The sequence below is a fragment of the Cherax quadricarinatus genome, chromosome 48 (assembly GCF_038502225.1).
Source record: "Cherax quadricarinatus isolate ZL_2023a chromosome 48, ASM3850222v1, whole genome shotgun sequence".
Classification (NCBI taxonomy): Eukaryota; Metazoa; Arthropoda; class Malacostraca; order Decapoda; family Parastacidae; genus Cherax; species Cherax quadricarinatus.
This window is the reverse complement of record NC_091339.1, coordinates 13,918,571-13,981,070: the sequence shown is the minus strand read 5'-3', so window position 1 is coordinate 13,981,070 and position 62,500 is coordinate 13,918,571. Positions and strand designations below refer to the sequence as shown.

Here is a 62,500-nt window from a genome sequence, read left to right as displayed (position 1 = left end):
CCAAGCAGGGATGACAGCGAAGGCACTACAATGGATCAGGGAATACTTGTCAGGAAGACAGCAGCGAGTCATGGTACTTGGCGAGGTGTCAGAGTGGGCACCTGTGACCAGCGGGGTCCCACAGGGGTCAGTCCTAGGACCAGTGCTGTTTCTGCTATTTGTGAACGACATGACGGAAGGAATAGACTCTGAGGTGTCCCTGTTTGCAGATGACGTGAAGTTGAGAAGAATTCACTCGATCGAAGACCAGGCAGAACTACAAAGGGATCTGGACAGGCTGCAGACCTGGTCCAGCAATTGGCTCCTGGAGTTCAATCCCACCAAGTGCAAAGTCATGAAGATTGGGGAAGGGCAAAGAAGACCGCAGACGGAGTACAGTCTAGGGGGCCAGAGACTACAAACCTCACTCAAGGAAAAAGTTCTTGGGGTGAGTATAACACCAGGCACATCTCCTGAAGCGCACATCAACCAAATAACTGCTGCAGCATATGGGCGCCTAGCAAACCTCAGAACAGCATTCCGACATCTTAATAAGGAATCGTTCAGGACCCTGTACACCGTGTACGTTAGGCCCATATTGGAGTATGCGGCACCAGTTTGGAACCCCACACCTAGCCAAGCACGTAAAGAAACTAGAGAAAGTGCAGAGGTTTGCAACAAGACTAGTCCCAGAGCTAAGAGGTATGTCCTACGAGGAGAGATTAAGGGAAATCAACCTGACGACACTGGAGGACAGGAGAGATAGGGGGGATATGATAACGACATACAAAATACTGAGAGGAATTGACAAGGTGGACAAAGACAGGATGTTCCAGAGACTGGACACAGTAACAAGGGGACACAGTTGGAAGTTGAAGACACAGATGAATTACAGGGATGTTAGGAAGTATTTCTTCAGCCACAGAGTAGTCAGTAAGTGGAATAGTTTGGGAAGCGATGTAGTGGAGGCAGGATCCATACATAGCTTTAAGCAGAGGTATGATAAAGCTCACGGTTCAGGGAGAGTGACCTAGTAGCGATCATTGAAAAGGCGGGGCCAGGAGCTCGGACTAGACCCCCGCAACCTCAACTAGGTGAGTACAACTAGGTGAGTACACACAGCACTTACAAAATAAATCTGCAAGCCTCTGGTAGAGGTGATTAAAGAGAGGCCTAACTCTACAAAACCGCCAAGAACGAATGGAAAGCAAATACTGCTCTCTTCTCCAAATAACTGTAAGAAGGGAGGCCAGAATGAAAGCATTTAATGATAAGGATGTCGAATAGTTAAGGTGCAGTTAAATAATATGTAGTGCTAGCGAGTGCAGCAGGAGTTTAGAGTTTCAGGAAGGAGGAGGAATGATTACTGGAATGGTGAAAGTGGTGGTAAAAGAGAAAAGGATAGTAAATAAAAGATTCTGACATTGTAAAACTGATATAAGAGGGGTATAGAAAATGGAGAAGAAAAAGATTTGAGAAATATTAGTGAAAATGTGCAAATTAAAGAACGAGTGAAATCTGGGAAAACATAATCGATAACGAGAGAGAATACAAACGAGAAACATGGAAGCACATACATTTGTTGCTTATGAGTTAAAGTGGTGAGATGTTGGATAAAAAGGTAGAAATATTATAAATATTAAGAGCATATTGACTAAGTGAAATTGACGAAGAAATTATATGTACGGTTTGATGGGGCAATGAAGAACGTTGTTGGGATGGAAGAACTGGAAATATTGGGAGAAGTGGATGAAGGAGCAACAGAAACATTAGTTAGTAAAACAGTATGGATTAGGGGGATTAAGACTGAAATATTGGAAGTAGACGGGGAAATAGTTTTGAAATGCTTACTGAACTGTTCAGTGGATGTATTTATGTATCGAATGACGGAAAATAATTAAAGACTGGAAGAAACTTGAACTGTTCTTAATGTGAAATAGGAAAAGAGAAAGATAAGAATTTTATTATAATTTATTGCTTGTATATCAGGCAAAGGGCTTGGCGGAACTGCTATATAACATTTATGGTTAAAAAATAGACTGCAGTGTGAGAAGGTCGATGTAGGATAGGAAGAAGAAAAGAGGATAAAGCGTTCGTGTTGATTTATGTAAGTTAGGAGTGTTTGGATTCGGCTTTTGAAAAGCCAGTCCAAGATGGATAAGGACGGCTGGTATTACAAATGTAAATGGTAAGAAGACGAAAGCTGAAAATGCCTGTTTTGAAGAGTGATCGTCAGGATAAGAACTGCAGGAGATAAGTCCTTGAATGTGTAATACCACCACTGTTTAAATATTTTATAGTTGGGGTTGTAAAAGAAAATGTTAGTCTGTTAGGACGAGGTACAGTCTTATAAGATGAAGAATCTTGTGCAAAGTGAGGATCATAATTTCTCTTTTCTGGTAACTGATGTTCAGACATTCAGAATATAAGGAGGAACACTGCAGCAGGCCTACTGGTCTATACTTGGCAAGTTCATCTGAAGCCCAGACCCACTAACAAAATTATTTACTGTCAAATAGAAGAGGAATTTGAAAGGGTTTATAAAAATAAAGAGTTAAAAGTGAACAGAGAAAAAGTGCAAGGAGACGCCAGCAAATAAAAGAATTTTAAAAATCGAAGTCAGACTTTAAAGGAGTTTCTAGGAAGTGAAGTAATTTCAATACTTGGAAGAGAATGTTTTGGAAAATCGAAGAAAGATTATGTGAATACATTAAAGACGAGATAAAAAAACATAAGAGGTGTTAAGGATTCTTTGGAACAAAGAAGTCCCTCAATAGGTAAACAAAATGAAGTTCACGGGGAAAATACATTGGTGCCGACGTTTTTGCATGAACGTGAGGCATGGTATTTGAAAGTTGCAGCGAGGATGCAAGAGGCAGTGGAGATGTGTCCGAGATCACTGTGGTGCGATTATACAGAGAATTAAAAGTATGTAGAAGACGGTGTGCTTATATGAATATATTATTCAAAGAGCAGACTAAACAGTATCGACCTGGTTTAGCCAACAGAAAAAAATGGAACGAACAGAAATGAAGAAAAAAGTATACAAATCAGATGTAGATAAGAAGCAGAGGAGGCCAGAGGATAACTGAAAGGAGGGAGTGCTGTTTTTTGTATGTATTTTTATGTGTATTTAATAAAACCTTATGTAGACGAAACGTCGTTTATAATACGCAGTTTCCCGGGTATGTCGTACTTTATCAGTGTACGATCGAGCGAAAGTTATTTTCCGAATTACTCTTCATTCATTTCTTGACACTTTTTTCAGATATTTTATTCTTCGCAGTTCTCAGTCAGGTTAGGATAAGTTGTGTATCTTTAGGTTAACATATATTAACCTATATTTACGTATAATCCAACAGTAACGAAAACAGGGCGTCTTACGCCAAGCAGGTACTGCAAAATCTCAAGCGTTGGCTCACCAATGGTTTGTTGAATTTTTTCATTGGTTCTGCACCAAACGTACAAAAATAAGGTAAAACACTAAATCTCTGTAGCAGTAATGCTTGTGCTTGGCTGAAGGGTTCTTGATCCAATGAGCGGGAGCTATCCTACACTGAATCATCTTTTCCTTCACCCCCCCCAAGTGCTGTATGACCCATTAGGGGCTTTGCGCTTTCCCATACAATACAAAATCGTCGATGTTGGTAATTATTCCTAATTGTGATGGGCTCTTAAGGGATACCTCACTCGTAGAGGCAAATATCGTCACTCTCATCACTCGTGGAATTAGTCGTTTTCTCAACTGTGCTCTCGAGAGAGGCGATAGTTCAGCTTTGTTGCTAGAAAATGAGCTCCGAGCTCGGGACTAAACACCTCAATATTTCCTCTCTACTTTTGTTATACGATTGAGTTTACAGACCAAGAACTGTTATCCTACCCCATCCACAACAGTTGACTAACACTCAGGTACCTATTTATAATGCCAGGTGAAGAGGAGCAAGTAGGTGTAAGGAAACAAGTCCTATGTTTCCACCCGTGCTGGGGATCAAACCACTGACCGTCAGTATATGGGCTGAGGACGCTACCAACTAAGCCATCACATCCAGTGTTTGTCTCTATTTGAGTGAGACAGCCACTGGCTGGCGAAACGTCTCATCAATAAACATACCCCAGGCGTCTTATCAGCTCTGATCTCCACCGTACAACGAGATCTTTAGCTGTATTATACTTTAAAGCTCTAAGCTCTCCCATACAGCGAACTCCGAGCCAAGACAACATAGCTTCGCTTCAGATGCTCTTCGTAACAAACTAACATTAAACAGCACTAGGTGCCCTTCGTCAGTACCTCTCCCTATTTGGCCAGAAATTATCAGCACCTATTAGCTCTCATCGACACGCTTTATCTCCCATTGACGCTCCCACTTAGCCTATCAGAATCCATCAGAATCCACTAGCACTCAATAATACTCATCAGAGTCCATTAACAGGCACCAGAAACCCATTATCACACTCCAGTTCCCATCACCATCTGAGGACACTTCCCAGTACCACTCAGATCTACATAGCTGACAGTACCAATGGACTCGTGGACACTGGCATCCACCTACACCCATTGGTCATTCACTGGCACCCACGGGCAACCATAAATACAAACAAGCTGCTGCCGACGACGTTCAGATAAGCTTTCCTGGGCTGCCAGATCCCCCCAAAGGAAATATATGTAAACATAACCCCGTTTTCCCTGACTAGCCGAAGGCAAACATCAAGGTGGGTGAGATACTGTGTGAAGGGGAGAGGGGAAGAGAGAGAGGTGGAGAGAGAGGTGGAGAGAGAGAGACAGAGAGAGAGAGAGAATGAGAGAGAGAGAGAGAGAGAGAAAGAGAGAGAGAATGAGAGAGAGAGAGAATGAGAGAGAGAGAGAAAGAGAGAGAGAGAGAATGAGAGAGAGAGAGAATGAGAGAGAATGAGAGAGAGAGAGAAAGAGAGAGAATGAGAGAGAGAGTGAGAGAGAGAGAGAGAGAGAGAGAGAGAGAGAGAGAGAGAGAGAGAGAGAGAGAGAAAGAGAATGAGAGAGAGAGAGAATGAGAGAGAGAATGAGAGAGAGAGAGAGAGAATGAGAGAGAGAATGAGAGAGAGAGAGAGAGAAAGAGAGAGAGAGAGAGAGAGAATGAGAGAATGAGAGAGAATGAGAGAGAGAGAGAGAGAGAGAGAGAGAGAGAGAGAGAGAATGAGAGAGAGAGAGAGAGAATGAGAGAGAGAGAGAGAGAGAGAGAGAGAGAGAATGAGAGAGAGAGAGAGAGAATGAGAGAGAGAGAGAGAGAGAGAGAATGAGAGAGAGAGAGAATGAGAGAGAGAGAGAGAGAATGAGAGAGAGAGAGAGAGAGAGAGAATGAGAGAGAGAATGAGAGAGAGAATGAGAGAGAGAATGAGAGAGAGAGAGAATGAGAGAGAGAGAGAATGAGAGAGAGAGAATTTGGAAGATTGCTCTCTAGGGATGGTGTTTGGAGAAAGGTTGTGTAGTATTGCTTGGGAAGAGTTTTCATATGGAGAGTTTAAGGTTGCAAGAAATGTTTGGAAAAATCTAGTAGAGGATTCGATTAGGCAATTGAGAATGGTTGGTAGGGAATAGTGTAGCTGTTGGGAAACTGTGGAAAGGTTGGATACCTTTCCGTAAGAATTGCTAAAGTGCTAATGAAGGTGGGAGTCGTGTTGGAAAGGGATGGAATGTGTTAGGGTGGATTGGGAAGGGTGAAAATGGAATGGAATGTTTTTGGAGAACGTTGGGGGAAGAGACAACCAAGAGACATCGTACAGAGTTGTCCTATTTTCGAAGTACTCGCTCATCTTATGGAACTGAGGAGTGTATGTCTTAATCAAATGAAAACGTTGCATGCAAGGAGGTCCCAGTCTCCCACCTCGCAGGACAGTGCTTCAGCGTTCGGCTCAAAAAACGAAGGGACCTAAGCTCAATTATCGGGCAGGGTGACTCCTGCTCCCCAAATAGCCACCTAGGAGTTAGTCGACTGCTGTGGGTCTTATCCTACAAGAGGACACAAAGGCCCAAATGGAAATAACCCACACTGCTTGGCTGTCCTTGGTTATCTTGAAATGATTATTCAGAAGTTAATCTTAGTCTACCTTACCATGGCTCCTGAGATGTATGTCCTGGTCTCCCGTTTCTACCACTGCTCTTTTTTTCTACTGCTTCTACCAGTTTTTTTAACTACTTTACCATAGTTCTAATCAGCAAAGTTTCTCGACTACTCTATCTACCAAGAATCTCGCTCAAAGGAAGTGGCAAGATTTTGTTCACTTTCTTAAATGGAAGTTTCTTTCTACAGCTTTCTTAAGTCTGTTGATGCTCCTGCAACAGAAAACCATGCTGGCCCAATACTGCCACAAGTCTTACTTATACGTTTGTCTAGCCGGAATAATATCTTCCTGCATTACGTGTTGGGGTGATAATACTTGGCACTGCAACATGTACTATAGATATCTGGGTGTCACAACACTGTGTAGGGGGAGAAGGAAGTAGACTATCTGGAGGCGTTACATGCGTGGGGATAACCTCTAGCATCTTTGGGGTATTATATCTGGTGTCGGTAAATATATGTGGGACTGAATAATTGGCGTTAGAACGTGGAGGATACGAACGTAGGTACGATCATAAGTGCGCCTGCGTGTGTGAATGTGCGCGTGTGTGTAGGTTAGGTTAGGTAAAATTTCTCAGGAAAGAGGACAAGTGTTTCCTGATGCGGGTCTTAGTCATATGATGACCCGCCGCTGGAGCTTTTGGTCATCTGACCGAGGCCTTCCACTGGCTTAACAGTCCAACCCTTTATGTACGTGTGGGTAGGTGCGTGTTTGTGCGTGTGAGGGATGGGCATATTTATCTGTGTGCGTGCGTGGTTGAGTTCATGAATGAGCTCATTAGCTTAGCGAGTTTCAAGACTACCGACCGGCCGGGCCACCACTTGGAAAAGGCCCGGGCCGGGAGAATACCGGCTAATCTTTAATAATAAATAACTACCGACTACACGAGGGTTAAGGCTACACCAGCCAAAAAATTTTGGCTGGTGTAGCCTTAATCTCTATAAATGGGAATTACGTACATATAGATAATTAAAAGATAGTTGTACAGAAAATCTAACAGATAAGATTATGCATTCACACACACACACACACACACACACACACACACACACACACACACACACACACACACACAATATTCTAACGTTTCATGAATCTTCCGCTCTCTCTCCCCCTCTGTCACAGACACGAATAATAATATAGATTCGTCTGCATTTACATTTCTCAAAAGCTTTTGAGAACTCTGGGGAATAAAAGTGTTTTCCGTCAACAGAGAGAAATGAGCGTCATTACAGGGAATGTCCACCCCAGAATATGCCATCATTCTCTAAGTGCTTCTCCTTCCCCAATTTTTGTTCCTATGATATTTTTCTCTTCAAAGTGGAGGGAGAAGGGGCAAGAAGAGTGTCATGTCACCAGAGACGGCTTCTTGATCCAAGGAATTGCAGCATTTTTTTTTTTTTTTTGAACATGAAGAAAAACAAATTGCCTATGAACTATATATCCAACCCTTACTGATTTAGGGTTTTTTTCTGAATAAAAGCAATACCTATACTACTACAAGTAATAATAACAATACATATTAGTAATGCTTATATATTCATTAAGCCCTAAATATTTTTATGATTGATAATAAACGACATAACTTCAGTTTAAACCTTTAAACCAAAGAAAATGTACAAAATCTGGTTTAAAACTGCTTGCTTAAACAACACGACCTGGCAACCAACAACGCCGGGCTGTGTTGCAAAAATTATATTTCGAAACTTTTGATGAAAGTGAACGAACAATTTAGAAAATCTGGTCATATTCCCGAGCAGCGTTGACTATTTTAAATCATATGGTGCATTGACTATTTGGAAACTTTTGTTTATGTATATCTAAAAGTCTTCGGATTACTTTTATTATACGTAATATATATTGGAACCTTTGAGTGTATGGAAAAGATATTTTTTCATCCTTTGACGTATATATATATATATATATTAGTATGTGTATGTGTGTGTGTGTGTGTGTGTGTGTGTGTGTGTGTGTGTGTGTGTGTGTGTGTGTGTGTGTGTGTGTTTTACCTACATGATTATCTTCTCTGAATATATTTCCGTCGTTACCTCGGATCTTCTTTCCTAGTTGTTTCAAATCTCCTTTAACTCCTGTCCTAACACAATGGGTGATTCATCTCACTTATTATTCATTATTATTCTCATTACTATTCACTATTCTCATTCATTATTCTTATTCATTATTCTCATTATTATTCACTATTCGTATTAAATGATTATTAATGTTATTTCAACATGATCAAGGTCACAGTCGGCTGGGAGGGAAAAAGCACTAGAGCCACATCTGTCATACAACGCTAGCGAAATTGGAGGTATTCATGCTCGATTCAAGAGAATAGTTCCAGTTCCTTGGATTAAGAACCTTTCACCAGCATTAAAAGCACATCTGTCTCCCTTGACTGGGGCACCTTACTTTAATCTTATGAAAACATTTGTAATATCCGTCTTTCCCAATGACCTTCCAAAAATAAACAACAAATTAATACCAATACATCAAGAAGGATATTAACAGTACCTTAATTTAATTAAACTTTTCTTCTGTTTGAACAATACAGATGAATGATTAACTTCAGACGAGCAATGAATATTTGATGTGACATTGAGCACAGCCCGTATCCACGTCCGGTTTTTAAGTTAAATAAATCGCAGTTCTGAAATCTGAAGTGCTGTTTACCGCTGGCAAATCCAGATCGCTATAATAGACTGAGCGATATTTTTTTTAATTACGTTTAGATTAAATTAAAATGACCATTTTTTTTTGCAACGCCATGTTATAGCTGCAATCTCTTACGTCTCCCGGAGATACGAAATATTCGGTGGAAGATCAATTAAGAGAAAATATTAAACAGAGGGTCGTTCTTCTTATCTGTAATTACATCTTTCTCCTTATCTCAGCGAGAAGGAAGCAAAACGAGATGTTGCAAATCTTTCAGCTGTTTTTCCTTTATGTATGATTTTTATCCTTTTCGCATTCATGCTCGTGTGTGTATCTATATATATATATATATATATATATATATATATATATATATATATATATATATATATATATATATATATATATATATATATATATATATATATATACACACACATTAGGTGGTTCGTACATGTAGAGAGGAAGGAACGAAATAGAAAGACTTCGAGAGTGTATAAATATATGTACTCGAGGGAAGGCGGAGGAGAGGTCGGCCTAGGAATGGTTGGAGGGAGGTGTGTGAGGGACTTGGACTTCCAGGAAGCATGCGTGACCGTGTTATGAGTGAATGGAGACAAATGGTTTTTAGGACTTGGCTCTGGTGGCCTGGTGGTTAACGCTCTCGCTTCACACGGTGAGGGCCTGGGTTCGATTCCCAGCCAGAGTAGAAACATTGGACGTGTTTCTTTCCACCTGTTGTCTATGTTCCCCATCAGTAAGATGGGTACCTGGGTGTTAGTCGACTGGTGTGGGTCGCATCCTGGGACACTGACCTAAGGAGGCCTGGTCACAGACCGGGCCGCGGGGGCGTTGACCCCCCCCGGAACTCTCTCCAGATATACACATGCATACATACATTTCTCCTCAGAACACACGAAGGCAAAGACAGATAGAACAAGATAGTGGTAAACAGATCCTGGATTAAGCAACACAGAATAAAGAGAACAAAGGCAAAACTTCAGATCATGGGTGACTATAACAAATAAACGAACTGGAAGAGCTAAGAATTACACAGAGGAGAAACGCATCAAACTGGAGGAGGCAGTAATTTAAAGCCTCACGAGTCAACCTCTTACAGACCTCACAAGTTTACCAGGAAAGTATGAATCAGCAAGACTATGGCTAGTTGTTTACCTTCGTTGAAGTAAATACAGAGGAAATAGTATTTAAAAGTGTCATGGCAGTGACCACTTGGTCCTACGCTACACCTGCAAGCTGGAGATGAGAATGGAGAGAAGTGAGAACAGAGGAAGGCAAGAAAAATCAAACCATAGATTTTGGAATGAGAATGATCTCGAATAAAGTCAAGACAGTATACGAGCTGTGATAAAGGTTACTCAAGATCAAGACACGAAGTCAATGACAGATTTGTACGAGTAAAGAACCCAAAGATCTGAATATAAAGATCAGAAAGAGGCCATGGTTTAAAATTAAGTGTAATGTGGCTAATCTTAGGGGTAAAATAATGGGTAAAAATATAAGATTAGAAGGGCGACAGAAGACAGGGAGCTCAGCAGAAGAACTTTGAATAACTACACAAGAATAAGACAAAAACAGTTCGAAAACAACATTTCAACGAAGAATAAAATAGAGCCTACGCTAATGTAATATGGAAAATAGCAGTAAGGGACCAGGTAATGAATTAAGGAGGGACAGATACTAGGACAAAAAGGTGCTCAAGCGACAAAGATTAGAAGATATTTCCATGATAAAAAGGGAAATGAGAGAGCTTCTAGTGAAACTAGACATCCCAATAGTTGTTTGAAACAATAGTCGAAAAGCTGTACATACCTTCAGCAGGAGTATGCAAGTTGTTGTAAACATGGTAATCAAAACCGTTCTAAAACTGCAAAGGTTATTCTAATAAACAAGAAGTAAAATATTAGAAATACTAGATATCGGTTTTTCTGGCCATCATAATAGGTAAGGTACTAGAAGTATAATTCAGCGCCTTTGCTAACAATGGATACAGACGTCAACTAGAATGGACTTAGAGATGTGCTACCTTGTTTCACGAATCTTCTGAGGTATTATGACAGAACGAAAAAAATTAACAGAAGAAATCAAATTGGGTAGACTTAATCATCTTTAACTGTAAGAAAGCCTCTGAGAAGTACGACACTGAACGTTGTTATTTAAAGTGGAAGCGGAGTCAGGGATAGCAGGGAAGGCACTCACGTAGCTACGCAAATACTTAGTGAATAGAAAAGGAAAAGCAAAAAAGAGGGATCCAAATTGGCTAGGGTAATGAGTGAAATTCCTTAATCAATGCTTGCACCTCTGCTGTTCTTGATATACGTCAATGGCCTGCTGGAGAAAATTAAATCCTATGAATCACCGTTCAAGGACGATGTGTAATGCTTGGAGGAGATTACAGCCGTAAAAGATCTCAGAAGTCTCCAAGAAAAACTGAATAGGCTTCAGACGTAGTCTGGAATGTTGCTACTAAAATTCAGTACTGATAAATACAAATCCCCGGCCGGGATTGAACCCGCGGTCATAGAGTCTCAAAACTCCAGCCCGTCGCGTTAGCCACTAGACCAGCTAGCCACAATAAGATTCATCCAACTAGGTATATTTCTACACCATAGGAAGGTTAGCACAGGCACGACTGTGGCTAGTGGCTAACGCGACGGGCTGGAGTTTTGAGACTATGACCGCGGGTTCAATCCCGGCCGGGGGTATGGTTTGTTTGCAATCGTGTCATTACGATTTCTTGAGTCAAGAAATGAAAACAGGTGAGCGAGCGAGACCTGACACAGTTGTTAACCTGGAAGACAGATGCTGCGGATAATGTATACGAACTATGTAACGGTAAGTATTGCATGAAACATGTCACTAGAAGTGCATATAAATCGTGTAACCTGAGAACTGCTCTCCGTAACCTCAACGAAGAATTTATGAGGACATTACGCCCGAGAAATCGCTACGATATTTGTCCCAGAACAGAGTGAAGTATACTACATATGTAGCTCAACCTAACAGTATTAGAAAGGAAGACATGCATCACCGTCATAGAAGAGTTTCTGCAACACATTTAAAATTCTCGAATTTATCTCCTTCCGAGAGCAAGTTGTAGGGAAAAAAAAAAAACGTTTTCGCTGTTGGCGTAAGATACCACAATACAATGTTTATGGTTGAACAAGGCGTGTTGTTAAAGTTGGTCATCATGGGTATGGCCTCACGTCTCTTCATGAGTGTTGCTTCCGAAGATCACACGTGAACACGAAGCTGCAACAGTTTCGTGTTCTCGTGTTACGAGTTTTGCTCCTAAAAATCACTCGAGAACACCTAAATGACACGTTTTCTTTCCTGAGATCACTCGGGATCACCCAGCTAGCAAGTGTTTCTTCTTCAGAATACTCAAGAACATTTTTAAGAATGCTGCTGTCTTAGATCAGTTGGAGACATCCAAATGGTCACTCAGAAACACGATGGATCAAGAACATTACTTCTTATGCTCGTCCTGGAACTCCAAGAATCGCTCAGCTGGCCCAAAAATCTTCCAAGAACTCAGAACTGCTGTTGTTTACCGCATACTGCGATGGCCCTGTTGTTGCTGCTGCTGCTATTGTTGCTGTTGTTGTTGTTGTTGCTGCTGTTGCTGCTGTTGTTGCTGTTGTTGCTGTTGCTGCTTCTCTAAGAAACAATGAACGACTGAAGTTTCCATACCAACGGCAGCAGACTCGAGGGAATTTGCTCATCTCAGCTGAACCATTTACGTACGCCCGAAAAACGTTGATACTGTAATATTTTCATTCGATATGGGCCTTTAAGAGGAAATATATTTTCTTGAAGAGTTAGTAGAGTCTAATGGGCCATTGTAGAGGGCGTCTGAGTCAAGAAAAACTTCTCTCCGGCTCATTCATAAGCAAAATGGAATCTGCTTCGCATTACGTCTGTCTGTTAAAAATACAAGCATCAGGGTACCATTTGTTCGAATATTTTGTATTCAGATCTTCATCGACATGACACAAAAGGCATTTTAACTAAATATTTGAACATGATCTATCAACAGCAGCAGCACCAAAACAAATATCAGTACTTGGTGAAAGATTAACAGGAACGGTTGTAACGAATGAACGGCTGCATCGGTAAGAGCAACAACAGAAATACCAACAGAATCTGAAAACATTGGTAACATAGCAAGACTGGATAACAACAGCAAACAGCAGTTGCAGCTGCAGCAGCTGCACAAGCAGAAGCAACAGCAGCCCCTCCAAGGAATACTAGACGAGGAAGGCGATGCTGACACGACTGCTGAAGCTGCAACTCCTAGGGATGCTGCAGCTTCAGCAGAATTGGAGTCAGGAACAGCAGCACCAAGATACAGCAACAGCATCTCAAGGAACACTAGCACCATCCTCACGAGCAGAAGCAACTGCAGCACCACAACAGCACGAGGAGGAAAACAGCATCACTACCATCACAACTACCAACAAAAGGACCCCCCCCCAAAAAAAAGCACCAATACCACTACTACCTCTAAAAAGAAAAAAACATCAAGAGTACTAGAAGCAGTACTGCCAGCAGAAAGCACCAGCACCAGCACCACCACCAGCATCGAAAAAGGTCAACTCACTTGCATAATCCCATCTTCCATGTTTACGTTATTTAAGAATTCAAAAGACTAGAAATATATAAAGAGCATTATAGATAACGTCAAAGTATATAAAAATATAGAGCTTTAACATTATTGGGCATTACTGATGACGACAGTGGATATAAACAGTAAAGGGTATAAGTCAATCATATCCGCTTCGCAATGATGAGATATATATATATATATATATATATATATATATATATATATATATATATATATATATATATATATATATATATATATATATTAGTTAATATCATTAATTTAACATCGCTACATTTAGATTTTAGAAGCAGAGATCTGCATATTCAAAGAGAGAGAGAGAATGTTATTCAGCACAAGGAGTGGAGGATGCTCGATCCTCCGTTCGCTAACTTCGGCGCTGTCTCGAGAGAAAAAGAGCGCGAGCGAGCGAGCGAGCGACAGAGAGAGAGAGAGAGAGAGAGAGAGAGAGAGAGAGAGAGAGAGAGAGAGAGAGAGAGAGAGAGAGAGAGAGAGATCCGTAATAAAACATTAATTAAAACCGTGAATGGTGAAATTACCCAGCATGGAAGGTGTGTACACAGTTAAGTAGCGAGTCTCTTCCGTGATTAGCGGACGGAGAATCGAGCCTTCCCCAATCCCTGGGCTGAACGGCCCATACGGGCTTAGAGCCCTTACCATCAACCATAATAACAGTAAGACATTAGCGGTTTACGGCGCCTTGGTAGCGCAGGCAAAGCGCCTACAAATATCCGCCCAAAACAGGATCTTTGATTCTCACCATTGTTTCAATTTCCCCCTTGAGGGTGTAATCCACCGGAAGTTTTTATTTCGCTTTTACTCGGCGGCGGCCAGATGCGACGTGAGGCATTTTACGGGCCATAGCCACTCAAAGAACCACTTACAGTCTAGTGGCTGGTGTTATAAAGCCGCCACTAACGACGCCAGAGACATTGATTGCAGGCGGAATGAGACACGCAATGTATCAGCCTCCCATAAAACAAGATGCGCCACAGAACGGCAGATAACCGACCTTGATGGGATATATATGTTTACTGGTAGTTTAGCAGTGCTATTGTTTTATTAGCCCTAGGTGGAGCCTGCTGTGGGGGTCTCTCAGGGTTTGTACTGAGGGTGGTATTGCCCTCAGGGTTTTGTAGTAAGGGAAGTACTGGCCTTAAGAGTTTGTATCGAGGGAGGAAATTTCCTTCAAGGAAGGCACTGAGAAAGATACTCTCCTTCAAGGAAGGCACTGAGAAAGATACTCTCCTTCAAGGATGTTATTAAGTTACCTTCCTTCAGAAATAGCACAAACATAAAGACCTCCTTTTAAGGAGAGTACAAATGCTGAATTCACTCTCACGGTATTTAATACTTCTGAACTTTACTTACCATGGCCTACAAGTACTGTGTGAGCTCCTTACGGGTTTGGCACTTCACGCACCTACCATGGCAAGTAACTTAAAAAGAAACATCGTCAGCTCCCACAGAAAGGAGGCGCCTTCACTGGCAGACACTCACGAAAATGATTATATCAATGGGAATCCGCTAAACCCGCCGGGTGAGAGTCGTACAGAGATTTGAGGATAGGGAATTAATGAAATTTGATACGAGTCAAGAGCCAGTAACTGAGATTAAGGTTCCTCTTTCTTGAAGGGTCCTGGGATCAAGAGCCCGTCACCAGCATCGAAGCTCCCTCTCCCTACTGTCTCTTCGAAAAGTAAGCAACCGGTTTATAAAATAACTTTACATTTAACTGTTAAAGAGCAGAAAAACGTTTTCGAAGGCTAGTGCCAAAGAAAGCACTGTCCTGGTGCCAAGGGACTGGCACAAGTATCGGAGGGAGCACTCTCTTATTGCCGACAGACTGGCACAAGTGCCAGAAGCCATATCCTGGTACCAACTGGTACCGGAATCAGAGGAAGCACTGTCCTAGTGCCAGTAGATGGCTACAATGGACTCCACACAGAGTGGCAGTGCCACTGTGAGCCACTTTCCTTAACTGGCCCGAGTGGTGCGTGTGTCGCTTCGCTTGCTTTTATGGCCGGCTCGTTTTTTGTAGCTTGAGTGAGTTGACTGCCGAACTAAATGGCAGGGGATACGTGCGGCACTAAAGATACGAGAGGCGGGGCTGAGTTAAGAGGACACATAACCCGCGGATGATGCACAAGGATACATACGCTAAAGAGACAAGGGACAAGTTGTATTAACACGCTACATAACTAGAGAATGATGCAAAGGGACAGAATAACCTGGATGTATAACCTACGTATGTTGTCATGGGATATGTAGCCCCAGTACCTGTTTACAGTATACTATTTCCAATGGGATTTAAATTCGTATTTAGAGGTATGATAGTTACATATTTTACGATAACGTTCAGAAAGCATAAGAGAGCAGATGCGGCCTCGCTCAGAAATATACCCGAGGGGATTATAAGAACTTGCTAACCAAAGAAATACACAAGTTCTACAAGTATTTGTAAGCATTAGTGTTTGTATGCATGGTTACCTTGTGGACGATGTTACTTAACTGGTAACTGGAAAAAGCCCCCTATAATCGGCTTTAGAATTTCGAAACTCGTGTATCTTACTTAGAAGGAGGTTACTATTGTTAATGGTATGTGTATGTGTCATTTCAGCACTTTTAATCTGGAAACAGTACAGTAATACTTCGCCTTGATGCAGGTTAAGGGGGCTCTTGATGCAAAGAAATTGACTTCTCTTCCTTTTGCTTTAACCTAATCTGAATTTCTCCCACTGCTGAAGCGTTTCCTCTGATTAATATAAAACTTTTGTGAAATGGCTGATACAGTCATATGATACGGGTAAAACTTTCCATGGTTAGGCTGGGTAGGTGTAAATTTTGTTGGATTCGGAGCAATAACTGCAAAATACCTCTTTTGGTCAGCTTTACACTTTTACTCTTTACACGTTTTCCTCTAAGAAATCTCTCTTGATTTATTAGTTATTTAAGTAATAATAGGCTAATTTTATTTAATCAAATTACCTTTTGTGAAATATATTGAGAATGTCTCCTCATATCCGCAAAAAGTCAGTGATTGACTATTGGATTATCTTAGGGTAAATCTATATAATGTATTTTTATGTGCCAATAACATCTGCGTGCTTTCAAGACCTTTGTTAAAAATGAGTATGTTATAACTTCCTTAATTATATGTTTAATTACTTACTGTAATACTTGCTTAAAAGCTAGCTAGTCTTACTTAAAGAAAAGTTTGGATTAATTTTGGTCACTGCTCGCCCGATTGCTTTTTAGGGGAAAGAAACTGGGAAAACTAAAATACTGTGTTTAGCGAGATAATTTCTTAGTGTCGTAATCAATTAGCTTCGAGCTCCTTCAAGTTTCGCGTGCTGTGTATTTTAGGATGTTGATCTCTCTGAGATAAGAGAATGTTTAGCATCATAACTAGTTTCTTAGTAGGAAGATTGAATTAGTTTTGGGGTGTGTGTCCTAATTTGCCATTTTTATTCATGTAATTGTGGTATCAACTTCCATATAATAACTTGTGAATGCCTCTTCTGATTCGCTCCATTATACACCACTGCCGCACTCTGTACTGTTCCGATCGCGTGCATTGAAGTTAACTTTGTTGGATTTGTGTCAGTCAAATGTAGAAACATGTGCACGGTCAAAACAGTTCTATTGGAAGCAACAAGGAACCTGGTACATGGTTACGTGCAAGAATGACGAAGAATTTGAAAAAGTATCAATAAATACACAGGAATTTGCTGAGGAGTTATCCATGTCAAAACCAGAGCCAGTCCATGATAGAAGGGGATTATTATCGTTATTATTATGATCAAAACTTAGCGCTAAACCCTCAGGAGACGGTAAACTAATTTAGAATTCCAAGCAAAAGTTCAAAAGGAACTGTAATTCAGCAGTCTTCTGCGTAGCAATACAAATATGCTAGAAGTAATTTCTCTTGTTTCTTGTTTTGACGTCCGTGACATGTAGAAAGTAACATTGTAGCAAGTAACTGAATATATATTAAAACTAGAAAAAACAACGATTCTGTAAATTTGTGAAGTGAATTATGATATATTACCGGACGGACTGAGTACATTTTGAAATTTATATGACAGATATATAGGTTTATGAATTCTCTTGAAGCTTTGTGTGTCTGGCCGCGTTTGCGCTCACTGGACACATTCAAGCTTAACCATGACACAAGAAAGACATGTTGGGTCTTTCACTCTGCTCATGAACATTAAGTTGCTGAAAAACTTGACTTACAACTTATTTACACATTTACCAAAATCAGAAGCACGGAATGTAATGCTTTAATTGAACGCAGACTTCATGCATCTAAATACAAAATGGTATTAATAATGTGTAAATGTAATTGATTATCTATATACGTTACCTCGTGTGATGTATAAGAAAACTGTTTTACTTTGTGTCTATAGGTATATTTCTTTTATGTATAAGGTGGGAGAACCTTGCTATAGGACATACTGGACTGACCCCAGATTAACTAGGCAGAAGCTATGACTTGAGGGAGAGATGTAATCTATGGGATACCTTTGCCAGTCAAGATGAGAGTCAACATTTGAACCGGATTAACAAATCTATTGACGTGAGGATTGTGACTTGGTTTCTTTCAAAATAAATGTTCGAATACAAGATTGGAATTTCATTTTTTTTTCTATTGCTTGTACAGTGATGCATTAATAGCAGATTACAGACTTTAAATACTCAAAATATTTTCATGTTCGTGGATGACTTTAAATTCTGACTTAAAATTGCTTCTCTGATGATTTTTCTCAGAATTATTGTAAAAAATATTAACTGTTATATGCATAAATGAATAAATAATCACAAGATGAAAGTATATATGTTTGCAGTGGTGTTTGAACAGTTACATAAAGTTATAGACAACGGTACCTACATTACCTTATCAAAATTTAGGAGGAGCGCCCATCTGGGGCCCCGGGCCTCCTTAGTTATACACAGAATAATGTTATACACAGATTTTTTTCCTTTTAATTTTCCGGGCTACTATTCCCGCTACTTACTAACTGACATTAATTAACGGAGGAAAACGACGTCACTGACAAGAGGTTTAAAACATGAACTTACCTTAATGGTGGTATACCAGTTCTCCCTCGACGAGCTGTCAGTTCTCACTTACCTGCAATGTAAACACTTATTAATATAAGAGTCTCGGAATCAGTTATATCCTTCACTCGCGTCTTCAGCAAGTATTAACTTATTTACAAACTGTAAATGATATTTATTAAACAAGCACTTGGCAAGGTATGATATATATCATCCGATACAGTGGAACTAAGATAATTGCATATTTTTCACTGTCTAAAATGAAACTCACCTTAACAAGGTGGCAGACGAGGCACGGACGACTCACGTGTGTAGGTGGTGCAGGTGGTGCAGGTGGTGCAGGTGGTGCTGGGACCACTAGCAGGGTTTGGGACCCACCCATCCTAACACAAATGGGTGTGGCAAAGATGCCTCTTATTAAATCATGATTGTTCTTTAACACTATTCTTTGCATACCTTTTTATTACGCAACACTTTTGTTTACGAAGCTTTTGTTTACACAACACTGTTGTTTTTGTTTACACAACACTTGTTTATTCTTTTGGTTACACAACACTTTTGTTTGTCAAACACTTTTCTTATTTTGCTTAGACATCATTTTTTACAATTTTGTTTACACAAGTCTTTCGTTTACATCGCATTAACACAGGACATTAGTGAAGGACATTAGTATTGGTTATGAATAACAATCAAACTAGCCCTTCCCACAAACATGCTTGCCTCATCAACATCTTAATTTACATAACTTGTCGGTTTTCAAAACCATTCATCACACACAGCGGTTATTCTGTTGGTGGGTTGGATTTGTGAAGAACTTGCCTAGTATGGGCCAACAGACCTACTGCAGTGTTCCTCCTTTATGTTCTTAAGTAGGGATATACACACCAAGCTTTGTTGCAATTGTTTATTTATACTTTTTGAATATCTGATTTTTAACTATCCTTGCATATTGGTTTGTTTGCTAAGTTTAAATCCTGTCTACTGCCTGAAGGTCATCACTGCTGCATGACACTTGTTCAACATCTGTCAAGGAGACTTAAATCACTGAAATGGGTATTAAGTTTAACTCGTGGGTGTATATAGTTTGAGAGGGAGAGAGAGAGAGACAGGCAGACAGAGAAAGACAGATGCAGAGAAAAACAGACAGATATAGAGACAGACAGGTAGAGACAAACAAGAGACAGCAAGTTCTCTGAATACACACCTACACGCCTCACGGTGTGTATGCACTAAGAGATACACACCTCTCTGTCTATATAACCTTGCTTGTTAATGCACAGTCGTGCGGCCTGATGGCTCTCTCGCACTGCTAATGAGTCGCCTCACACACTAAAGACAGTTGGAAAAGTTTCTCTTCTAAGCTTCGAAGCTTCATGAACCACTTGACCGAAAGGTTCGTTTCTCCCTGAAATATGTCGCCCAATATTCGCATTTATCACAATAAATATTATTTCACACTAATATATAGTTAAGCAACACGACTATAGTATCGCACGCTACATGAGGCATGCTTAAGTTTGCAGTTTACCATAGAGTAATATGCTCAACGAGGAAATAATTCAGTGTCTTACTTTTCAGACCAGTAAACTTGACTCTCACCTTCCAACATGAGCTGTAATTTTAGTTTCGTTATTATTTCTCTCTTAGATAATTTTTAAATATATTAAATTTTATTTTTCGTGGGGAAAAAAATTGTACACAGATATGATGTCTTCTCTGGCCAGGGGAATGGCATGGAGTTTATATTTACGTCAAATGGGAGGGGAAACTAGGATATTTTGATGATTTGATGAGGACTCAGCGCCTCCATGATAATAGAAGGGGTATGTCACACTGCTATAAATAGATAAACAACTACTTCTTTTACCGCTAACTAAAATTCGTAAATGTGCTGCTTGCTAACAGTTATTAATTAACTGTTCAAAACTACGTCAGTGACATCTGGTGTAAAACATTAAATTAACTTACTGATGGCGTACCAACTCTCCCTCGATGACCTGTCAATTCTCACTTGTCTGCAAGGTAAATATCAAAACTTATTAATGAACGAGAACTAGTCGCATGTATTCTCATCAACCTGCATCTTATGTAAGCATCCCCAGGAATACCCTTTACCCAGTACATGCAAGCATCCCTGCTATACCTTTTAACACTACTTTCTGAAGGTATCCCCAGTTTTACCCTTCAACCAGCATCCTCTACAAGCATCCCCAGGAATACATCCTTCAACTGCTCCTTCTGAAAGCATCCTGAACAAATAATTTAGAAATTTTTTGATACAATATATTAAGAACTAGTTGAGTTTGCAATAGTATAACTCATTCTCACCATACAATGGATCTAAAATTATTAAAATTCCTCAAGTCTAAAAGATGACCTTCAGATGTTATGCCATTCAAGAAGGCTTTCTCCGTATTCCCTAAGCCCAGCTCCCTGTACCTAGAAAAACATAAAATAAAAAACGCAGGGTGGCCAAAGAATTTTAATACTGTGTAAAAGGATGTGTGTGTGTGTGTGTATGTGTACCTGTGCTGTGTGCATGCTTATATTTATATGTATGTATGTATGCTTTTAGCATGTGCATATGTATACGAAAGCGTGGGTGTTTGCATGTTTATGTGTGTATGTACGCATATGTATATATATGCATGTACGTATATGATATGCATGTTTATGTCGTACAGAATGGGTAAAACTGGTCAATTAGCATGAAATCATTTAAAATTAAGTTCTTTCTAAAATTTTCTCTTAAACGTTTCAAGATATATTTTGTCATTTATGTTAATGTAAAAGTTAACAGTTTTGTACCAAAAGAACCTTAGAAAACTTACCTAACCTTTTTATAAGAGAGCAGTTTAATTTAGCCTAATCCAACTAAATATATTTTAGATGAGTTTACAATAATCTAATAATAAACAAACACAGTGAAATATTTTTTTTTTCGTTAGGTTCAGAATGATTTTTGAGAAATTATTGCATTCTCAAATTTTCGTTTGCCTTATTCGGCAAGAAGAGCGTTGCTATTTAAGCCAAAATCGTAAGTTTTACCTATTCGGCACGACATTATATAATTATATATATATATATATATATATATATATATATATATATATATATATATATATATATGTATATATATATATTTATATATATTATATATATATATATATATATATATATATATATATATATATATATATATAATTATATATATATATGATATATATATATATATAATTATATATATATATGATATATATATATATATAATATATATATATATATATATATATATATATATATATATATATATATATATATATATATATATATATATATATATATATACGTAGATGTTCTTGTGTATGTGTGTTTAAACATGTTTATGATAAACGCAGACGAGCTAAACTCAGTCCAAAAAACTTATGCATAAGAATCACTCTCAGTACTTAGCCGAGCAGCTCCCGTAGAGTTGAGCGACTTGAAACTAAAATTGTTCAGTGTTTATGAGAACGATTTTCAGAACGTTTATTCTTCCATCTATATATTGGAAACCAATAGACCGATCTTAAGACCACAAGTTGTCCTCATTAAAACTATAAATGGACACATAATAGACCATAAGACTGTAAGAAATATATTTCCTGAATTAGACTTAATATTTATGTTTCCTCTAGGCTTTAGATAAAAATTATCTTCAGAATTGATAAAGGGAACTAAGAAAAAAAATTATGTAGCTAGATTAAAGACGTTCTAAATATTCATTGAATTTATCAACTTGTTGACCTATCTTTTAGTGGACCAGAAGAGTATAATAATCCTCAAATGAAATGATAAAATTAGCTAAAACAGAGGCTGCTATAGAATCATCAAAAATAATCAAGGCTTCCACTAAGCAAGACACTTTGACATTGAAAGTTTGAAGCCAATCACATGAGGCGTTCCCTAGTTATTACAAGGAATCGAACTATGGCAAGTATTTTTTTTAACTATGTTAGTACAATTTATTAACAAATTTGCACCTACATAACCTAAAAATACAAGTTATCATCCTTTTCACAAAATACATCAATATCAACAGGGTCTTCTGAAAATAAATCTGTGATTGGTCTATACAGTACTGACCAAATGCGCAGCTGCATGCGTCAAAACACGACTCACGAAATCGTAATAACACGATTGCAAACAACGAAACAGTTGGGACTAACGCACTGGCCTGTTGAGTTTCAGAACTCACTCGCCATGGGTTCAAAACTCCACTCGTTCCGTGGTATATTAATACATGTATAAACTTGCCATGGAATTTGAAGCCTTTCGCATGAGGCATTCTTAAGTTACGAGCGGATAAAATTCAGAAAAAAAAGGAAAATCAGCCAGCCATTTAAAACGCTCCTCCTCTTGGGATACCTAATTACGTTTTCAATATAATGATAAAACCTTTTTAACTCACCAGCGATTAACCACTGATCAGTGAACAAAAAAATTCTTCTCAAAGGTTTTCTTCAAGCAAATTCTCTTTGTGAAGGTTCCTTTATCCTATTGGCCCCCGCCACCGCGGTAATTGAGATTGATAGCCAATAGTGGGAGCCGAGAGCAGCGTAGCAGAGCTCGCGTTCTTCCTAGTTTCTCGCTTCCCGTTTACCTGCTCTCATTTATTTTTCTTTGCTGCTTATTCGTTGAACACTTCATGTAGCAAACACTCTCCTTCACCTTTCCATTTATTTATTAATATCTTTCAGCATATTTTCTAAATAAAAATTTTCTTAGCTCAGACCTCTCGTCTTCCCTCTTTTTCTATCACCTTTCTGTGTATTTTTTTCCTAATGCTAAACATTGTTTAGTCTCCTCCCGCCGCTCCATAATTACCTGGAGTTTACCTGGAGTTCCAGGGGGTCAACGCCCCCGCGGCCCGGTCTATGACCAGATATTTATTCCATAAATGTTATATAGAGTAGGCCTAGTTTCCGTGGGATTCCCCATTAAGAGCATTTATTATAGCTATACCAAATCTGATAAAGTTTTTGGATTCGTAAAATTTCCTATTAGACTAACAGATATTAATTAACTGTGGAAAACTATGTCAGTGACATCTGGTGAAGGATGATGAAAGTTTTTCTTTTTCGAACCACCCTACCTTGGTGGGAGACGGCCGATGTGTTAATAAAAAAATGATTCTTTAGTGCGAGAAGTAAAATCCACAGGTGCCGACGCCCTAGCAGGCTTAGAGAAAAGAAACGAAAGGAAGAGATTTAGGCCTTGAGATATACGGACAAAATGGTGTGCACTTTCTGTGGTAACCTCAACATGATGATAATGGTAGAAATACCGATAAATTGTTAGGTAAAAGGGCACAGATGGAATGAATGTGACAGTTTATTGTGGCAACGTTTCATTCTCCAGGAACTTTGTCAAGCCGTTATCGTTACGCTTGGCAAAGCTCCTGCAGAGCGAAACGTTGCCACAATAAAATGTCACATTAGTTGCAGCCGTGTACCTTTACCTAACAACCTCCACATGAACTGCAACGCTAACGCTGCCATCCGTAAGAACGAGAGAAGGCACATACTCGGAGACTGTAGAAGACATCATTAGTCCCTCAGCCTTACAGAATTATACGCCACTTACAGGTATTGATATACTACTGATAACTGAAAATGGTAAGATACAAATGACTTACAAAACCGACAAGTTGATAAATGAGACACTTATTCAACATTCAGCTATCTTTATTCTGGAAATGTTTCACCACGCAGTGGCTTCCTCAGTCCAGTACAGAGAAAACTGGAAGATGAGAACTGAAGAAGCCACTGAGCGGTGAAACATTTCCAGAATAAAGATAGCTAAATTTTGCACACGTGTCTCATTTATCATCATAACTGAAAATGGGTTGGCCACAACGAGACGAAAAATAATTTTTTCAATGTAAGAATGGGAAATTAACTGGAATGATTTGAACTAAGATTATGGAAGCTGATTAAAATATATTCGTGACATGGCTATTCCTCCCAATGACCAAGAACTAGAACTCAACCCCGCAGATTTAAATTGGTCATTACAAATTAGTAATTAAACAAGTTGGCCAGCCTCGTTATCCTCGGCTCAGTGTAAAGGCTTGTTTAATCAGCCTCGTTAATGAACAGAGTGACCGATTAAATGCCCTCATTGAAAACTCTTTACAGTGATATGAATGATTGATTAAAACCTCCTGTTAGTGTTGTAGCGAGTGAAAGAATCAAAAGAATAAATGCACTCGTTATTTTTTTGATCATTTACTCGCTCGGCGGCTGATTAAATGCCTACACTGATTACTTTCTCACCCGAAAATCAGTTTATAGAAAGAAAACAATAGTTTTAAAAGCCATATGCCGATAGAAAGACAAAATACATGTAGCAAAACAAGCCTTACACTCTAATGAAAGTCTTATCAAGCTCTTTAGAGAGAAACGTTGTCTCATAGAAAGTTTTGTTTTGCTGTATGTCTGTCGTAGAGAAGAGGATGAACAATTAAACCATTTCATTGATATTTCTTGATAGCTAAATGGAAGAGAAAATTTCGTGATTCCCTCTGATAAACAACTGATTAAACACGTTCGTGGAACAAACTCCCGAGTACCGCCGTAGAACCTAAGACGTTGTGTAGTTTTAAAAATAGGTTAGTTAAATACATGAGTGGATATGGGTTGGTGTGAGTTGGACCTGACTAGCTTGTGCTACTAAGTCAGATGCCGTGCTCCTTCCTTAAGTGAATGTGACTGACCTGACTAAGTCAAGGCATTGGCTTAAGCAGGTGGGAGAATTGGACCTACCTCGCATGGGCCAGTAGACCTGCCGCAGGGTTCCTTCTTTCTTATGTTCTTATATTCAGTGGTGATCAGAGTATTAACAATACGTCTACGACTCAAAGTTTCCTATCAACCATTAATTCAGTATACTCAACACAAAAATTAAAATGAATAAATATTTTTCTTTAGTTGTTCATCCCTTGCCTCTCTGCATATAAATTTTTAACTTTTGCTTTTATATTTAGGTCCAGAGATTACTAAGCAGTTCATATGTACACTTATCTATCTCTGTAACGTATTGTTTTATTGCATGTATTTAAAGAAGATGGCAGGCCTTGTTAACCTCTGCTCAATGTAAAGGCTTGTTTATATGTGTGTATATATATATATATATATATATATATATATATATATATATATATATATATATATATATATATATATATATATATATATATATATATATATATATATATGCAATAAGATCACAGTAAACAGGTGATTTCAGAATATGCAAAACAACCACTCTGAAAGAATAGAGAAATTCCAAGCGCTTTCGTGACTACTCACATTATCAAGGAACTATGAATTATTATTAGATCCATTCATAATTAATAGAATTTGGGAAGAATTTAATAATACACTGGACAAATAATAATTTTAAAAATTTTCTTGGGTAGAATAGTTTGTTGGTGGGTTGTGCAAAGGACCTGTCCAGTTGGGCCGGCGCGCGTCAGGTGTTTAACCGTTGTGGGATCTGATAGTGAGGTGTTGGCCAGACCCCTTATATACCTTCCTTGGATGCTTTACTTTCATAGTTCCTTGATAATGTGAGTAGTCACAAAAGCGCTTGGAATTTCTCCATTCTTTCAGAGTAGTTGTCTTGCATATATATATATATATATATATATATATATATATATATATATATATATATATATATATATATATATATATATATATATATATATAATATATGTCGTGCCGAATATGTAAAACTGGTCAATTAAAATTAAGTCCTTTCGAAAATTTTCTCTTATTCACTTAAAGATATATTTTTTTTCATTAATGATAATGTAAAAATTTTTAATTTTGCACCAAAAGTATCTTAGAAAACTTACCTAACCTTATTATAACAAGAACAATTTATTTTAGCCTAACCCAACTAATTATATTTTAAATACGTTTACAATAATTTAATACTAAACAAACACAGTGAAATATATTTTTTTCGTTAGGTTCAGAATGATTTTGGAGACATTATTGCATACGCAAATTTTCACTTGTCCTATATGGCAAGATGAGCATTGCTATTTAAGCCAAGATCGCAAGTTCTGCCTATTCGGCACGACATATATATATATATATATATATATATATATATATATATATATATATATATATATATATATAGATATATATATATATATATAATCCTAATAAATTAAACTTGTCGAATAGGCCTAACATCCCTATCAGGTCCTCATCCTCTGAGAAAGGCCCGTGCCAGGAGACACTGTTTCCTGAATAACAAAATAATACCACTAATTCCTCTTCCGTCACTGTTAAACTTATTCTATGTCTGTCTGTCTCTCTCTGTCTCTCTCTAAGCTTGCATGCTTTAAAACAAATATATTAGGAATAAAGCTGTCAATTTGCGTCAATTAATTTCTAAGCCATGTCTTTGCAATCATTTTTTGCTAAAACATTACTGAATATCTATATTTTGTATTAATACAAATAAACACTTACATTAATATATATATATATATATATATATATATATATATATATATATATATATATATATATATATGAAGATTGAGACACTTATGCAGCATATGGGAATCTTTATTCAGGAAACGTTTCGCCACACAGTGGCTTCATCAGTCCAATACAAAGAGGAAGGCGTAAGGAGAGGAGGAGAATGAGGTAATCAGTCCCTCACACACACATATATATATATATATATATATATATATATAATATATATATATATATATATATATATATTTATATATGTCGTGCCGAATAAGCAGAACTTGCGATCTTGGCTTAAACAGCAACGCTCATCTTGTCATATAAGAGAAGCGAAAATTTGTGTATGCAATAATTTCGCAAAAATCATTCTCAACCTAACGAAAAAAAATATTTCATTGTGTTTGTTTAGTATTAAATTACTGTAAACGTATTTAAAATATATTTAGTTGGGTTAGGCTAAAATAAATTGCACTTGTTATTATAAGGTAAGTTTTATAAGATTCTTTTGGTGCAAAATTATAAATTTTTACATTAACATTAGTGAAATATACAAGGAATTCGCAAGAGCAGGCGAAATATACACAAACACTGAACTCTGGCTGAAGGAGACTCGAACCTACGAACCTTGGAACAAGGTACGCAGTGCTTTACCAATCTACCCACACTGGACAATACCTTGGAGTCCAGCTTGTGCTAGATTTTGATCCAAGGCAGCCAGCTTTCAGGGAGAAGGCTTACAGCTTTTCATCTCATCCCCTGCATGCATCAGCCTTACTAGGGATTTTAACAATGCAAGGAATTCGTAAGAGCAGGCAAAATATACACAAACACACACACACATATATATATATATATATATATATATATATATATATATATATATATATATATATATATATATATATATATTTCTGGACGAACATGTTCCAGAATGAAAGTAGGGGGAAAAATGAATAACTGGATAGATTGATGTTGTTTAGAAAGGTACAGATACAGTGAAGCTTCAGATGGCTGCCCGTCTTGTGAATTAATAAGTGCCAATCGGCTGTACATGATACACGGCCAGGAAGGAGACCTTGAGAACATTGGCCTTGTGCATAACAACAAAGCTAGGTCGATCCTCCTGTCTTCTTATTCTTCCTCCTCCTCTCTCTCTCTCTCTGTCTGTCTGTGTCTGTCTGTGTCTGTCTGTCTGTCTGTGTCTGTCTGTCTGTCTGTCTGTCTGTCTCTCTCCCTCTCTCCCCCTCTCTCTCCCTCTTTTCCTCTCTCTCTGGCGTGAGACAAACATAATGAAGTGTAAAATAAACCCAGTGAAAAGCCGACATATCAGAGAGAGCACTCTCAACTTCCTTGCTCTTAGACTTTTCAACTTCAAACTAGCAGAAGTCTTTAAATAAAAACTGGAACTCTCCCGCTACATTACCAGATTAACCAGACTGCGAAAGACGCTTTGGCCAGTGGACTTCTAGAACCAACAGCCTGACTGAACACACAATAAGCAATGATCAAGCCGTGCTGAGAGGGAAGAAACGCCCCAGCCTAACTTTAAAATTAGTCCCGTACAAGTCTCAGGAATGGAAGGAAAAAAAAAATGGGTGGGAGTTCACACCCATGGCAAGTGAATCGTAAAAACTCTATGGGTTCAAACCCCTCCCGTTCCGTGGTTTGCTTGCAATCGTGTTATTGCCATTTCGTGATTCACAGTGGAAGGAACATTTTGAAAGAAAAAAAATGCAGTCTGACGAGGTTGAAAATTCAGTCATCTGTTCCAGATTCAAATTAAGTCCTTTAGAAAGGAGTTCCTTTGTATCTTATTGAATTATGATATTCATTTATTTAGATACAATGAAGGTATGATAGTGAATGTGAGTGTCCTATGGGTAACTAACTAGCTGGAATACGACCGATGTGGTGAGAATTTTTATCTTCAAATATTTCCCTATTGCTTGTACTTTTTCTTATTACGTAGCCTTCCTTGCTGTTGCCTTGTTCTCGTATATATATATACATGATGTCGCATCGCCTGGCTGAATCAGACAATCGTAAATTTCTGCACAAAATTAATCCTGTGGTGAATAATGTACCAGTGTCGAGAACAAGAAATATATTGAAAACAAGCCTTTACTGGGACAACATTTCGCTCCGCACCAAGTGAAACGCTGTCTCAGTGAAAGCTTTGCAATATGGGTCTTCACAATTGTGGAAAGTACGTAATATAGATCCATAAAATGTTCAACACATGAAACCCTTGTTCAGGTCCTTACATAACTGATGGATTATTATTATTATATTTAAAGGGAAGCACTGAACCCATAGGGTTCATGTTCGATTCCTTGAATCGCACGAGCCCCCTCACTGGCCCCTCACCGCATTGGTCTAGCGTAACAATATCTTACGTCGTCGTTTGTCTCCCGACGTCAACTTGCGCCTCTTTGCGCATCTTTTATATCGTTATAAATCGCCATATCGTAACATCTTACGTTTTATTTCGCCATTTGCGTAGCACTGTGGATGGTAGGGGCCGATAAACCTTACCGTAATGGGTCTGGTTAGCGCATGGATGGGGCACCTCTCTTGTTGCTAGTGAAAAGATTCTCGGTTGTCGTGGAAAAGCTCTTAACCCGTAGGAGTCATGTAGAACTTGGGGAACAGGAGATGAAGATTTTGGAGCAATGATGAGGGAAGGTAGTGCCACTTCCCTGGATTAAGAGCTATTTACCAGTATCAAAGCAGGTCCCCGTTATTCCCCTTCAAGGAAGGGTATTCATTATCCTGGCTTTATTTAAATCCTTTATCCCAGCTTTAATAGGATCCATTGTCAAAGGTTCGATCGTATCCCTTATCACAGCTTTAAGAAGATTATTTCTCTCTGGTTAAGAGGATCCTTTATCCTAGCTTTAGAGGATATATTGCTCCATCCTTGATAGGATTCCTTAACCCATACTTTAATTGCTAGTATGTTCCACTGTAGATGTGAGAAATTATGGGCATGCGCTTCACGGGCATTAACCTAAATTCTTACATGCATAGAACTTGGGCCAGGTACAACTAAAGTAAATATTTCACTTACTGATGATAGTTGTACCTCGGAGATATGCTGGACTTTAGGCACAATGGGTCGCAGCACTGCAACTCCCTCGATGCTCCACTCCAAACCACACTCACACGAAGTTTGACCTATAATAATTAAATATACATTTAATAAAACCAGTAACTCTGGTAAATCAGAATATGTGGACTGTATATTTTGGTTCTGTCTGAAATTATTCAAAACTGGTTGGGTCCATAGCAAAAGTTAATAACAAAAGATTGCACATCTACAATATTATAAACAACCCTTATCAAATACTTTCCACATAATTATTGTTGATAGAGCTCATCCTAACGCCTTCCTGACACAGACCCTGCAACCACATATAGGCGAGTACATATATGAGTAAACACATGCACAGGGAGCAGGGAGACAGTGGAGCTAGTAGCGACTAACAAAGAGGAAGGGCTAGGTGTAACTCGACCCCTGCAACCACAAAGGTAAGTACACACTGGACACGGATTTGCTATTTCACACGTTACCCAGCACGTTCAAAAAATATGATACTTGTAATGGAAAAGGCTAAACACAGTGTTTGATCCTTGTAACAGTATTATTAAGGTTGTCGGAGACAACCTTAATAATATGCCGAGACCTCTAATCAAGGGATTCATTTAAATTCCCTGGTTCGTCATATGCCCTCTTTCCTTTTTATTCTTGGGGGTTTCTCTTCCTGTCTTCTCAGTTTTTGTTTCCTCAGGAGGGGGAGGTGCCTTTGGACTCCACACTTCACCTACACTCACCTTGCAGTCCGCATAAGCTTTACGGGATTCTTGTTTGGTGTCGGAATATCCTAATGTGTTGACAACTTAGTGTAGAATGCTTTACTTTTGTTAAGTATTGTCTAATGGCTTGGCCTTCAAATTTATTCCTTTGACCAGTCCTCAGTTCATGGTTAGGCTCACCATGGTGAGAGATGAACGGGAACGGGATTTACTTATGTGTCGTACAAGACGTTCCAATCACGAAGATAATTTTCTTCATCCTGATATGTCTGAACCACCGTGTCATTATATGACTAAGACCGCGCCAGGAAACACTTGTCCTGTTTCCTGACAAACCTAACCTGTGATATAAATCCACCCTGTGGGTCAGTTATTTTTATTTAAGAGACATACAAGTCTGTTACTGTGTGTGACTCAACGTGGTATTCTCTGTTAGTCTACCTTCGAGTACAGACATCATTATTGAGGAACTCCAACTATTTTGATAATGATTGGAAGTTCTTTCAATGTCTCTCTAACATCTCGACTTGTGTGATTGCTCCTCCGGATGAGGAATTAATATTGTTATATTAACTTTGCTTAGTCCTTTTTTCTCTCAGCTTAGGTTTATTAAATGTCTGGTCAAAAATCATCACTTACTTCATCTGACTTTTTATTCTTCCTTTTTATTTCCTAGTTATCAGTTTGTTCCACTTTTTTTTGCCTAATTTCCTTATTCTCTGTTCCATCCCTGTTAAAAATAATAATAATAAATCTTGAAAATAAAAACATGTCTAAAAACATTTATTTTAATAATTTTAGGGCTTTCTTCGTGCCAAAAAAACGAAACATCAGTAGGAAAAAGACCTAAATTATTTTAATATGTTTCACGTATGAATTATGCATGATTTATCAAATTAAGTAGTATTTAATTAAACTTTCATTTATACATTTCGACCTCTGACGTTACCTAATTATACATGGTACTGTATACAAACACAGGTCAACCCCACACTGGGAAGTGATTCTGGGAATACCAACACTCCAGGAAAACTCTCTACATCCCTCGTAATGGAGATAAATGGCATAAAATATCGACACGATGGAAAAATAAACACAAATGCAATATAATATGACCCTTTATTGATAACGTTTCGCTCACACAGTGGACTTGATAAAGTCCATTGTGTGGGCAAAACGTAGTCAATAAAGGATCGTATTGTACTGTATTTGTGTTTATTTTTCCAACGCCCCTCGCAATCGGGACTTAATCCCTGTTGATGTCATTTCGTTACTGACGTTTAACTGTACGTAAATATAGTTTAGATTAACGTAATATGAAAAAAAAAATAATTTTTTGATGAGGTTTAGATCGTGCAAAATCAACGAACTTTATTTTTAGGGGAAAACCTGTCCAGTATGGAAGGGACGCTGATAATTATTATCGTGGTGAGCACTAAACCCGTAGGGATTATACAGTGCCTGTTGGGAGGGGGGGATGGGAGGCATACAGGCTCAGTTCAAGGAATTGGAGCACAGATCCCGTTCCCTAGATCAAGAGCCCCCTCACCCGCATCAAGGAACTTCTCTTGAGGGACGAGAGGCTGATGAACAAGCCACCATGTGGGACAACCTGGTGGATTGTTTACGTTGTCCTGCGTTCACGTATGTGTGAAATCTCAATTCACATATACTGGTCCAGACATAATTCGCTTTACCGAGAATAATCACATTTGGCTTCACTGAATTGTCATCAATTATTTTAACATGCAAGGGGCAGCAGAAATTCCATTAAGTTCAGTGTTCATCATTTTTTTGTCTCTGTTTTAGAGGGTTACGTGATGAACAAAATATTTATCAAGAGGATGGTCATTGGATTAAGATTCTCGTCAGGTGATCCTCCATGACTAATGGGCAAAATTATTCTCCTTAAATCAATTTATGCTGTACCCTTATTGCAACTAATCCCAGGACGGCTGTGATCCTCACATCGTGGGCGTTGTGAAAACTCTCCGTCCTTTCCCGAGTCCCTGTGTAATCAGTTAACTAACCCCCCTTCCTCCCTACTAGGTATAGATGTATAATAAAGCTATCAGTCAGTTTTCGAGAGGTTTGGCTGGGGCTCGAACCAAGGTAAACAACATGCGAGTCGTCCACTCTTACTGTCAAACGAATTTCGACGAGATAAGGAATTCGATTCCCGTAGAGTTTAGCGAAAAACAATTCTCAACAAACAAACCTTCGCGGCTGCCGAACCCAGAGTGAAATACGTCACGATATCCTTACTACCCTCCCTAGCCTGTCAGTTTAGGCTGACAGATTCCATCACGTACGAGACCCATCTTGTGTGATGGATATGACGGGTAAAAAAAATACCTATTTTTGTTCCGGCTATGAAACAGTCGTACAGAATAAAGTAACAACACACTGCTGATGTATCCCATGGTAGATAAAAAAAATATATACAAATAAATCTATTAACATTCACTAAATAAATATGTGATTAGAGCTGACAAGCGAAGGTTCACTACCTACTCGTCCTTTAAAGAGGAAAAAAGCTTATCCTGACTTTTTTCCTAAACACACAATAAGTGTAGTAAATATGATATACAGAATGTCACATCGAACATCCGTTAATGTCGACTCACCTCTGTTTACAAAGGTAACGTAAGTGTGTTTCTCTGTCCTGACTGCCAGTTATGATTACCAATAGCAGCGATCATAACCGCTTTTGGCATAATTTTGGTCCTTAGAATTTGCTTTCCTGATCTCAGTACGATTTAATTTACGCATAATTATCACCTATGTCATTATCCTTAATTAAATAGTATCCGAAATATATTACTGTCGTGCCGAATAGGTAAAATTGGTCAATTAGTAAGAACTCATTTAAAAATAAGTCCTTTTGTAAAATGTTCTCTTATACGTTTAAAGATTTACATTTTTTTTTCATTTATGTTAATTTAAAAATAAATAATTTTGTACCAAAAAAACCTTAGAAAATTTACCTAACCTTATTATAACAAGCACAATTTTATTTAGCCTAATCCAATTAAATATATTTTAGATAAGTTTACAGTAATTTAATAAACAACGAAATATATTTTTTACGTTAGGTTCAGAACGACTTTTGCGAAATAAAAAGTAATAACAATGGTTATAAATGACCATAATTTTTAAAGGGGTGGATCGGTAAGCCAGCGGAAGGCCTCGGTCAGATGACCAAAAGCTCGAAAGACGGGTCATCATCTGACTAAGACCCGCGTCAGGAAACATTTGTCCTGTTTCCTGACGAACCTTACCTAACCTAACCTAACCTTTTGCGAAATTACTGCACATGCAAATTTTTGCTTGCCTTATTAGGCAAGAAGGGTGTTGCTATTTAAGCCAAAATCGCAAGTTTTACCTATTTGGCACGACATTATCATCCCTAGTCTCTCTTATTACAATATTTTTCACATTATAATAAGTATATTTTTTTCAAGACAGCGTGGAAAAATATTCTCTTTATCTTATATTGAGCATTAAATAATGTTGACATTCGTCATGAAAGATAAGAAGTGCCTCCTGACGGGTCTTCATATTAAATGATGAATCGTAACTGACAGTCATGCACTGGATTACCGGTGTTGGGTTTTAAACCCCATTTCATAAAATAGAGGATGCTGCGAACATCAGGGTGGGTTACTGGATTTAAAGCCTATCGACTACACGAGTTGCTAAAGCTACATACACCTATACACCGCCTGTCAATAATACATTAATTAAGGGTTCTTCAGATCCTCAAAAGACAGGATTACAGTAAATTTTCAGCATATATACACAAGGATATATACACCTCTCTGTGTATATAACCTTGTGAACACAAAAGTATATCACCGATCTGCACTGTCATGTGGGGCGACTGTGTCTCATACAGAATGGTTGATAATCAGGTTTGAGATATAGAAGAGAACGATGTCTTCATTTCCTTGGAACAAGAGCGCTTTCCGGAATCATGGCACCCCTACTCCCTAGGGAAAGGTATATCCCATAAATGTTGAACTTAGTATGAAATATTATTTAGTTTACATACACATACAAAGCGGTAAACCCGTGTGGGAGTCATTAAGCCTATGGTAAGGGAGAGGACTGATCTTACGGTTCCTTACGAGTTAGGCTGCTGATGACTGCATAAGTAATTTAGAACTTATTAAGGGCATGTGAGAGGCATGCTAATAACCTTAGCCGTTGAAAGACCGTAAACAGAACAAAAGGTGAACAAAGATGCAACGACAGGTAGCAGACACAAGAACAGTGGGTGAAAAAAATGTGGATTGATGAAAAGTGTAAAGAGAGTCACAAGGGTGAAGAGAGTCACAAGGGTGAAGAGAGTCACAAGGGTGAAGAGAGTCACAAGGGTGAAGAGAGTCACAAGGGTGAAGAGAGTCACAAGTTGCAGAATACGCTTTCACTGCAGCAATGTTACGCTCTGTGAAGAGCTTCATCAAGTCACGTAATAAAACTGTACTCAGACGGAACTGGTGTTCCAGTAAACCTTGTTCTGTAACCTGTGTTTGTCTTGAGAGGAGCGGTGCAGCCAGGGTGGAGTTTGAAGAAACGCTTAAATCAGAGTTATCCTGGCCAATATTACCTCTGTTTCTTGGACTTTTATTATGGGGAGCGCTAAACCCGTAGTGATTATACAGAGCCTGATGGGGGGGGGATAGAAGGCATTCAGGCTTAATTCAGAGAACTGGAGCACGGATCCAATTTCCTAGATCAAGAGCCCCTCACCAGCATCAAGGAACCCCCTCAAGGGATCTGTTTCTTGGAAAAATCTCAGGGTAACCGTGAGCAAATAATCTCGCCAGACATGAACCTGTGATCCGCCAACGAATATTATTCTGAATTTAAGCAGACTAATTTATCCCTTCTTAATGTTTGGTCGAATCAGGCTGGATAAGCTGATAATTCTTGTGAAGACAAACGCTTTTTAGTGCAAGCTTTCATTGGAACGAAATTTCGTTCCAGTGACCCAGCAATAAACAGAGCAAAACGATGACCCATTGAAAGCTTCGTTCTGCAAGTCGTGTTTCCTTGTCAGCAGTATGCCATTTGAGTGCACCTATATCATACACGGTAAGAGAGGTTAAGTACCCGGGCATCGTAGATATTTAAAAAATCGTTCAAAAATTAAAAATTAATTACAAACTTTAAAACTATAACTCTGGAAAAAGCTCCCGGAAGTGGTGGAAGACCAGTACCTCGGGGCAGTGGTGGTGGAAGATCAGTACCTCGGGGCAGTGGTGGTGGAAGATCAGTACCTCGGGGCAGTGGTGGTGGAAGATCAGTACCTCGGGGCAGTGGTGGTGGAAGATCAGTACCTCGGGGCAGTGGTGGTGGAAGATCAGTACCTCGGGGCAGTGGTGGTGGAAGATCAGTACCTCGGGGCAGTGGTGGTGGAAGATCAGTACCTCGGGGCAGTGGTGGTGGAAGATCAGTACCTCGGGGCAGTGGTGGTGGAAGATCAGTACCTCTGGGCAGTGGTGGTGGAAGATCAGTACCTCGGGGCAGTGGTGGTGGAAGATCAGTACCTCGGGGCAGTGGTGGTGGAAGATCAGTACCTCGGGGCAGTGGTGGTGGAAGATCAGTACCTCGGGGCAGTGGTGGTGGAAGATCAGTACCTCGGGGCAGTGGTGGTGGAAGATCAGTACCTCGGGGCAGTGGTGGTGGAAGATCAGTACCTCGGGGCAGTGGTGGTGGAAGATCAGTACCTCGGGGCAGTGGTGGTGGAAGACCAGTACCTCGGGGCAGTGGTGGTGGAAGATCAGTACCTCGGGGCAGTGGTGGTGGAAGATCAGTACCTCGGGGCAGTGGTGGTGGAAGATCAGTACCTCGGGGCAGTGGTGGTGGAAGATCAGTACCTCGGGGCAGTGGTGGTGGAAGACCAGTACCTCGGGGCAGTGGTGGTGGAAGATCAGTACCTCGGGGCAGTGGTGGTGGAAGACCAGTACCTCGGGACAGTGGTGGAAGACCAGTACATCGTAGCAGTTGTGGAAGACCAGTGGAAGGCAATCAGATTTGCTCCTAGGAACAGAAGAACAGCTCAAATTTTCTTGATCAAGAGTCCTCCATTAGGCTATCATTTGAGTGTGAAACCGTGAGCCTGTTGTCCGTTTTGCACACATAAGAACATAAGAAAAAAGGAACACTACAACAGGCCTACTGACCCATGCGGAGCAGGTCCATGTCCCCACCCCCCGGATTATCCCAATGACCCACCCAGTCGGGTCATCCCCACTAAAGGATGGAGCACTGTACCAGACCCAGCAGCACAAGCTAGTCAGGTCCAACTCACACCCACCCACACCCACTCATGTATTTATCTAACCTATTTTTAAAACTACACAACGTTTTGGCCTCAATAACTGTACTCTGGAGCTTGTTCCACTCATCCACAACTCTATTACCAAACCAGTGCTTTCCTATATCCTTCATGAATCTGAATTTTTCCAACTTGAAACCATTGCTGCGAGTCCTATCTTGGCTGGAAATTTTCAGCATACTATTTACATCCCCTTTAGTTATTCCTCTTTTCCATTTATACACCTCGATCATATCCCCCCTAATTCTACGCCTTTCGAGAGAGTGCAGATTCAGGGCCTTCAGTCTATCCTCATAGGGAAGATTTCGGATACATTGGATCATCTTTGTCATCCTCCTTTGTACGTTTTCCAGAGCATTTATATCCATTCTGTAATACGGTGACCAGAACTGAGCAGCATTGTCTAAATGAGCCCTAACCAAGGATATATAGAGTTTGAAGAACAACCTGAGGACTTCTATTATTGATACTTTTAGATATGAAGCCAAGAATTCTGTTAGCTTTATTGCGAACACTAATGCACTGTTGTCTTGGTTTTAGATTACTGTTAACTAGAACTCCTAAATCCTTTTCGCAATCGGTAGTATTAAGATCTACATTATTTAGCTTATATGTGACATGGTTATTTAACTGTCCAACATTTAGAACTTTGCATTTGTCAATATTAAATTGCATCTGCCACTTCTCCGACCATTGCGTCAGTCTAATCAAATTATCCTGGAGTGCTCTGTCTTCATTAGAATGAATTGGACGGCCTATTTTGGTGTCATCAGCAAATTTGCTTATGTCGCTATTTATTCCCTTATCTATGTCGTTTATGTAAATTGTGAACAGCAACGGGCCCAACACTCCCCATTTATGCAAACTCTCTGCTGTCTATTTGTCAGCCATGCCTCTACCCAGGAAAAAAATTCTCCTCCTATTCCGTGCGCCCTAAGTTTCCTCAATAGCCTCTGGTGTGGAACTCTATCAAAAGCCTTACTGAAGTCCATATACACTATCATATTCATTACCATGATCTACCTCTTCAAACACCTTAGTAAAAAAAGTTAGTAAATTCGTAAGACAGGAACGCCCCTTTGTAAAACCGTGTTGAGAATCATTAATCAATCTGTGCCTGTCAAGACGGCTACGAATTGCTTCGGCAATTACTGATTCCATAAATTTTCCCACTATGGAGGTAAGGCTTATTGGTCTATAGTTCGAAGCCAAGGACCTGTCACCTGCCTTGTAAATAGGTATTACATTTGCCCTTTTCCACTTATCAGGCACTATGCCAGGATTGCTGCTTTTCTTTTTTGTTTCATGGTGACAAGTAATTCTTACTGGTGTCATCTTTCATTTAGCAAGCACTTTTAACTTCCCTGTGTGTTTCTTCAATAGCTCTTAGTCCCGTAATATTTCCTTTGTCATTTTTAGGAATATTTCTCAGAAATCGTGCAGCTGGTGCGGATACCTCAGAATCAGTAAAAAGTAACGCTTTACCGCGTATCATTATTTAAGTAGCCACAGGCATACCCATGCTGGGTATCAGTATTTAAGTTGCCACAGGCATACCCACGCTGGGTATCATTATTTAAGTAGTCACAGGTGTTCCTGTGGCTACTTACATGGACAGATTACAGAAACACTGTTTTAAACTTACAGTTCTCAGTAGAATTTTGATCATACAGATCTAGAAGTGAATGTCGACAGAAACATCTGCAGATAATTATGTCGAAAATGGTATGAATTACCAACAAGTTGATGATTAAGACCTATGTTCAACAGCTGGGTACCTTCATTGTAGAAACGTTTCGCCTACACAGTAGGCTTCTTCAGTCAAATACAAAGGCAACACTTGTAGTTGTGAAATAAAAATGACGTATTAGTCCATCAACCTCGGAAAAATATGCAATATTTTTCACTATTACACCTGCTGCCTCAGTAATTGACTGAAGAAGTCTACATTGTAGGCGAAACGTTTCATCAACAAAGATACCCAACTGTTGTGCATGTGTCTTAATTGTCAGCAGATAATTAACAAATATTCATGAGAAGTACTGAAGGTGTGGAGGGTCACACACCGCTTGGAGAGAGAGAGAAAGAAAACGGTACGATCCAAAGCAGGACGAGCCAACTCAGATCACCTGGATCAAGAACCCCTCATGAGCATCTAAAACGCAAATAGACAGCAGAAGACAGCAAAATTCCGTGAAAGGAATATTTGAGAATAGAACATAGCACATAACACGTAAAGATAACTTAAAAAAAAAGACATTAATCGTAAAATGTTGCTTGAAAAACACTGGCAACAATAACGCTGCAGAATGTATAACGAGTGGACATACCAATCGTTTATGGGGATAAAAGGCAGAAATGAAACGTACATCAGAGAGAAGACCCGTCAAGAGAGTCATCTCTGGATGTCCCTCAATATGTTTATCCATTATATATCCTGTATTCATCCAATATATATTCTTTAATAGGGCAATTATATATATCCTTTAACAGTGCCAGTGTATCGTCTAACAGTGCCAGATCAGTGATAGTTTATATATACTTTAATATTGGAATTATATCCTTTAAAAGTGAGAATAATCTTTTTCACTTAATCGTATACAGTGTTCCGACATGAAGAACGGTAAGAAGGGGTTTAGTGGACAGAAGAGGGTGACGACAAAAGGGGAAAAGATAACGGGAAAGGAGAAAGGGTCTGAGGAAATAAGGAGAGGGAGGAAGCGAAGGATAACAGAGAAGCGAGAAGGGAGATGAAAAGGGGAAGGAGAACGCTGTGGTTGAAAATGTGAAGAGAATGGACGGAGGGTGATTGAGAGGTAGAAGTGGAAGAGAGAGAGAGGGTAGTTGTTAAATATATTTTAAAAAATCAATATTAGTGACACCATCAAAAAGAGAGAGAGAGAGAGAGAGAGAGAGAGAGAGAGAGAGGGAGGGTGAAGGCGTGTCACAGTGTTCTCCACAAACTTTAATATTACTTAAATACTGAGGGTTGGTGAGGATAAAAACTGTTCAGTGACGAAGTACTACCTACAACACTATTACAAGTAAGCAAACTCTTCCACTGAAGTGAATATAAGCAATATCAGTGATATTTAAGTGTGGTATGGTGAAGATATGGTGTGAGTGAGGGGACAGCGGCAGGCCTATAAGTGACGTCACTATTGCCTTCACAGTGAGCATCTAATAATATTGTCTTTTGTGCTATGTACTAGCATCTGGTGCTTTATAACAACGTGACTGGTACAATGCAACATAGTGATTTGTGTAACATTTTCCTTTAGTGGAAAAGTGGATAGCATAAACAGTGTTTATTAAGTGATAGTGAGAAGGCAACACTTCCAACTCGTCGGCCACTGCCGCCCTCACTACCCACCCCGCTATAAACACCCCCACCCACGATACTTCACCTCACCCACGATACTCCACCCCACCCACAATACTCCACCCCACCCACGATACTCCACCCCACCCACGATACTCCACCCCACCCACGGTACTCCACCCCACCCACGGTACTCCACCCCACCCACGATACTCCACCCCACCCACGATACCACCACCCCACCCACGATACCACCACCCACTCTCTCTCTCTCCTGTGAACTTCATTGCAAACCTACAACGCCTCCTCTGGGATGACTTCACATCGCAAAATAGCAAAAATATCTACGCTATCTGGCTATTGTCCCAGTAGTTACTGCAGTGTTTGTGGGTATACCACAAGGGACAAAATTCTTCTTAGATGTAAGGAACCTACTTGTTCCAACTACTGCCACACAGATTGCATTCCAGAAGAATTTCGTTGCAGCCAGGTTGAAAATTTCAGAAAATTGAAGGATGTCTATAATCCTGTGGTATATGTGGATACAAGCCTGGAGCTACAGGAGGAAGGTTCAGAAGTCCTACCTCAGGAACTTCTGTCCAAAGACCAAGACTGCCCTCTTGGGCTGTGTTGTAAAGTTACAGCTAAGATAATCCATCACAGAGAAGCACTTCATGAGCTCCTCAAATCATTAGATAACCTACAAGCTATTGTAGAAGGTCAGTGCAAGCCTACATCAAGTGACGTAAGCTGCTCAGCTGATGGTGACACTATTGAAAAAGACTAAGTCCCACACTGAGCTCAACTCAGGGGTAAATAAATGGTGGAATTCTGTCATCGCTAAGGTCCCACAGACTGACAGAGTTCAAAACACTACCTTTGGGAATTCTAACACAATTCCTCTGACCACCACAGAGGGAACAAATCCTCTTCCCAGCAATGAAGGAAGCCTTGGATCTGTTAATTCTCCTACACCTGACATCTCTGCTTCAGCCACTGCCAGTCCACTTGACAGTGCACATACCATCTCTGATCCTACACCTGTCAGCACACGTGCCGACACTATTCCAGAATCTGGCAGCAGTGCTTCATCAGCAAGTTTTGAGTCAGGAGTTTCTCCACCAGAGATTGGTGCAGTTAATAATCAGGGAACTATCACTTCACCTGATCACCTACTGTGCCAAAGTACGAGCAGCAGGGACACATCTGTCAGAACTGGTAGAGGACGGGGCAGAGGACGTGGAAGAGGACGTGGAGGAGGAAGACATCTACAGCCGTCTCACCCTCCACTAAGTTCCAGCGGCAGAACCTGAGGACAAATCTGCAAAACACAGGAGGTGCAACAAATCATAGTCCACCCTCCCAGGCACCTAGGCTTCACTCTCGCTGTCACTGGAAGGGGCACGCTGCCATAACTGCCTGCGAGATACCAGTGCAATTACTGCTACAAGGACATCAGGAGGACCAGTGTCGGAAGAAAAAGGAACTTGACAGACAGGACCACCTGTTTAGAGACCTGTTCTCAGAACAAACCAGCAGGATCTCTGAATTGGTGAACACACTCACACGTCACCCACTCAGCTACTCCTATCCCAGCCCAGCAGGTGGTATTGTGCCTTATACAAGACCACAGACCTACATCCCTGCAGCTGCCTCAGTACACTACCTCTCTCAAGGGCAGGCGCCTTACATGCCCTACACACCCACCACCTCAAGCTGACCACATCATGAGGAGCCAGTCTATCAGCATCCTGTCGGCCAACATTAGAGGTTTCATTACTAATGTTGGAGAGCTCACACATAGTTTTGTGAACACTCGACGTCCCAACATGATAGCTGTTCTTGAAACATTTTTGGATGACAGGACTCCAGAAAATTTTGCAAGAATTGCTGGCTACACCTCATGGATGAGAAGAGACAGACAAGGGCAAGGAGGAGGTGTTGCTGTGTGCTTCTCTAAAGTTGTTCATGCCCAGCACATTGATGTTGCCACCCCTACACATCATGAAATGATGTTCTTCAAGCTATGCATAAACACTAGTACCTCTGTACTAGCATGTGCAATGTACAGACCTCAGTGGCAGCATGCAGGCCCCATCAACTTCCTGTCAACGTATCATAATTGTTGCTGACCTCAACCAACACCTTATACAGAGGGACTTTGATGACCTTCTTGCAGTATTTGACATGAGAAACTTTGTTGATTTCCCTACTCACATTTCTGGCTCCTCCCTTGACCCAGTAGTGAGTGATCTGGTAGAAGGCATAGTCACTTGTCAACCCATCGGCTACGTTGGATCGTCTGACCACAAGGCTGTTTATACGACACTCAAGATCTCAACAGAACAAGGTGAGGAGTCCACACGCAGAACCTGGTTATGGGAAAGAGGTAATTGGACAGCCCTTTGCTCTGACCTCGCCACCACCGATTGGAATGCTCTTCTCAAAGGGGATGTTGACAACCAAGTGAAAGCCTTCACTGGACACATCCTTAATCTACAAGAGCACATTCCTCACCGGCAATATGTGACAAAGCCTACAGATCAGCCTTGGTTTGGCTTTCGTTGTAGAGAGGCTGCTACTGCTAAGTACAAAGCATGGCGAAGGTATAAGAGACATCCTACCACCTATAACAGGAACTTGCACAGGCAAGCCTGTAGGCATATGGGTGATATTCAAAAGTGGGCCATTGCTAAATGGGAGGTGGACACTAAAAGAAAGCTAGCATCAGGTAGGGTAGGCTCCAAAACCTGGTGGTCACTGGTCAAGGACAGACAAGGTTATCTGCCTGATGAACTCATTCCACCTCTAAATCGACAGGATGGGACCACCTCTACTAGTAGTCAAGAGAAGGCGGACCTCTTTGCTGAACACTTTGCTACCAAAATACAAGTTCCTGATCCAGCAAGGGACCCTCCTTGGCTAGCTGCAAGAACTGTGTCAAAACTGTCAGTGGTGTCAGTAAGGCAGGAGGAGGTGCATTTCCTTCTCAAATCGCTTGACCAAGAAAAGGCTGTGGGCCCAGACAAGTTGAGCCCAAGACTGCTGAGAAGATGTGCAGACCAGTAGCAGCACCTCTAACTCACATCTTTCAGCACTGCCTAGTGCAGTGTAAATGGCCCTCTCTGTGGAAAGAGGCAAATGTAGTCCCTGTTCACAAAAAGACGAGCAGAGCAGAAATCAGCGAATACAGACCAGTGTCACTCCTGTCACTCACTGGTAAGATCCTTGAGACAATAATCTCAAGACAAATGACAGTTTTTTTTTTGACTACCACTCACTACTTTGTGATCGTCAATATGGCTTCAGGGAAGGTTACTCTGCTGCTGATCTGTTGTTAAACCTCTCCACTAAGTGGCACCAGTCACCGGATGAATCCAAAGTCAGCTGTGTGGTAGCACTGGACATTGCTGGTGCTTTCGACCGGGTGTGGCACCAGGGCCTCTTAGCAAAACTTCAAGCACTGGGAATTGCAGGCTCTACGTTATGTCTCCTCAGTGATTACCTTCATGGTAGATCTCTAAGTGTAGTTATCAATGGAACGGAATCAGCAAGACATCCTATTGGAGCAAGTGTTCCACAAGGAAGCATACTGGGACCATTGTTATGGAATGTCTGCTTCAACAACCTTCTTCATCTCATCCCAGAATCACATGCATATGCAGACGACTGTACACTGACATTCATTTATCCAAGAGAAGAAATGCCAGCTGCTCTAAGCTACATCAATCACCAGCTGAGAGCTTGGGGAAATAGATGGCAAGTAACATTTGCACCTGAGAAAACGCAAATGATCGTCTCTAGGCACCATCATGGTAATGCTGGTGCAGTAGTAAGGATGAATGGGAGGGTGTTGGCACCTGGAGAAGAAGTTGATATCCTTGGGGTGAAATTTGACTCCAAACTAACCATGAAGAACCATGTTGTAAATCTTGCAAACAAGGTAGCCAGGAAGCTTACAGCACTTCGCCGTATCTCGCATCTGCTTGGCAGTAGGGGTTGCAAGATTCTGTATGAGGCACAAGTACGCTCACACCTTGAGTATGCTCCACTTTCTTGGTTTGCCTGCCCCCCTCTCATCTGCGACTGCTTGACAGAGTAGAGAACAGAGCAAGACGTCTCATCTCTCGCCTGGACCCATCCTGGATAGATCTGTCATTTCAGCAGAGCCTTCAACACAGGAGGGATGTGGGTGGCCTTACTGTTATGTACAAGGCCAATATTGTCAAAGTACTACACTTGGATCCACTTCGAGGACAGCGTGAAACAAGCTTTTATGCCACAAGATGGGCAGAAAGCAGCAACTTCACTCTGGCTGTACCCTTCTCCAGAACATCACTCCATCTGAGATCATTTTTACCTAGGATGACTCGAGTATGAAACACATTCGTACAGCATAATGATGTCAACGAGATAAAGTCAGTTGATCACATGAAAATGCTGGCCCACAGATGGCTCCAACTTCATCCTGTTCCCTACTTGTATGTCTCATAACAAAAATGCTTTCAAATGAGGTGATGTAGGTAACAGCTCTTAGCTTGCCAATAAGGTTAGGAATCCTTAACCTGTAAATAGCTTGTCAATAAAGCTAGGGATCCTTAACCTTGTAAAACCCTGTGTAAAAAAACAAAAAAAAAAAAGAGAGAAAGCATATATGCGAGTGTTACAGAGACAGCTAGAGCAAGGAAGCAGCATCTCTTGCATATCACAACAGTCTTCTCGCCCCCACACAGAATTACTAATGAAACCCAGTGTGTGTGTGTGTGTGTGTGTGTCTGTGTGTGTGCGCCTGTGTCTGTGTCTGTGTGTCTGTGTGTCTGTGTGTCTGTGTGTCTGTGTGTCTGTGTGTGTGTCTGTGTGTCTGTGTGTCTGTGTGTCTGTGTGTCTGTGTGTCTGTGTCTGTGTGTCTGTGTCTGTGTGTCTGTGTGTCTGTGTGCCTGTGTGTCTGTGTGCCTGTGTCTGTGTGCCTGTGTCTGTGTGCCTGTGTCTGTGTCTGTGTGTCTGTGTGTGTGTGTGCCTGTGTCTGTCTGTGTGTCTGTGTCTGTGTGTCTGTGTGCCTGTGTGTCTGTGTCTGTGTCTGTGTGCCTGTGTCTGTGTGTCTGTGTCTGTGTCTGTGTGTCTGTGTCTGTGTGTCTGTGTCTGTGTCTGTGTCTGTGTCTGTGTGTGTCTGTGTGTGTGTGTGCCTGTGTCTGTCTGTGTGTCTGTGTGTCTGTGTGTCTGTGTGTCTGTGTGTCTGTGTGTCTGTGTGTCTGTGTGTCTGTGTGTCTGTGTGTCTGTGTGCGCGCGCGCGCGTGTGAGGTCTGTATATTCACCTAATTGTGGTTGCAGGGGTCGATTCATAGCTCCTGGCCCAGCCTCTTCAGTGGTCACTACTAGGTCCACTCTCTCCCTGCTCCATGAGCTTTATCATACCTCCTCTTAAAGGTATGTATGGATCCTGCCTCCACTATATCACACTCCAGATTGTTCCACTTCCTGCCAACTCTATGGCTGAAGAAATACTTCCTAATATTCCTGTGAATCATCTGAGTTTTCAACTTCCAGTTGTGATCTCTTGTTGCTGTGTCACAACCCTGAAACATTGTCTCTGTCCACCCTGTCAATTCCTCTCAGTATTCCTTCTGTCTTCCGGCGTTGTCAAGTTGGGTTCCCTTAACCTCTTCACGTAGGACCAAACCCCTCAGCTTCGGGACTTCTTGACGTGTTTGACGAGGTGTGGGTTGCATACTCCGATATGGGCCTGACGTACATGATGTACACTGTACAGTGTCGTGAATAACTCCTTAAATGTCGAAGCTCTATTTTCAGGTTTGCCAGGCGCCCATATGCTGCAGCAGCTATTTGGTTGATGTGTGGCCCAGGAGGTGTGCTCGGTATGATGCTCACCCCAGGATGCTTTTCCTTGAGTGAGTTTTGCAGCCTCTGACCTCTTAGGATGTACTCCGTCTGAGGTCTCCTTTGTCCTTCCCCAAGCATTATAACTTTGCACTTGCTGGGGTTGAACTCCAGGAGACATTTGTCAGACCTGGGTTGCAGCCTGCCCAGATCCCCTTGTAGGCTTACCTGATCCTCGTCCACTAGTATTCTCCTTATTAGTTCCACATCGCCTACAAACAGGGACACCTCTGACACCGTCATGCCATTCACATATACAAGAAACAGCACCGGACCTATGACTGACCCTTGTGAAACCCCCACTCGATACATGCACCCACTATGACACCTCATCCCATGCCAGCACACATTGTTTCCTTCCTGTCATGTATTCCATGATCAATTGCAGTACTTTACCCTCTTATTCCTGTGTGCTCCTCTAGCTTTTCAACCAGTCTCTTGTGTGATACCGTGTCGAAAGCGTTCTTACACTCCAAGAGGATGCAGTCTACCCATCCCTCTCTCTCCTCTCTTACTTCTGTTACCTTGTCATAGAACTCAGATAGGTTCGTGATGCAAGATTTCCCTTCCCTGAAGCCGTGTTGGTTGTCATGCATTATGCCAGTCCGTACTAGGTGCTCCACCACTCTTTTATTGATAATTTTCTCCATAAAATACATACAATATTTGTCAGCGACACTGGTCTATAATTTCGTGCAGCCTATCTCCTTAAAAATCGAGAATGCATTTTCTGTCTTCCACATCTCACGTAGTTGCCCTGTTTCGAAAGAGTTATTGAAGATTGTTAGTGGCACACACAGTGCATCTGCTCTCTCACTCAAGACCCAAGGAGAGAGATCTGGGCCCATCGCCTTTGAGGTATCTAGTTCTCCTAGAAGTTTCTTCATCTCTTCCTCGCTTGTGTACAGTGTGTTCAGCACTTGCTGGTGCACCCTACCACCTCTATTTGCTGAGAGCCTCTTTTGTCTCCACTGTGAATTCTTCCCTGAATCTTGACCTGAGCTCTTCACATACTTCCTGGTCGTTCCCTATGAGCTCCCCTCCTCCCTTCTTCCATCTGATTACCTGATCCTTGACTGCTGTTTTCCTCCTGACGTGGCTGTAGAACAACTTTCGATCGGATTTGGATTTGGATGCTATGTCATACTTGTACTGACGCAGGGCTTCTCTCCTTATCCATGCATATTTATTACTGGCTCATCGGCTGAACTCCCTGTTTTCCTGGGTCCTTTGCCTTCTGTACTTTTTCTGTAATCTAGCACACTTGTCTTTGGCCTCTCCACATCTGGTAAACCATGGGCTCACTCTGATCTTGCAGTCGTTTCTGTTGCCTTTTGGTACGAACTTCTCCACTGCCTCCCTGCACTTTGTGGCCACGTATTCCATCATTTCGTTTACTGCCTGTCTCTCTAGCTCGCTTACCCACTGCACCTCATTTAGGAATTGCCTCATACTTGTGTAGTCCCCTCTTTGGAAGTTTGGCTTCTCCCGTCCCTCTCGTGCTGCTTCACTCTCAAGACTGCGTGGCCATTTGTGCCTAGGGTTCTTTCGTGTGTGATATCTTCTATGTCTGAACTGCTCAATGTGAATACGCAGTCTAGCCTTGCTGGTTTGTCGTCTCTCGCCTCTCTCTCTTAACATGGTACATGAAGTTTACTAATACTGCCTCCAGCATCTTGGCTCTCAAACGTCTCTGGTCCCACATGTAGCTCCAGATTCTCCCAATCTCCTGTGTGTGTGTGTGTGTGTGTGTGTGTGTGTGTGTGTGTGTGTGTGTGTGTGTGTGTGTGTGTGTGTGTGTGTGCGTGTATTTGAGGCAACGCAAACTAGCCTGGCTGACTGGTTAAATTATTCAGACAAATGTCTGAATAATCAATTGAAAATATCAACTTCCACAAAGTGCAGTGAGGAGAAAATAACGTTGGAAGACAGAAAGGAGAAAGATAAGAGATAAAATAACGTAGAGAATTTACAAACGAAGAAAAGAAATAGTTTTGAATGCAAGAACGCGATTTCAAGAAAGGTCTCTAGGCAGTGAAATTATTTTTTTCCACGGGAAGCGCTAAATCCGGTAAAGGTTAATGGTGTTAGTGATGAATATAGCATAACACACATCCAACGTCCTGACACGAGGCTGCGGTGCAATCATGCGAGACTCCAGGATTTTGCATGTGTACATAAATTGTTGCTCTCGCCATCTGTGTGTTTCCACACCAATATGTTTTCTTTCAGTGTTGAATATTTGTTGCCAGAAATGTGGATATTACATTCGTATGCCAATTTCGTTGGTCCTTCCCAACCTATACATGCAATATTTTTTTTTTATCTTGACTCGGGATATAGTTTGGTTACTATATGCTGACACTTTGACCCCCTTAATAGAGGATTATTATATTTATAGGAAAGAGTTAAAACCTTAAGAGTCATATAACGCCTGGGGAGTGTAAAGGGTAGGGGGTAATTAGGTTTGATACTAGGAAATGGAGTGTAACTAATTACAGATTAAAAATATAACCAGTGGTTTTGACAGAGAAATTAGGATGGTTTGATCCTCTCGCGTAAAAATTAAACGATTTAGTTTCTAGCAGTAAATAAGGAATAGAATAAAAATTGTTTCTTCTCGATATACAACCAATGAGAAACTATCACTAAAATTAACATTTTCCGTTAACCTATACTACAGGCAAACTGAATTTAACCTTTGTAATCACCATTCTGAGCAGATTAAGAGGTGTGTTGTCTCGTGATTGTTTCTGTTTCTACTCAGTGCTCGAAAAAATATCTAGAACAGGAAAACATCACCGTACATTTCAAAAGATGCCTATATATCATGTTAGCATACAAAGCAAAAAAAAAAAATGAAAAATACAAATAATGAAACCTCAGAAAAAGACAAATTGGTCTGAGATTTCAGAAATATTAAAAAATTGGTCACTAGAGACCAACCCTCAAATAACTCCCCCCCCCCCAATTCCTAGTATATCATTCACACCCACTGAACATGTTCTGCTAGCCGAGGAGAGACATACTTGAGTCTGCTTCCAAGACGAGGTCTGTTGTAAGCAAGCATCCCTTAGCCATAAACCGAAAATCTTGTTCTTTTTACCAGTTTAAGAAGTTGGTAAAACAAGAAGTATCAAACGTACGTATCTTTACCGAGAAATGACATCTTGTACAAATGTATTGAAAGTCTACATGAGAAACAAGAGACAGAATATATAATTGAAATCATAGGTGAATTCAAGTCTTTCAAGTCAAATGTAAGTAATCAACCCACAACTTATAACTAGGTTCAACACCAGACTCATTATGTAGAAAATACATTACAAAAAATATGACAGTTCTCTTAAGTATCAAAATATGCAACACAGTCGGAAGTACAGAGTGCGTGTATGTGCGCAAATACCACCTAGACAAAATGAAGTCCACACAGTACAGTGGGTAGACACCAAGGCAATAAAAAATAAAGACCAATCGATCCTACATTTGCATAAGCAGAGTCCATAAAGCTGGACAAGTATTAAGTCCGCTTATTACTAAGGAAGCAGAAACAACCTTTTCCCGTGACTATACCTATAAAATTGTTCAAGTCTGTGTGATAGGCTATTTAATCGAGACAGAGCAACTGCTCCTTGTCCTCCCCTGGTCAGTGGCAAAACTCCACCAGACCTTCAAACAAATGTGAGAAATTGGTGGGGGAGGGGGGGTTCAAGGCTGCAAAAGTTAGGCTTGCCCACTTTTGTTTAGTGTGTGTGTAGCGACGTCAGTACCTTCCACCAGGTCAATGTTACAAATTAATACCATGCAAATCATACAAAACTTATAAAACAGCAAATAGTAGCAAAAATAATATGGATTATTTCAACAGACACTAACTATTGTCCCCAGGTGTCCAGTCATGATAAATCGCCTGCTACAACCTAACATTAATCATAATCAAACACCAAACAAACAAAAACAAATAATGTACAACTATACATTACACACGGCGATAGGTCACATGTCGCTGTGCTAAGGGCAGCAATATTTGTAATCAAAACACACGTTTTTAGGGCAGAGGTCGAGGGCACACGGTGGACAGACACGCATTTTCCAACTGGTTACATCTTGCTAGATATATTTCGAATTGAGCATCAACAATGAGCTTTTGTCCTACTTTGTACTATATTTATTTGTTGGGCAATGCCATAATGGGAACTAGAACTTGCTACATGGATGTACACAGGATGGGTGTATGCTGGATGATGTGTGTCACTGAGATGGGAAAATTCAGCAGGCTAATGAGTACATAGTGAAGTACTCCACTAAGGATCCAGCAACAGCGTCTTCTTTATGGATTTTCTTCTTAAAGATTTCGTATCAGGATAGCCAGAGTTACTGTTTCACGGGAATTAACATTCCTCAGGATGACCTGTCATTCCTCCACAACCAGACTCACATGGAAGCTTTTCCCTGAAAAATCAACATACTGCGCCACAAACCCGGCCACTTTACGAAACAATTGTTCGTTAAGAAAAAGTAACTCTAAACAGAGTATTATTATTATTAATAAAAAAAAGTACCGGGAAACTTCGGCTATTCATTATTCGACTATTCATCAAGGCACCATCCACTTACCCATTTGAATGGTTGGCAGATGGAATAACATAGCAATCTTTGCATCTCCGTATTATTCTTTAACATTGCATGACTTGTCCACTTGCTAGGTAAGATTCCGAGGATCACATCTCCAGTAAATTTCGACTATTTGTCAACTTTGTTGAAAATCATAGAGCAAAACTTAAGTCAAATTAATGACAAGGTCATTAAGGGTCATTAAATTTTGAGGTGGCGAGATATTCTTAATATTTTTTTTAATTAGGAAGCACAAAACCTGGAAGGAACATGCAGCACATGGCGAATGGAAAGTAAACAAGTCTGAGATAAGAGAGTAACTCCCAATCATTGGATCAATAACCATTCACCAGCACCTAGGCGCTTCCCCTTTAAAGGGGAAAGTTCTTGAAACAATGAGGTCACGGAGTATTAAACCTCTGGCATCCTGATGAGGCATAGAAGCGGCATATAAAGAAATCTGACTCGCATTCACATTGGTAAAGAACCATTGTATCTGAAATTTAATAAAACATTCACGTGTTTGTAAACATGTAACCGTTGATCACAGACGAGGTGATACTATAAGCATAGAGCTCAATGCTACTACAAATAGATAATTAATTATCATAACTAAGCGTTAAACCCATAGGTAATTAGAAAATAGGTGATATAACTCATACAAAAACCGTCAATCTCCAATAACAAATGGTTTTATTTCTGTAAAGTTTTAAACCCATAAGGTTAATACAACGCTAGTGTTAAGTCATTAGGTTTGGTTCGAAGAAGGTAAGGGTATCATTAAACCCTTTGATCAAGAGCCCTTCATTAGCATCAAGGTACCCTCCCCCTAATCCCTTGAATGGACGACAGATGGAATAAGCACAGCAATCTTTGCATCTCTGAATAATTCTTTAATATTGCATGGCTTGTCCGCCTGCTAGGTCATATTTCGAAGAATCACATAACCGGCAAGACATCATTCCCAAGGACTTGCCGTTGCTAACGAGAATGGTGGGTGGTGTTTTGTTTGTGAGGAAGCTGATATCTCCTGACACGGATCTTTGTTTGATAATAATCCGCTCCTGTTAAGCATCCACTGGCATACTGATGTTACCCATGGTTAAGCTGGTTCACAGCCGAGTGTCGTCTAGGTATGGACGACGACACAGGCTGGTTCACAGCCGAGTGTCGTCTAGGTATGGACGACGACACAGGCTGGTTCACAGCAGAGTGTCGTCTAGGTATGGACGACGACACAGGCTGGTTCACAGCAGACTGTCGTCTAGGTATGGGCGACGACACAGGCTGGTTCACAGCAGAGTGTCGTCTAGGTATGGACGACGACACAGGCTGGTTCACAGCAGAGTGTCGTCTAGGTATGGGCGACGACACAGGCTGATTCACAGCAGTGTGTCGTCTAGGTATGGACGACGACACAGGCTGGTTCACAGCCGAATGTCGTCTAGGCATGGACGACGACACAGGCTGGTTCACAGCAGAGTGTCTAGGTATGGGCGACGACACAGGCTGGTTCACAGCAGAATATCGTCTAGGTATGGACGACGACACATGTGATCCATAAATTTCATATGCAGATATCTATTTTATTTTTCAACTATTACGCTGCATATTAAAAATTTTCATGCGACAAAAAACATTTCCAGAAATAACAAAAAAAAAACAAAGTTCCACAATAAACAGCTAAGCAAACCGGAACTTTCTACGTATTTACAGGTGACGTCCAACCTACCGACAATATGACGCTCATTTCATACTTACAGAATTATATATATCGTGCCGAATAGGTAAAACTAGTCAATTAACAAGAACTCATTTAAAATTAAGTCCTTTCTAAAATTTTCTTTTATACGTTTAAAGATACATCTCGTCTAGAGGAAATCATACACAGGGTTCACTTACTGAATAGGAATATTTATAGTTTCTGCCTGTTTTATTAACTGCAGTAATAATCACTTAAGGTTTCTATCATGAATTAAATAATTCAATCTTCAAAACAGAACTTCTCATATCGTAATCACTATGAGTAAAAATATATATTATTAGCCTTATTGTTACATCACTGTAATGTGTTAAATATTTACAACCAGCTCTAGACAGAGAATTTCTAGGCTCAGTCACAGTGAGTCAAAATATATGTATATGCACAGACACAGCGTTTTACAAGCTTAAACGACACACTGATGCAAATAACAGAATTCTTCCTCTGGGACCATTCTACAATAATTCCTTTTCTAGAACAGAGACTATAAACGGAGTAACACTTAGACTCGTTCAATTATTCCTATTTTTCTCAAGAGTTTCTCAACCGCCTCCTCAGACTGAGATATACCATAGCAAAGGGCTTCCAAAATTCCTGGTAACTTCTGGGGAAGTATATCGTGACTTAAAGCCAGATTCACCACAGACCCTTCCTCAACCAGTGGAAGGTGTGTACTACTCTATGCCAGGTTTTAACACCAGGGTTGAGTAACTCGAACTGCCACCTGGTGCTTCACCTCGTCGCACCAGTAGTTTTAAAATACCGAAATCTCCAACCTATTTACAAAGCTAAATAAATTTATGGCCAGATAATATTATAAAGCTGAGTAAATTCATTTTAGACATTTATGAAGATATTCCTCAATATAATATTTAGTGAAAAAGCCAAAATAACACGTATAAATATATCGTTTCTTTCTGAAAATGAGCAAATGGCGTAACACTTGACGTTATTAAAAAAGGGAATCCTCCCTTTATCTGACCACACTTATACGAAAATAGATGGACTCTTGGAAGCAGTCTTTAGAGTTCTCCTCCATAGAATATACCTAGACATAGGTAGCTACAAGGGATATGTGGCTGTCGGCATATCAGACGAAGGATAATATATATATATATATATATATATATATATATATATATATATATATATATATATATATATATATATATATATATATATATATTATTTGCAGTTACGTGTTTTATTGTTTTATACAAACATATAAACACGCACACACTCACACACGAGAGGTATGTGAGGAGCTCAACAAGAGATTTAAGGAAGTATTTACAGTCGAGACAGGAAGGCCTCTGGGTAGACAGAACAGAGGGGGACGCCAACAAGGAGTATACCAACAATTGTTAAATGACATACACACAACTGAGGAGGAGGTGAAGAATCTGCTAAGGGACCTTGATACCTCAAAGGCAATGGGACCAGACATCTCCCCGTGGGTCTTTAGAGAGGGAGCAGAAATGCTGTGTGTGCCACTAACAACAATCTTCAACACATCCCTTAAAACTGGACAACTACCTGAGGTATGGAAGACGGCAAATGTAGTACCCATATTTAGAAAAGGAGAGAAAAGAGGCACTAAACTATGACCAGTGTCACTGGCGTATATAGTATGCAAAGTCATGGAGAAGATTATCAGGAGGAGAGTGGTGGAGCACCTGGAACGGAACAAGAGTATAAATGCCAACCAGCACGGATTTATGGAAGGCAAATCCTGTGTCACAAACCTACTGGAGTTTTATAAGATAACAAAAGTAAGACACGAGAAGGGTGGGTTGATTGCATCTTGTTGGACTACAAGAAGGCCTTCGACACAGTTCCTCACGTATAACAGGAAGGGCGCTGCAATGGATCAGAGAATACTTGAGAGGGAAGCAACAACGAGTCATGGTACGTGATGAGGTATCACAGTGGGCACCTGTGACAAGCGGGGTCCCACAGGGGACGGTCTTAGGACCAGTGCTATTTCTGGCATATGTGAATGACATGATGGAAGGGTTAGACTCAGAAGTGTCCCTGTTCGCAAATGATGTGAAATTAATGAGGAGAATTTAATCGGATGAGGATCATGCGAGACTGCAAAGAGACCTGGACAGGCTGGACACATGGTCCAGCAACTGGCGTCTCGAATTTAACCCCGCCAAATGCAAAGTCATGAAGATCGGGGAAGGGCAAAGAAGACCACATACGGAGTATAGGCTAGGTGGCCAAAGACTGCAAACCTCTCTCAAGGAGAAAGATCTTGGGGTGAGTATAACACGTCTCCGGAATAACACATCAACCAGATAATTGCTGCAGCATATGGGCGCCTGGCAAACCTGAGAATAGCGTTCCGATACCTTAGTAAGGAATCGTTCAAGACACTGTACACCGTGTACGTCAGGCCCATACTGGAGTATGCAGCACCTGTTTGGAACCCACACTTGATCAAGCACGTCAAGAAATTAGAGAAAGTGCAAAGGTTTGCGACAAGGTTAGCTCCAGAGCTAAGGGGAATGTCCTACGAAGAAAGGTTAAAGGGAAATCGGCCTGACGACACTGGAGGACAGGAGGGTTAGGGGAGACATGGTAACAACATACAAAATACTGCGTGGAATAGACAGGGTGGACAAAGACAGGATGTTCCAGAGAGGGGACACAGAAACAAGGGGTCACAATTGGAAGCTGAAGACCCAGATGAGTCAAAAGGATGTTAGGAAGTATTTCTTCAGTCATAGAGTAGTCAGGAAGTGGAACAGCCTAGCAAGTGAATAGTGGAGGCAGGAACCATACATAGCTTTAAGATGAGGTATCATAAAGCTCATGAAGCAGGGAGAGAGAGGACCTAGTAGCACTCAGTGAAGAGGCGGGGCCTGGAGCTGAGTCTCGACCCCTGCAACCACAATTAGGTGAGTACAATTAGGTGAGTACATAAACACGCACACAAACACACCGGCACGCAAGGATATCAGAACAGGAAGGGAGAATTGTAAACAACACAGCCACGGGGAGGGAAATAACAGTAGTTTTAACAGTTATTAAGTTCTGCATTGAATCAACAAAGCTACCGGTTGGCGAAACGTTTTCACAATAAAGACACCCAGATGTTGAATATTTGTGTAATTCATCAAATAACTTAAGATTCATGTGTAACAAGGTTAACCATGAATAGTGAACAAGGAGCTATGAAGCAATGGACCAGCCAAAATAAAGTTCTTTCTAAAGCTTTGACATGAATAAACCAATACTTCGGGTCACACGAAACTTACCCCTGTGCACTCTGACATGACCAATAAACCCGTAGACCAGGTAAGGAGGTTCATCCCTCTGACATGACCAATGAACCAGTGAACCAGATAACATTAGGTTCACTGAGCCAAGTTCATTCTTCCTTTCCCCTTCCTACGACTAATTAACCGCTGGCCCGGGTAACCTTGGCAACTGAACTATGCAAACGAAACCAGCTTTTAATCCCGACGCTATAAAAGAAAATATCTTCATAATTTAACTGGCAGTATCAAAAACGAACAATTTTGCCTTGCCTGGCATGTAATCTTGCCCCTGGATGCTTGCCTATCCTGATTAAAAATTCTCTCTTGCTTGAATATTGCTTTGAATCTGCGACTCCTGCACAGCCCAGTTCAACATTATAACATTAAAATATATTAAGAAAAATATTAAAGCACGAAAATACCATAAGACATAAATTCGTTGATGTTGGCTCAATTAAAACTTTCCACGATAGGTGCAAATTTTTTTTATTAAATACTCTAAGAAATTTTGTGAAGATCATTAAACTCAACGGGTAGTGCTAGAATTGTACAGTTCGTAGAGTGTCCTGGGAATGGGAGATAATTAGGTCTGATCCAAGGTACGGGAGGGCAATAATACTTTTCAAATTAAGCGCTAAATCGTCAGGGGAGGGTAACCCCATTGGATCAAGAACCGTTTACCAACAGAGAGAAATTTTGTCTTGATGGGAAGGAGAGGAGGACACGTTTGATGCTTAAGGCGAATAAATTAATTTTTTATTAGTCTGTAGTAAAATATAAAATTTTAAATAATGCACGACTCAGTAATTAACTTCAATATTATGTAAAATGATATTTTATAAATATATATATATATATATATATATATATATATATATATATATATATATATATATATGCAAGGAATTCGCGAGGGCAGGCGAAATATACACAAACAGTGATCTCTGGCTGAAGGAGACTCGAACCTACGAACCTTAGGACAAGGTACGCAGTGCTTTACCAATCTACCCACACTGGACAATACCTTGGCGTGTAGCATGCGCTACACGTTTGATCCAAGGCAGCCAGCTTTCAGGGAGAAGGCTTATATATCGTATATTTCGCCTGCCCTCGCGAATTCCTTGCATTGTTCAAATCTCTAGTAAGGCTGATGCATGTGGGGGATGAGATGAAAAGCTGTAAGCCTTCTCCCTGAAAGCTGGCTGCCTTGGATCAAACGTGTAGCGCATGCTACACGCCAAGGTATTGTCCAGTGTGGGTAGATTGGTAAAGCACTGTGTACCTTGTCCTAAGGTTCGTAGGTTCGAGTCTCCTTCAGCCAGAGATCAGTGTTTGTGTATATATATATATATATATATATATATATATATATATATATATATATATATATATATATATATATATATATATATTCCTAATTTAAAAGCAACTCTAAAATTAAATGAGTATAATACCGATGCCGAAGTATACAACACAAAGTACATAAAACCGTAAACCCAAGTTGATACTGACAGAGTACTCACTGGGGTTACGTTTGATTGCTTAATATGCCGTAAATACAATGGATTACACGAGAGTCATTTAAGGCTGCATCTCACCGGTTCAAAAAGAGCCAAGAATGTTTTAATTTCAGTATATATACACAAGTGCACTCCTCTGGACCTAGACATTCCGTGGTGTTTGTGTTGAGAAAAGCACCTCAGATGCCTGCCAGACGTTTCAACTCAGAATACAGGAGGGTCCTGCTTTACAGCGTTTCGCTTTAAAGCGTTTCGCTTTAAAGCGTTTCGCTTTACAGCATTTTGCTTTACAGCATTTCGCTTTGCAGAATTTCTTAGACTAATGCATCAATTTTCACTTATACTCATTCTTCACTTATTCAGGCTTTCTACGACAAATATAATCACTCACAATTAGCATTTTTGAAAACAAGTTCTATTGCTCACTTTACATATGATAGTGTAAACATGTTATCAGGCCTTTTATGTATATGAAAAAAAAGGCTTTAACTTCACAGGATTATCGCTGTACAGCAATAACCTGGAAACTAACCCGCTGTGTAAGCTTGTACTAATTCTCGACAATGAGAGAATAGTAAAAAACTGGTATATAACATGTTCATTATTAAAGAGAAACAATGAGAAAATAATGAATACGGGAAATTAAACAAAAAGCAGTGACCTCATTATTCACGTACTGAGACACGCACTATAGTAATATAGAAAGGGGGCTGTCCAACGTACAGGAACAAGGGCGTATGTTAGCCAGTACTCTGTTTACTGAAGGAGTGAGCACCAGTTATGAAGCATGGTGGTGAGGACAGTTATGAAGCATGGTGGTGAGGACAGTTATGAAGCATGGTGGTGAGGACAGTTATGAAGCATGGTGGTGAGGACAGTTATGAAGCATGGTGGTGAGCACCAGTTATGAAGCATGGTGGTGAGTACAGTTATGAAGCATGGTGGTGAAGACAGTTATGAAGCATGGTGGTGAGGACAGTTATGAAGCATGGTAGTGAGGACAGTTATGAAGCATGGTGGTGAGGACAGTTATGAAGCATGGTGGTGAGGACAGTTATGAAGCATGGTGGTGAGGACAGTTATGAAGCATGGTGGTGAGGACAGTTATGGAACACGGTGGTGAGGACAGTTATGAAGCATGGTGGTTAGGACAGTTATGAAGCATGGTGGTGAGCACCAGTTATGAAGCATGGTGGTGAGGACAGTTATGGAACATGGTGGTGAGGACAGTTATGAAGCATGCTGGTGAGGACAGTTATGAAGCATGGTGGTGAGCACCAGTTATGAAGCATGGTGGTGAGTACAGTTATGAAGCATGGTGGTGAAGACAGTTATGAAGCATGGTGGTGAGGACAGTTATGAAGCATGGTAGTGAGGACAGTTATGAAGCATGGTGGTGAGGACAGTTATGAAGCATGGTGGTGAGGACAGTTATGAAGCATGGTGGTGAGGACAGTTATGAAGCATGGTGGTGAGGACAGTTATGGAACACGGTGGTGAGGACAGTTATGAAGCATGGTGGTTAGGACAGTTATGAAGCATGGTGGTGAGCACCAGTTATGAAGCATGGTGGTGAGGACAGTTATGGAACATGGTGGTGAGGACAGTTATGAAGCATGGTGGTGAGGACAGTTATGAAGCATGATGGCGAGGACAGTTATGGAGCATGGTGGTGAGGACAGTTATGAAGCATGGTGGTGAGGACAATTATGAAGCATGGTGGTTAGGACAGTTATGAAGCATGGTGGTGAGCACCAGTTATGAAGCATGGTGGTGAGGACAGTTATGAAGCATGGTGGTGAGGACAGTTATGAAGCATGGTGGTGAGGACAGTTATGAAGCATGGTGGTGAGGACAGTTATGAAGCATGGTGGTGAGGACAGTTATGAAGCATGGTGGTGAGGACAGCTATGAAGCATGGTGGTGAGGACAGTTTTGAAGCATGGTGGTGAGGACAGTTATGAAGCATGGTGGTGAGGATAGTTATGAAGCATGGTGGTGAGGACAGTTATGAAGCATGGTGGTGAGCACCAGTTATGAAGCATGGTGGTGAGAACAGTTATGGAGCATGGTGGTGAGGACAGTTATGAAGCATGGTGGTGAGGACAGTTATGAAGCATGGTGGTGAGTACAGTTATGGAGCATGGTGGTGAAGACAGTTATGAAGCATGGTGGTGAGTACAGTTATGAAGCATGGTGGTGAGGACAGTTATGAAGCATGGTGGTGAGGACAGTTATGAAGCATGGTGGTGAGGACAGTTATGAAGCATGGTGGTGAGGACAGTTATGAAGCATGGTGGTGAGGACAGTTATGAAGCATGGTGGTGAGGACAGTTATGAAGCATGGTGTTGAGGACAGTTATGAAGCATGTGGTGAGGACAGTTATGAAGCATGGTAGTGAGGACAGTTATGAAGCATGGTGGTGAGGACAGTTATGAAGCATGGTGGTGAGGACAGTTATGAAGCATGGTGGTGAGGACAGTTATGGAACATGGTGGTGAGGACAGTTATGAAGCATGGTGGTTAGGACAGTTATGAAGCATGGTGGTGAGCACCAGTTATGAAGCATGGTGGTGAGGACAGTTATGAAGCATGATGGTGAGGACAGTTATGAAGCATGGTGGTGAGGACAGTTATGAAGCATGATGGCGAGGACAGTTATGGAGCATGGTGGTGAGGACAGTTATGAAGCATGGTGGTGAGGACAGTTATGAAGCATGGTGGTTAGGACAGTTATGAAGCATGGTGGTGAGGACAGTTATGAAGCATGGTGGTGAGGACAGTTATGAAGCATGGTGGTGAGGACAGTTATGAAGCATGGTGGTGAGGACAGTTATGAAGCATGGTGGTGAGCACCAGTTATGAAGCATGGTGGTGAGGACAGTTATGAAGCATGGTGGTGAGGACAACTAGTTATGAAGCATGGTGGTGAGGACAGTTATGAAGCATGGTGGTGAGGACAGTTATGAAGCATGGTGGTGAGGACAGTTATGAAGCATGGTGGTGAGGACAGTTATGAAGCATGGTGGTGAGCACCAGTTATGAAGCATAGTGGTGAGGACAACTAGTTATGAAGCATGGTGGTGAGGACAGTTATGAAGCATGGTGGTGAGGACAGTTATGAAGCATGGTGGTGAGGACAGTTATGAAGCATGGTGGTGAGGACAGATATGAAGCATGGTGGTGAGGACAGATATGAAGCATGGTGGTGAGGACAGTTATGAAGCATGGAGGTGAGGACAGTTATGAAGCATGCTGGTGAAGACAGTTATGAAGCATGGTGGTGAGGACAGTTATGAAGCATGGTGGTGAGGACAGTTATGAAGCATGCTGGTGAAGACAGTTATGAAGCATGGTGGTGAGGACAGTTATGAAGCATGCTGGTGAGGACAGTTATAAAGCTTGGTGGTGAGGACAGTTATAAAGCATGGTGGTGAGGACAGTTATAAAGCATGGTGGTGAAGACAGTTATGAAGCATGGTGGTGACGACAGTTATGAAGCATGGCGGTGAGGACAGTTATGAAGCATGGTGGTGAGGACAGTTATGAAGCATGGTGGTGAGGACAGTTATGAAGCATGGTGGTGAGGACAGTTATGAAGCATGGCGGTGAGGACAGTTATGAAGCATGGTGGTGAGGACAGTTATGAAGCATGGTGGTGAGGACAGTTATGAAGCATGGTGGTGAGGACAGTTATAAAGCATGGTGGTGAGGACAGTTATAAAGCATGGTGGTGAGGACAGTTATGAAGCATGGTGGTGAGGACAGTTATGAAGCATGGCGGTGAGGACAGTTATGAAGCATGGTGGTGAGGACAGTTATGAAGCATGGTGGTGAGGACAGTTATGAAGCATGGTGGTGAGGACAGTTATGAAGCATGGTGGTGAGGACAGTTATGAAGCATGGTGGTGAGGACAGTTATGAAGCATGGTGGTGAGGACAGTTATGAAGCATGGTGGTGACGACAGTTATGAAGCATGGTGGTGAGGACAACCAGTTATGAAGCATGGTGGTGAGGACAACCAGTTATGAAGCATGGTGGTGAGGACAACCAGTTATGAAGCATGGTGGTGAGGACAACTAGTTATGAAGCATGGTGGTGAGGACGGTTATGAAGCATGGTGGTGAGGACAACTAGTTATGAAGCATGGTGGTGAGGACAGTTATGGAGCATGGTGGTGAGCACCAGTTATGAAGCATGGTGGTGAGGACAGTTATGAAGCATGGTGGTGAGGACAGTTATGAAGCATGGTGGTGAGGACAGTTATGAAGCATGGTGGTGAGCACCAGTTATGAAGCATGGTGGTGAGGACGGTTATGAAGCATGGTGGTGAGGACAGTTATAAAGCATGGTGGTGAGGACAGTTATGAAGCATGGTGGTGAGGACAGTTATGAAGCATGGTGGTGAGGACAGTTATGAAGCATGGTGGTGAGGACAGTTATTAAGCATGGTGGTGAGGACAGTTATGAAGCATGGTGGTGAGGACAGTTATGAAGCATGGTGGTGAGGACAGTTATGAAGCATGGTGGTGAGGACAGTTATGAAGCATGGTGGTGAGGACAACTAGTTATGAAGCATGGTGGTGAGGACGGTTATGAAGCATGGTGGTGAGGACAGTTATAAAGCATGGTGGTGAGGACAGTTATGAAGCATGGTGGTGAGGACAGTTATGAAGCATGGTGGTGCGGACAGTTATGAAGCATGGTGGTGAGGACAGTTATGAAGCATGGTAGTGAGGACAGTTATGAAGCATGGTGGTGACGACAGTTATGAAGTATGGTGGTGAGGACAGTTATGAAGCATGGTGGTGAGGACAGTTATGAAGCATGGTGGTGAGGACAACTAGTTATGAAGCATGGTGGTGAGGACGGTTATGAAGCATGGTGGTGAGGACAGTTATGAAGCATGGTGGTGAGGACAGTTATGAAGCATGGCGGCGAGGACAGTTATGAAGCATGGTGGTGA

General features: G+C 40.8%; 1 long non-coding RNA gene across 1 annotated transcript; it reads right to left on the bottom strand.

Moving 5' to 3' along the window:
* Positions 1–18,727: 18,727 nt before the first annotated feature.
* LOC128696005 (uncharacterized) lies at positions 18,728–30,167 on the bottom strand. The gene is made up of 3 exons (XR_008408089.2): positions 30,059–30,167; positions 20,414–20,460; positions 18,728–19,468 (listed from the first exon to the last, which is right to left on the bottom strand). It is a non-coding gene; the product is annotated as an uncharacterized lncRNA (long non-coding RNA).
* Positions 30,168–62,500: the final 32,333 nt, after the last annotated feature.